Below are 72,089 nucleotides of genomic sequence, written 5' to 3'. Positions count from 1 at the left end.
GAGCTAATTGTCCAATCAGTTTATAATTAATGTAGACCTCTATGTGATTTCTTTGGGACTTAACAACTATGTTAACTTGGCAGGACAAAACCCCTCAGTCAATAACTGTGACCCATTTAGAGGTCTTTTCCAGATGAATTTGTTTTATTGTGTATCTGTAATCTTTTTTTGACAAGAACAGTTTCTTAAAATGCTAAGTACTTAAAAATCTAAGAGACAGCATTGTTAGGGCAAATACAGCCTGTCTGCTTCTTCTGCCTACTTCAACATGGCTGATGGTCATTCATTGCCTCTGAGACTGCCAGGTGGGTGCAGTCCTCACCAACTTAACTCTAATCACCAGTTGGCCCATGCTACCACCAAGAAGCTTGCAGCACACTGCTCACAAAACACATTTAAATGCTCAGCCTCCTGAAAGAACAAGAGTTTACTCTGACAGCATGGCACAAAAAGCCACCATTTCAAAGCCACGTGGCTTTTCTTCCTGCTACTGCTGAATCATTAAAACCTCTCTAAAGGGGGCTGCGGCAAGCCACCAGCTGAAAAAAAAATTGCAGCTAAACTTTATGTTTTGTGTCTAGAGTTTTGTTTCAAGCTTTCTCAGGTTTAATGTGGATATAGTTGACTATGTTTGAGTGCCAGTTTGTTGTAGGAGGCCGCTTGTTTATTTCCCAGCTGACTGGCTCCTCAGATCCAAAAATAATGAAACAGATACTATATTATTTAAATCACTACTTGGTCCATTAACTCTTGCTAATTATTTGCTAACTCATGCAACTTAATTTAACCAATCTTCATTACTCTCTGCACCACTAAGAGGTTATGGCCTGTGAGTAAAGTTTCAGTGTGTCTGTCTCTGGTAGCAGCTCCATGGCTTCTCTATGACTCTGCCTTCTTTTTCTCAGCATTCAGTTTAGTTTTCCTCACCTAGCTATGTTCTACCCTATCAGGACAAGCTAGTTTTCTTTATTTGTTAGTGGTAATCAGAGCATGAAGAGTGGAATTCCACATTAGGTATGTATTATTCTCCCAAAGTACCAAACCCCACTGAAGTGCATGATGAGGGTTGAGGGGAATACAGAATTGGTTTTAGAGGAAGATAGTTATAATTACCAGTAAAATCCATTTTGAAGTTATGAAGACTAAAAGCAGCATAAGTTTTTTTGTCCTATTTTGTTTAATATCATGTTTGTGCTTATGTGCACATATATTAAACTAATATTTTTTCTTTAATTTCTAATCATGGAATGTAGTGTTGATTGAGATAACAATGGTTAACAATTTTAAATTTATATTATTATATTTGTTATAAAACACTAAAAGACTGCATATTCCTTGAGAAATTTTGCCACCTATTTTAAAAACTAAATACTGTCTTTATGGTTATATATTCTCAAATTTTCTTTATTTTTATTCCAATATGCACTGGAATAATTGCCTAAGCCTTTTTTTCAGAAATTCAAAAAAGTTAATGGATATATTTATAATAGTTACTTTTAAACATTTACTCACATATACTTGTCATTGTGTATTTACTTTATTAAATTATTTTGAATTCTTTTTTCAAAAAGTACTGCATTTTAATATGTGAATATATTTTCTCTTTTGTATTTTAATTTATATCAGTCAATTGCTTTTAAATATTTATAACTTGATTTGTCCCTTTTGGGCATTGGTAACATTCAGCCATTTTGGTTGGTCTACTTCTTGTGAGGTCATCTCCCTCAAAATTCTATTGTCATGGGAGCCTTCATGCACAATCAGTAATGCCAAGCAGTCCAGTCTGGTAGTTTATCTTTTCCAGGTCAGATATTTTTTAATGTTTCTTGTCATTTTTTTTTTTTTACTTTTAAGGATTTTAGAAGATTATGCAGAGGTTTGAGGCAACTGTTTAGTTTATGTCTTCTGAGTGTGGTTCCTTTTATAATTCATTGTAATTGTTTGGTATGTTTTTCAGTAGTCTTTCATGCCTTCTTCTAAATCTATGATTATTACTCTTTCTTAATTACTCTGTCCTTATCATTTCTTTCACAATATATTTAATAGCCAGTTAGGAGAATAGATTATTTTCTGATTCTGTTAAGATTTATTATCTTAAATGAAAACCACTGGAGTTACTTGGGTATGTGGCAGCCATCTTAGTACTGTTTCTCATTGTGATGGCATAATGTTTTTCAAATTCATACTTTTTGCTAGTTATTTTCACATGAACAGACTTTCTTTAATATCCTTGCCATTTATTTTCTCATAATTTTATATTCTTGAGTTTGTGTTAGTATTCAGTATTAATCTAGGTCAACTTTAGTACCCTATATGTGTATATCTGTCAGACTCTACTGTAAAGCCAGATTACTCTTAGTCCTCAATTGTTCTGTCAATCATGTTAGAATCAGTGTTTCCAGTATACCATAAATGAACAGATATTTTACTACCAAGTAGATTTTCACTTTCTTATTAGAATTAATGGTCTCTTTGTGTATTTCAATTTATACTTGAATGACTATTCTCATAGAAGATTCTACAAATACTGATTTCCTTAATTTCATTATTCTAATATACAGCATAACAATTTATTTTAATCTTCTTTTGTCATTTTTTATTGTTTGATTATAGAATACATTTTCATATATCTTTTAATTTCTGTCAACACACCTTGAATGTTACTATTTTATTATTTACATATTCTAAATAATTTTTATTACATAATACCTTTTAATTAATTTTCTTTGTGTATGTTTTCAATTGTTATTTTTGATAAAATGAAACACTTATAGATATAATTAATTTATGAGATTCATTCAATTCTAATATTCAGAGCATGTATCTACTTTAGATAGTCTTATTCATGATAAAAATTGATTTCCTCAGAATTCAAAATAACCTTGGTAAGTCACCTGTAAATTGTGGGAATCATCTTAGATCTGAATAATCTCATAACTTATCCATAACAGGTCATATATTTTCTTCTTTAAATTTAATTTTTTACATGTAATTTATATATGTACCTTCATATTTTGAGCAGTTTTGCTTTGATAAATATTAACTTCCCTTGTTATTTTTATATTAATCCCTATCCTGATCATATTATTATATATATAAATATTATTCATACTAGCATTACTGTCACTATTATTTTACCATTTTATTACATAGATTTCTTCTGCATATAAATACATTAATATTCATATATAATTATTCAATTTTCATTTATTCTCTGAGTAAATTGTATCTTTACTATTGTAGCATGAACTAATATCATGTGAGCATATTCAAACTTTTGTTAAGTTATCTTATGTGCCACATCACAAAAATTCATTTTTGTAATTTCTCCATTTCCTGGTATCATGTATATTAACTTTATTAGGGTATATTTAGTCATGAAACTTTAGCACAATGTAATATATTTAATGTAATTTACATGTAAATATTTACATACAATGTAATTTACATGTAAATATTTAATATATAAAATAAATAATATATTATTAAGAATTTATCAAAGTGTTCTAAGTAACTTTGTACCAGTTTATACAGTGCTTTAAAGATAATTTGCACCTATGTGACTGTTAATTTCACCATTTACAAGGGAATCACTTACACACCTATAAACAAATGTGCACATAGAGTAGTTTGTATATATAATCAGGATTATGTTTGTTGGAAAATTTCAAATTCAGTTGAGAGATGTTCTTTTTCATTTAACCAACTTTATGTTAATTCTATAATCAAAATACCTGTTCAATAATCAACTTTTTGATAGTGTTCATATTAAGTTACCTCACTATAGGGTTCTATAATACTTGCCTAATTCGCTGAGGGAGATTGTGAAGCATGTCATTTTTTCACAATGCCAAAACTTAATATTGAATACCAAAATGTTATAGTATCATTTTAAGTATTTGAATAAAAACTAAATGAATTTTTAAATTGGTGATGAATTTGCAAATAAATACACCATTTGTTGTACAATGTGACTTCTACCTAGAAAAAAGTCTATATTAGTTTTTGTTTTTTGCCACATGGTAAAATTTTATTATGTGAGATTATCTGTTGTTTTCTACAAAAAGCAGCATACTCAATCATTTCTGTTGAGTTCAAAGGAAATTCTTATATATTTTTATGTCAATAGCATTATGTGGAGACATTTTATTGTAAATTTGTCATATATTATGAAATATATATGACAGAAAGACAGTAGGTAGAGATAATATCAATTTCAGTTTATGGTTTATCTTTCATAAGAGGGTCATATTTTTAAAAGTACTGAAACACTCTTAAGTTTATAATAATGGAAGTCTACTATTTTATTTTCAGCTTTTCACTTCATGCTAAGGCAAATCAGCAGTTCCATGAAGCTATCATCACCTACTATATTGTAAGCTTAAAAGGTGAGTTTATGCTTTCATAAATTATCATCAAAGAACACTTGCAAAGTGAATGAGAAGAAATGGTAAGTTTAAAAAATCATTTGAAAGATCATTTTGTTGCTATTCTGTTCAAAACTTATTTCAGAATTGAGAAATGTATAGTAAAATCAATATCATATATTTTAAGTGGATTAAGCATGACAAAATATCACATAGATTTATCTGTCTGCATTGTGCAGCACTTTGTAGAATCATAATGCACAATAATGCACTTAGCTTCTTTTGCAACTTCATAACATCAAAATGTTCCTTATTGAGAAAAAATATTGATTGCAAAATATATGTTTAAATTTATCTTTACCCTTCTGTGTGAATGATAAGTACATAACATTTTTTACTAATGTTTTTCATGAAAACATAGTACTTCAATAAGGGCTTGAATAATTTATAATATAATTATTTATATAGACTAAGAATATTTTATAAGATGTGAGCATAAATTTCATATTCTTTTGTACTGAGAATACTACTACTACTACTACTATTATTATTATTATTATTATTATTATTATACATCTGACTACAGTTTCCTCTTTCTCCCTTCCTCCCAATCCCTCCCTGCAACCTCTCCTTTGCTTCCCTGATGTCACTCCTCCTTGGTTTCCCTTCCAAAAAGAATAAGCCTCCCACGAGAGTAACCAAATATGGCACATCAAGATGCAGTAAAACTAGGCACCTTCCCTCCTATTAAGTCTGGACAGGGAAGCCCAGTATGAGGAAAAGGGTACCAAAAGCTGACAAAGGTGTCAGAGACAACCCTGTCTCTCACTGTTAGGAGTCCCAAAAGACAAAGCTACACAACTGTTACATATGCAGAGGGCTTAGGTCAGTTCCTTACAGATTTTCTGTTAGTCAGTTCAGTCTCTGTGAGCCTCTATAAGTCTAGGTTAGTTGATGTCTGCTTTCTTGTGATATTCTTGACTCCTCTGGCTCACACACCCATTTTTCCATTCTTACAAAGAGTTTTCCAAGCTCCACCTAATTTTTGGTTGTGAGTCTCTGCGTCTGTTTGCATCAGTTGTTAGAAGAAGCCTTTGTGAAATTGAGCTAGGCACCAGTCTATGAGTATAGCAGAAAAACTTTAGAAATTATTTCATTGCCTTTTTTTCCAGTTGTGTTTGGTTCTATCGTAGGTCTCTGGGCTATGGAGACTCTGGTTTCTTGCCCTCCAGGTAATGTCAACAGTGTGTTCCCTCTCATGATATGGGTCTCAGGCTGTACCAGTCATTGATTGGCCATTTCCACAATTTTTCCACCACAGCACATCTTGTAGACAGGATAAATAGTAGGTTGAAGTTTTTGTAGCTGAGTTGATGTTCTAATCCCTCACTGAAAGTCTTGCCTGATTACAGGAGATGGCCACTTCAGGATCTATTATCCTCCTCCCCACACTGATAGGAGTGTTAGCTAGGGTCACCCTCATTGATTCAGAAGATTATCCATTGCACTTTGTTACTAGGTTTCTATCATCTCTCCGCCAAGCCCCACCATTTTCAGTTGTCTCTCTCAGTATTCTTATTTCTCCCTCCACCCGATCCCTCCTGTTCTGATCACCCCCTACATATATACAGACATGCTCCAAGCCACTCTGTAGTAGGAGGCCACTAGTTAGTTCCTGGCCACTTAGCCCACAAATAATCACACAGAATCTGTATTAATTAAATCACTGCTTGGCCCATTAGCTTTAGCTTCTTATTGGTTAACTCTTACATATTAATTTATCCCATTTCTATTAATTTGTGTATCACCATGTAGCTGTGGCTTACTGGCTAAAGTTCCAGTGTCTGTCTCCAGTGGAGCTACATGGCTTCTCTCTGACTCTGCTCTTCTTCCTCCCAGTATTCAGCTTAGTTTTCCCCTCCTAAGTTCTGCCATGCTATAGGTCCAAAGCAGTTTCTTTATTCGTTAATGGTAATCACAGCATACAGAGGGAAATCCCACATCATCACTTGAGATGTCTATTCCAGTTCCCATTCATAGAGAGATTTATACATCTAACCCCCAGACATTTTTCTGTCAGTTTCTTTGGGTCTGTGGTTTTAGCCAGCTTATCCTTTACTTTACAGCTAATATCCACTTATGAGTGAGTACATATTTAATGATTGTATTTCTGGGTCTGGGTTAATTCACTCAGGATAATATTTTTTTTTAATTTCACCTATTTGCCTAAAATTTTCATGGTGTCATTTATTTTAACAGCTGAGTAATATTTCATTGTGTAAATTCACCACAGTTTCTTTACCTATTCTTCAGTTGAAGGACATAAAGATTGTTTCAATTAGGATATTATGAACAAAGCTGCCATAAATATAGTATAGCAAGTATCCTTGTGGTAGGATATAGTATATTTTGGGCATATGGCAAGGAATAGTATTGCTGGGTATTGGGGTAGATTGATTCCTAATTTTCTGAGAAATTACCATATTGAATTCCAAAGTGGTTGTACAAGTTTTCACTCCCACCAGCAATAAAAGAATATTCTCTCTTTTCCATATCATTGCTGGCATGAGCTGTTACCTGTGGTTTTTATCTTAGCAATCTGGCACCTATAAGATCAAATTCAAAGAAATTTTGATTTGCATTTTTCTGATGGCTAAAGACAGTGATAATTTCTTCACGTTTCTTGGCCATTTGAGGAATCTTCCATTGAGAATTCTCTGTTTAGATCTGTACCACACTTATTAATTGGATCATTTGAGAATTTTTGATATTTAGTTTCTTGAGTTATCTATATATTTTAGATATTAACACTGTCAGATGTGAGGATGGTGAAAATATTCTTATTCTATAGGATGCAATTTTGTCCCGTTGACAGTGTCCCTTGCCTTACAGAAGCTTTTCAGTTTCATGAGGTACCCACTTATTAAGGGTAGAACTTTGTGCCTATGCTAATGGGATTCTGTCCAGGGAGTTGTCTACTTTGCCAATGCCTTCGAGGTGATTTCCTACGTTCTCTTCAATCAGGTTCGGAATATCTGGCTTTATATTCAGGTTGTTGATCCACTTGGATTTGAGTTTTGTGTAGGGTGATGGTTATGGATCTATTTGTATTCTACCCAATGACACTGAGTTAATTCAATTCCTTTTATTGATGTTGGGTTCTTTTTTCTATTATATCTTTCCAGTTTTTTTGTCAAAAATCAGGTGTAAATAGGTGTGTTGACTTAAGTGTGTTTTTTTTTTATTCTATTCCATTGATCACTCACTCTCCTTTGTATGTCAATACCATGTGGTATGTATTACTATAGCTCTGTAGTATAGCTAAACATCAGGGATAGTGATATCTCCAGAAATTTTTTTTTATTGTGCAGGATTGTTTTTATATATCCTGTAGTCATTTTTCATATGAAGTTGAATATTTCTCTTTCTTCATATGAAGTTGAATATTTCTCTTTCTTCATCTGTAAAGCATTGTGTTGAGATTTTGATGGGAATTAACTTGAATTTGTAGATTACATGTGGTATGATCACCATTTTTACTATGGGAATCCTACTGATCTATGAGCAGATATAAAGACCCACAGCAGAGCTCAGGGAACCACACAGAAAAGTGGAAAAAAATGACTGTAAGAGACAGGTGGGTTGAGGATATCAGGAGAACACAGTTTAGAAAATCAAGTAAGTAGGGGTCATAAGGGCTCTCAGAGATGGAAGAAGTATTCAGGAGCCTGCATGTGTCTGCAATAGATCCTCTGCATACATGATGTGGTTGTTTAACTTTGGGTTTTCTTGAAGTCTTAATGATGGGAGTAGAGGTGACTGTCTCTTGTACCTGCCCATATTTTCCTATTTGTTCCATCAAAGTCTTGAAATTCTTGTCATACAAGTCTTTCACTTGCTTGGTTAGAGTTACCACAAGATATTTTGTATTATTTGTGGTTATGGTGAAGGGTGCTATTTCCCTGATTTCTTCTCAGCCCTTTTGTCATTTGCATATATGAGGCTACTGATTTATTTCTCTGATTTCTCTCTCAGCCCTTTTGTCATTTATATATAGAAAGGCTACTGATTTTTCTGAGTTTATCTTATATGCAGCCACATTTCTGAAAGTATCTATCAGCTGAAAGGGTTCACTGGTAGATTTTTTTTGGGGGGTTGCTTATATATACTATCCTATCATCTATGAATAGTGATACTTTGACTTCTTCACTTCCAGTTTATATTCCCTTGATCTTTAGTTAACTTATTGTTCTAGCTAGAACATTAAGTTCTGTATAGAATAGATATGGAGAGAGTGGACAAACTTGTCTTGATTCTGTGTTTAGAAGAATTGTTTGTATTTCTCTCATTTAATTTGATGTTGACTATAGTTCTAGTATATATTGTCTTTATTATGTTTGGATATTTTTGTTATATCCCTGACCCTGACAAGTCTTTTATCATAAAGGGGAAATGGGATTTTGTCAAAGGCTTTTTCAGAATCTAAGGAGATGTTCATGTAATTTTATTTTTTCAGTTTGTTTATATAGTGGATTATATTGACTAATTTCCATATGTCAAAACTTCCCTACATCTCTTAGATGAAGCCTACTTGATCATGGTGTATGATCTTTTTGATGTGTTTTTGAATTTGGTTTGCAAATAATTTATTGAGTGTTTTTGTATAATATTGACTAGCCCTGGTTTTGTTTGTTTGTTTGTTTGTTTGTTTGTTTGGAAGAATTTTAATGACTGCTTCTATTTCCTCAGGGTTTATACATCATTTAGATTGCTTATCTGCTATCAAGAGAACTGTTCATTTCTTTTAGATTTTTCAAATATGTGGAGTACAGGTTTTTGAATTATGACCCAATGATTCTCTGTATTTCTTTGGTGTCTGTTTCTATGTGTCCTCTTTCTTTTCTGAATTTGTTAATTTGAATTTTATCTATATGTCTTTTATTTAGTTTGGATAAGGGTTGTCTATCTTGCTTATTTTCTTAAGAATCCATCTCTTTGTTTCATTGATTCTTTGTATTGTTCTCTTTGTCTATTTTCTTATCCAAACCACACTTTGGTTATTTCCTGCCATCTAAAACTCTTAGCTATATTTGCTTCTTTTTTCTCTAGAGCGTTCAGGTGTGCTGTATGAGATCTCTCCAGTTTCTGTATGCAGACCCTTATTGTTATGAATATTTTCCTCTTGGCACTGCTTTCATTATAACACATAAGTTTGGAAATGTGCATTAATTTTCATTGAATTCTAGGAAGTCTTAAATTTCTTTATTTCTGCCTTTGCACAGTAGTCATTCAGAACAGAGTTGTTCAGGTTTCATTAGTTTGTAGTAATCCATGGTGGTCTGATAGGATGCAGTTTTTTAAATTTCTTTTTTCAGTTGAGATTTGCTTTGTCACTGTGTATGTGGTCACAGTTGGACACTACTCCATGAGGTGCCGAGAAGAAAGTATAATCTTTTGTGTTTGAGTAAAATGTTCTGTAGGTGTCTGTTAGGTACATTTGTTTCAAAACATCTGTTAGCTCCAGTATATCTCACTTGTGTTATTGTCTAGATGATCTGTCCTTTGGTTAAAGTGGGATGTTAAAGTCTTTGACTATCAATGTGTGAGAGTCAAGTATGATTTAAGTTTCAGCCATACTTCCTTGAAAAACATGGGTGGCTTTGCATTTTGAGCATAGATATTATGAATTGAAAAATTATCTTGTTTGATTTTTCCTTTGATGAACATGAACTGTTCTCCATCTCTTTTGATTACCTTTGGTTTGATATCTATTTTGTTTGGTATGATAATGGATACTCCTGCTTTTTTCTTAGGTCCATTTCCTTGGAAAATCTTTTCCCAAACTTTTCCTCTGAAGTAATATTTATCTTTGATGTTGATTTGTATTTTTCATATGGAGCAGAAGGATGGATCCTGTTTTCACATCCATTGTGTTAATTTGTGTATTTTTATTGGGGAATTGAGTCCTGTGATACTGAGAGACATTAATGGCCAATTATTTCTGCTTCCTGTTACTATGTTGTTGGTGGTAATGGTGGAAGTGTGTATGTGTGTGTGTGTGTTTCCTTTTTTAGGGTTTTATTGTTGTGAGATTATTTATTGTCTGTATTTTTGTGGATGTAGTTAACCTCCTTGAGTTTGAGTTTTCCTTTTAGTACCCTCTGTAGGGATAAATTTATGTATATATTTCTAAATTTGATTTTTTATGGACTATCTTGTTTTCTACTTCTATAGTAACTAAGTTTTATTGGGTATAGGACAATGGGCTGGCATATATGTTCTCTTAGAGTCTTTAGAACATCTGTCCACCCTCTTCAGGTGTTTAAAATCTCCATTGAGATGTTGGTTATATACGTCTCATATGTCTTCCTTTATATGTAACTTGGCATTTTCCCTTACAGCTTTTAATATTTTCTTTGTTCTGTATGTTTTAATTATTATATGGCAAAAGGGCTTTCTTTTCTTGTCCATTCTCTTTGGTGTTATGCAAGTTTTTTATACCATTAAAAGCCTGCCTTTAGGTCAGATTTTTTTCCAAAAATTTTTAAAAATAATTTTCTGGGCCTTCTCATTCTATTATTCCTATTTTTCTTAGGTTTGGTATTTTTATGGTTTCCCAGATTTCCTAGATGCTTTGTGTCAGGCGTTTTTTGGATTTTACGTATTTGACAGATATATCTACTTTTTCTATTGTATCTTCAAAGCCTGAGAATATCTCTTCTATCTCTTGTATTTTGTTGTTGATAACTTGACTCTGTAGTTCCTGTTCCTTTACCTAGATTGTCCATTCCCAGAATTTCATTAATTTGTGTTTTCTTTATTGCTTTTATTTTTATTTTAATTTCATGAACAGTTTTTATTCATTTCCTTCAATTGGTTGTCTTTTTCTTGGCTTTCTTTAATGTATCCATTAGTTTCTACTTTTTTGTCTTTTTCTCAATTTATTTAGGGATTTATGCATTTCCTCTCAAGGAACCCTCTCTCAGCTTTATAAAATTGGTTTTAATGTCATTTACTTTTGTTTCAGTTATGCTGGAACAGTCAGGAATTGCTTTGTTTGAGTTGATGGGCTTGGATGGTGATATATTGCCCTGGCTGTTGTTGATTTTGTTCTTATACTGGCACTTAAGCATCTGGGTTTGGGATGATTATAGCTTTGGATGCCTATTTCTGGGTTTGTCTTTGTTGGACGGGTGTTTTATTTCCTTGGTTTCTGTTTCCTCTTTGGTTTTCTGGCCTGAGTAACCTGTTACTGAATAGAGTTATCTCTGCATAAGTTCGGAACTGAAGATCTGATGGTTGGTGTGGCCCCTGATTGAGCAGTAAGCTTTTGCCCAAGTTATGGCCTGCAGTTATGACATCCAAATTAGCCTCTTGTTTACTTGTAGGTCTTCTTGGATTCAGGGTGCCAGTGTACCCTCTGTGGATCTGATGGCTGATGTAGCCTCTGGTGGAACATGGGGCTTCTATTTGAGGTAAACCTAGGTGGGATAATGTAATGAGGTGAAGAAAGATTATTAGTATTTGGCTAGGTAGGTTGTTGGGTAGTGTTTGTGATCCAGGAGTGTGAGTCTTACCTGAAGATCTGGGTGATGGCCTGGCCTCTGATGGAACAGTAGGTTTGGTAATGTAATTTTTTTTAGTGTTCTTTGGGATCAAACCTTGGAAATAATGACAGCTGTGTAAATGGAATATCATTGAGCTGCATATCAGCTAGAAAATGTTCCAAAAAAGTTGTGTGAAGGAAACTGTAAAACATAATTTGTATATATGACCAAAAAGATTCAAAAAAGATACTCATGGGTTAAACAATATTATTTCCTACAATTTAACATATGAAGGTTCTAATTCATAATCCAGTTATTTTTCCTAAAGATAGTTTTTGTTTGTAAAATCTTCTACACAGAAAGTTTGTGGAAAAAAATAGGATCATACATTTATATGAGGCAAGAAGAAAGGATGCTCGTTTCTACTGGTATCTGGAAACACATCAATGAAGTAAAATAATTTAGGCTGGAGAGATGGTTCTGTGTTTAAGAGCACTTGTTCCTCTTTAGAGGACTTGGGATCAGTACACATGGTTGCTGAAAACCATCTGTGATTCCAGATCACTTGTCTAATATCCTCTTATGACCTCTATGGGGACTGTATGCACATGGTACATAGTCACATATATTGGCAAAATATTTAGTCACATGATTTTTAAGTAACTAAATTTTAATAGAAAATTAAAACAAGATGAAATCCACAGGATAAAATGCTCTTATTGGAGGGAAGGTGAGGGGGAAATTAGGAGGAAGAGAGGGAGTCGAAGCTATAATCAGGATAATTTTTATGAAAGAAAACTATTTTCAATAATAGAAAAAAGTGAATTTGCAATTAAGGATAAATTTCTGATAGTCTGTATGACATGAAGTTTACCTAAGGCTCTATTCTTGCCTACAGATTCTCAAAAACCGTTTAAAAACGAAACCTGATTCAGGTTAAGAAATTTGTAAGAAATAGCATCTATAACTGGGTAAGTCTTGATATTATAGGTTTATTTATGTTTATATGTATTTATGCTTACCTTTGTACAATGAAAACACCAAATATTGGCAATGTTTAACACAGATTAGTGCTTAAATATGATATCAGTTATAAATAGATATGATGTTCTGTTATAACATTATATGCCCTTTTATTCAATATTTTGAATATTGTTATGTTGCACATGTAAATGCATGCCTGCATATGCACATATATATATATATATATATATATATATATATATATATATATATATATGGATAGATATGTACACTAAAACACATTATCCACAGTCATTTTATCAGTTTGTATTTTCTTCTTTAAAGTTTTATCAGAAAAAATTTTAACAGTATCTTTGCAAAATAATGTATTGAGTAAATCACATACTTTCCTTATCCCAAACATATTCATATGTCTCCTTCTACAAATATAGTTTTACTTCATCTGTGTTTAAATGTACATATGAAATATGGACAATGTGTAACCTTGCCAAAGTTTTAAATGCTACTTTAACTATAAGTAGAGATATCATACTATAAAATTATAAACACCTTCACTCAATATTTTGGTTATTGATAACCTTATATTGACATGACAGATTATCTTGTTTTTATCACATCTTTAGTGAAAAGGTGAATATATCATTTTACAACATTTTTTTATTTTAAGATCTCTTTTGGTATGACCATCTAGATAAATCTCTCTTGATACAGTTAGACAAGTATTTCTCTTCTTAGAAATTTAGCACTTAGGTCTAAGGTTATGGTTTGCTGACATTTATTACAAAGGTCTAGAACTATTTGATCCTAGTATGCACAAGGCTTTGCAGTTTATCACTTGCATTACAAATAATCTTTTTAAAACCACAGGTAAAATGTTTACAATTATTATATATTTGTCAAGTGCTTTAAAATCTGATTCTGTCACTTGACATATACATCAGCTAAATCCCTTTCTCATTCATTCCAGTCCATTTTTAAAAAGGATTGGTGCACTGTTCAGAGTTCTCAAACTAGTGTCGACTAGTATCAATTTAAGTCCATACTAACTGAAATTAAATTGTGCTGGCCAATACTTAATATTGTTAAAACATTTATTATTTGCTAATATAATAGAAAAATGTCATACTTATAATTTTCTCAAAATTAAAAAATGTGATTTGTTTTTTTAATTCAATATGTACATTTATCTTTTTCACATCTAGCAATTATTTTCTGACTCTATGTATTCTTATTGATTTTCAGTGCCATTATACTCAATACATTATCTTATAAGCCTTTTCTTTTGATCTTTTTATCATTTTAGTGTTATCAAGAAAAAAAACCTGTAGGAGGTTTTAGCACCTAGAGCATGACACCAATCCTACTAGGCAATGCAATTACAAAAAGGAACAGACAATAGGTTTGATATTAAGTTGTCTGGCAGGAGAAGTTAAGAGTAGGAAGCACTGATAGAGTAAAATGGTTACTTGAAAATAATAATATAGGTGGTAGAGAAATAAGCAAAAGATCCAACATTTAGCCCATCCAGTGAGGATTTCTGTTAGGTAATGTTTCAGTTAAGATTTGAATATAATTTGAAAGATAGAAAAATTCACTAGAAAACTTAGCTTTCAACTATATGCTGTAGTGCAGCCCTGAATGCATAATACAATATGAGCAATACTAAATGAACTGTGTGTATCTGTGTGTGTGTGTTTAAACAATAAGAATTAAAGAAGAGGTCATGAATTTGAGAGGAAGTAGAAGGCATGAGATTAGCTGGAGTAGGAAGAAGTGGGGGAATGGGGTAAATATACCAGTCATTTATGAAATTATCTATAGGTATAGTAATTTATCCATTTCTGAGATAATTGATATAGCAGCACTTTAGTATGATCAGTAGTATGCTTTTTAAAATTTTTTTCTCCTCATAATACTTAAGATAGTAAGTGTAAGTACATAAACTATAAGTTATATTTAATAAGTGATAAGAGTTATTTAAGAATAGTATTTTAAATTTTGTTTCAGCTAAAATAGTTATATAATAACAATAATTAAGATATTAGATATTTCTTTAAATACATGCATATAAAACATGAAAGAAAGTATTAGATGCTACCTTAAAAGTTTAAAAAAGGAGATGTCAAATAGAAAAAGAAAGCTAATAGAGTAGTGTATATCTATTTGGACTACAAAAGTCAAATACATGAGACAAAGACCAAGCAAGAGATTAACTAGTTTAACAACAGCATAGTGAATTAGAAGAAAGTTGAGAGAGAAGATACAACATTTCAGTCAGTACTTATTATTACTGTGATGGAAATTGCCGAAATCTCGGCTCCCGTCTGCACTCTATGTGCTAGACCTCAGTTTGAGAGCTTCAGGAAAGGTGCTGGAGGTTGAGAACTCAGACGCAGTGACAGACTGACACACAACTCCCAATGCTGGTTCAGAAAGCCTCTCTTTATTAACACCATGTAGACTTAAATACACTGCAGTTAATAGTCAACAGGTATCCTCTGATCCTCTAAATAGGCACAGCTTCTAGTAACATATATTAGAAGGTTCTAGGAGGGAAAAGCAACTGAAGGCCAGGACTCATTAATCCCAACATCTCCCCCCTAATTTTTTTATAAAACAGAAGACCCACCTGTCTTAGGTCATCTCAGAAGAGTAAACCCTTACCCGTCTTTGGGAGGCCTCTTCCCTGTCTTAGGCGGGCCCTCTTCTGTGGAAGTTGCCTGTCTATGGAGGAATCTTCATTGTTGGTGTAGTGTTTGCAACCAGACCTTACTGGCCAACAGGGTCTGAGGGACTTGCTACATAACCATATGCTGCATTCTCATGGGTTGTCTGATCTTACATAGGATTTAAAGATGAATGCCATGACAACAGGCATTGATTGTCAACAATAGGGTCCCCAATCACCACTGGACCTAGCCTCCCATTTGGGCTATGGTATTCAACCATCCCTTTGGCTAAACAGTTACAATCTGGTGTGCTAAATGTAGCATTTCAAAGGCTATTCAAGTAGCCATTAAGTTGTTTCACCACATAAGAGGCATTAGCAATATTAACAGTTGTCATACACATGGAATAATGAACAAGACATTAGTATAGCCATATATAGCCATAAGTCCACCTGCTCCTACAATAGGGCAGTGTCTTGATTTAAATTCAAAAGTCAATTTAATGTGGACACTCAAGGCATTCTGAGTTTGGAGAGCATCATTGACTTGTCTTGCCAGTTTATCCACGGTGTCCAACACCAACGATGTTTGTGCTATTGCCAGTCCTGCAACAATGGCTGCAGCAGCAGACACCACAATGACAGCAATCACTGCAGCTATCTCTCCAGAATCTCGTTTCTCTCACTACAAGGTCATCTCAGTCTGCTTAGTCTTTTTGTTGATTGGCAGTGGTATGATGGCTGGTACCCGAACCAACAAGACAGCATTGGAGTGGTCATCCCAGAAGTCGCTCAGGCCACAGTTTCTGAAAGAACAACCAAGAATATCCTTTCCCCCAAATGTGCTATTCCATATTACAAAAAAATAAAAGAAAAATGAAAGAAAACTAAAATAGTGCCTGGGCTCTCAGGGAAATATTTCAAAAAAGAAAGATAGGAACTAAAGTAATATTCATAGCCCAAAATATGTAACAAAACATAAAGCAGTCACAAAAGAAAAGGTTTGATTAATAGAAGCCTGTTCTATTGCCATATACAAAGAACTAGCTTGGCTCATAGATCAATACAAAGGGGTTCCTTACCAAGCTTCACACAGAGCTTTCCACTTGATTGGGACTCACCAGGAGGCTCATCAAGAGAATGACACTGTCATTCTCAGGCTCATCACAGGATACTTTCTCATCATTTTCCACAGCCCGAACATATCACTCTGGTACCCAAATGGGCTTATCTGTTCCTGGAGGAAAAACACAAACAGCTCCTCTCACCCTAGCCAACAGGGGCATGGGCTCCTTCCATTGTCCTGTAAAGTCTTTCCATCGTACCCATCCTAAGGACTGAGAACTTTTATTCCAATGTCTTTCCATGGCTGAATGACCCTCACTATCCACAGTTAAAAAATTTAGAATAAACAAAATAGAAGCCAATTGTGTATTGGGAGAAAGAATATACTGCCCCCTATTTATTTTTGTGAAATACTGTTTTATTATCATATGCATTCTTTCTACTATAGCTTGTCTAGTAGGGTTATAGAGAATACCTGTAATATGTTTAATATCATTATTTACACAAAAAGTTTGAAATTTTCCACCAGTATATGCAGGACCATTATCTGTTTTAATAACATTAGGTAAGCCCATATAAGCAAAAGCCAGCAGGCAATGAGCTATCACATTTTTAATTTTCGCTCCACTATGCAACGAAGCAAAAACTACTTTAGAGCAAGTATCTACTGAAACATGCATATATTTTAGTTTTCCAGCTGAAGGTAGGTGGGTAACATCCATCTGCCAAATGTCATTTGGTTTAAGACCTTGAGAATTAACTCCAGTAATGGGTATATTATGAAAAGGAGCACAGGTGGAACATTTGGTGGTAATTTGTAAGGCAGTGGCTCTGGAGCAACCAGTATGGTGCTGCAAAGAACGAGCATTTAAGTGATATTTTTTATGGAGTTTAGAAGCCTTTTCTTTGGGGCTAGCAAATAATATTTGGGTATATGCATCTGCAAGTTGATTACCCTTGGCCAGGGTTCCAGGTAATTGAGTATGACCTCTAATATGACTCACGAAAATAGGAGCATGCCTGGACCATAATAAATATTGTAGACAACATAATTGTTCTTGTATACGGGACACAGGAGAAATATAAGGAGCAGTTTCTAAAGGAGCAATAATTTGAGACAAGTAAATACTATCAGTATATGAATTAATTGACTCATCAGGAAACATTTGTAATGCTAGAATACAGGCTATTATTTCAGCTGCTTGAGCAGAGACATTGCCAACAGGTGTTTGGGATACTAGACCCTGAGAAACTACCACAGCATTTCCTTTTGGAGAACCATCTGTAAAAACTGTTCAAGCTCCCACTAGAGGCCTAGGTTTTACTATTCGTGGAAAAATAACAGGATGATTTTTAAAGAAACTTAACAATGAATGTTGGGGATAATGGCTATCAATTATTGCATCAGTTGATAATAAATATAGAGTCCAATCATCATTATATTGCTGTAAATGTAATAATTGATCTTTATCATAGGGAAGTACATTTTGTCTGGAAATTTGTCAAAGGTTTGTATGCTCATTTTCCTAACTTTCCAAAGTAATTGCAGAACTAACTCATAATATGGTGTAACAACACGAGAAGGAGAAACAGGCATATGTACCCACATGATAGGTCCAGATTGCCAAAAAACTCCAGTTGGTGCAAAATGAGATGTTAACACTAATAATTGTATAGGCTTATCATAATCTACCCTTTGTAAATGCACCCGTTCTATACTCTGCATAAGCATTTTTAGAGCTCTTTTGGCTTCTGGAGTAAGTATTCAGGGGGATGAGGGGTCAGTATTCCCAAGTAACATGTCATATAATGGTTTAAGATCTCCAGACTTAATAGATAGTGAAGGACGTATCCATTGCACATCACCCAAAAAACATTGCCAATCATGTAAAGTCTTAAGATGAGCACAATCACACTGCAACTTCTGTGGTTTAATTTCTCCTTTTTGCAAAATATATCATAGATAAGAATATGGAGGCATGGTTTGAACCTTTTCTGGTGCAATAATCAATCCAGCAGCTGCTAGAGCTTGTTACATATCAGCAAATACATCACACACTTTTTCCAGACATTTAGCAGCCAATAAAATATCATCCATATAATGAATTATATAAAGATCAGGATTTTTTCTCTCTAATAGGATGTAGTGCTGCTGCCACATAAGATTGGCATATCAGAGGACTATTTGACATGCCCTGGGGCAATACGACCCAATGGAAGCATAATGCAGGTTCTTTAAAATTAACAGAGGGTAGGCTGAAAGCAAATTGAAAGCAATCATCAGGATGCAAAGGAATAGTAAAAAAAAGCAATCCTTTAAATCAATTACAATAAGATGCCAATCTTTGGGAATAGCTACGGGAGAGGGGAGCCCTTGCTGCAGTGGCCCCATAATTTGCATGGTTCTATTTACTGCACGAAGGTCCTGCAGCAACCTTCATTTACAAGACTTTTTCTTTACTACAAAAATAGGAGTATTCCAGGCGGACGTGGATGGCACTACATGCCCAGCGAGTAATTATTCTTGTACTAAAGCATTGGCTGCCCGCAATTTTTCTTCCATTAAGGGTCACTGTTCCACCCATACGGGGTCATCTGACAACCATGGGTGCGGGCAGTGGAACAGTGACCCGTACTAAAAATGTCCCAGCCCAGTGCGGTCCCCTGGAAGACAAGTAACCTGGTCATCAGGCGTTAATGTCCGGCCCTGATGCAAGGTGCCTAGGCCCTGGTCAGGTCGCCATCCCATAGCTTTCATCTCTGAGGTGGCTTTCCGGGGGGGATACCTTTGTAGGTTGTGTTGTTAAGACTACCCCCATCTCTGCTAAGAGATCACGTCCCCATAGATTGACAGGTAGGCCAGGAAGAACATATGGCTGGAAAAAACCTTCATGTCCTTCATCATGCCATTTCAATATCTTTGAACTTTTTTGAGGAGTTGTTTGACCTATTCCCTGCAGCCTTACAGTACCTTCTTTCAAGGGCCATGCCTTTGGCCAATATTTTAAGGACAAAACTGATACATGTGCCCCAGAATCTAAAATACCATCAAAGCCTTTTCCCTCTATAGTTATTTTAAGTTGGGGCCCTTCATTTAACTGTGCAACCCAAAAAGCAGCTGTTCCAGGTGATTCAAACTCTTGATTGCCATGGGCTCATTTATTATTGGTAACCTTGTTGGGAATCAACACTAATTGTGCTATCCGCTCACCTTGAGGAATTACCACCACCTCCTGTTGGACAGACGTCATAACTTTAATTTCCTCTAGATGGTCTGCATCTACTATCCCAGGATATATTTGGATCCCCTTTAAAATGGTACTGCTTCTGCCTAATATAAGTCCCATGGTACCCAGTGGTAAGGGCCCATATACTCCTGTAGGGAGAGCTTGCACTCCCATTTGTGGAGTTAAGACTGCTCTAGCAGAGGCACAGAGGTTCAATCCTGAGCTCCCTGGTGTGGCTCTGACAAGGTCTGCAATGCAAAAGGATTTCTCTGAGGAAGGATTTGGACATGGCCTCTTCCCGGGGTACCATTCCTGCTGTTCCGCAGTCATTGCTCCATACACTGAGGTTTTGGGGCCCTGGAGCAGGGCCCTCTGCCAGTTTCCCTGCTGTTGATTAATGATACGTGGTAGAGGTTTCCCATCTATATCCATTCTAGAAAAACAATCCTTAGCCCAATGTGATCCCCTTCTGCATTTAGGGCACAATCCAGGTTTCCTCCTTCCCTTCATTATCAGCTGTGGGCATTCCTTTCGAAAATGACCAGGAGTTCCGCAATTAAAACAATTACGGCCTCCAGCCCGCTCTCTCAATCCTCTTATGTTTCTCCAAGGTTGAATAGCTGTTGCTATAACCTGGCCTTGAATGAAATTCCCATCTATATCTCTACATATCCTGATATATTCATTTAAACTCTTTGTTTTATGAGAGCGTAATGCTTCCTTAAAGTATCTATTGGAATTTTCAAATACAAGTTGTTTTATCATAGACATGTCTGTTTCATCTCCAAATAATCTTTCCGCTACTTGTAACAGTCTATCTACATAATCTTGAAATGGTTCAGATGGTCCTTGTAAAACTTTTGACAATTGATCCCAAGCTGCTTTGTTAGGTAGGCCCTTCCAAGCTTTAGTGGCAGCTGCAGCTATTTGGGCAAATACTCCTGGATCATAAAGAATTTGTTGTTGCAAATTAACATAAATGCCAGCCCCAGTTAATATATCTAAATTACATTGATCTTGACCTGCTAGAGCATTTAACTGGGCCGTTTTCTTACAATTTTCCTGATATTCCCCTCGCCATAGGAGATAATCTCCCCCAGATAAGACAGCACGACATAGTTGCTGCCAATCACTTGGTGTTAAATTCATATCAAAGAAAGATTCTATTATGGCCAATGTGAAGGGTGCTTGAGCCCCATATACAGCTATAGCTTCCTTTAATTGTTTTAGTTATTTAGATTTTATTGCAAAATGTTGACGAATTATTTGCCCTGGGTTGTTGGTGTCTGGTACCTTCATCACCGGTGCAACCATGTATATAGGACGAAAACAAATTCCCTTGTTTTGTTCAGTGTCAGAGTCCCTACTCAAATAAGACCACCAACCTTCATTATTATAAGCTAGTGGGGCTGAGGGAGTTGGATGTGAGTCTTTTTTTACTCTACGTTTTCTCAGCTTTTTAAAGAGATTTTTTTAATTCTTTACGTATAATCTCTTCTTCTGATGAATCCTCCTCACTCTCCTCCACTAGCTCTAAATCATCAAACTCTTCCCTATCGTCCGACTCTATTCTAAATCAAGAAAAGATACCTCCCATCTTTACTCCTCAATATTTCTCCGTCGTCCAGGATCGATATTGTCTGCTTACCTCTCTTGGCAGGGCTTCCAAGGGTGACCTCTCAGCATTCCCTTTCCTGAAATCTCGGTGGAGACCTCCAAATGCCATCTCAGCTCCAGTCTGCGCTCTATGTGCTAGACCTCAGTTTGAGAGCTTCAGGAAAGGTGCTGGAGGTTGAGAACTCAGATGCAGTGACAGACTGACACACAACTCCCAACGTTGGTTCAGAAAGCCTCTCTTTATTAACACAATGTAGACTTAAATACACTGCAGTTAATAGTCAACAGGTGATCCTCTGATCCTCTAACTAGGCACAGCTTCTAGTAACATATATTAGAAGGTTCTAGGAGGGAAAAGCAACTGAAGGCCAGGACTCATTAATCTCAACAGGAAATGAATGAATGAAATTTAAAAAAATGGTAATAAGTATTTGGTCAGCTTTAGAAAAATTATTTTGCATTTATAAAATTCCAGTACAGTTCAATCTGGACTGTGATAGTACATGCCATTAATTTCAGCATTTGGGTGGCAGAAGCGTATGGATCTCTTTGAGTTTGAGACCAGCCCAGTCTAAAAAGTGAGTTCAAGAGTAACCAGAACCATTATGGAGAGAAAACCTGTCTTGAAAAAGCAAACAAATAAAATCAAATACAGTTAAAACAATAAAATCTGGATAGTAATAATTGAAATTATGGAAGAAGTTTCAAAGAATCTTGAGGTATTCATTTGATGATACTGTGGAAGCTAAGAGATAGCACTGAACATTTGAGGAGTAATTAGTGGTTATTTCAGTCATATTCTGAGTTATGAGTCTAAATAATATTATATAGGAAAAGAATACAATGGAAGGAAAGAGTTCAAAGAAGCAAGCATTAATAACTTAATATGTAGAATTCCACTAGAAGAGGTGGACACAAGGAAGAATGTGATTCAGAACAATCTTTAATGTTGCTATAAACAGAAATGGGGTATTTTTCAGAATTAAAAGAGGAATAAAGCATTATATCTCAAAAAATGAAGATTTAAAACAGGACTCAAGTAATCGAGGCCTATCCACTGTGCAGACCATATAATTTTACTATTATGAAACTGCCAGAGTAGGCAAGATATATTTATAATTTAGTTGTATATGGTGGGAGAAATGAGATTTTCCTGTATATGAGCATTGGAAACTCATGTAAGTGACGGAAACCTTCTGCAGATGAATTAAGTCATTTTCTATTAACTCTAAATTTGTTAAAATCACATAAATTGAAAACATGAAAGGTGTTAACTTTTTCTACTTTCATATTAATTACATATTGATTATACATAATGAGTTTCATTGCAATTATTCATAAATGTAAATGTTATTTTATTATATTTTTCCTTGTTACACTCTTCACTCTTATCTCCTCCTATTTTTCCAATATCCCCTTTCCCAATTATCCCCCATAATTTTTCCATGTTTTATTGTCAGGGGCCATAGGCCCCAACATAGAAACTATTTTTCCTAATTTGACCATACTGAGGCACAAGAAATAACCAGACACAATTCACACAGTCATCACGGAAGGGCATCTCAGGCTTCATCCATCCTGAAGATCTACCCGCATTTATTATACAAAACACCTTTTATCCCCCAGGTAAACCTAGGTGGAAGCTCATTAATATTCTCTTTCTGGAGGAGGCGGGGCTAGGGAAGCACCTGCAACTTAGAAGTCAGCTTTGGCAAACACCTCTCCCCAGGCAATCTATATTTTTAACAAAGGAGAAAGGAGCAATACATCCTGGCCTTTGTTGGGCAACTGTCTTACTTGTTTGGAAGAATTGCATCTGCCTAGTGGCCAGTGAGGCTGCCTGTAAATTATTTTATATGAAATATGGGCCCACATTTTATTTATTTGAAGACCCAGACAGTTATTTTCAATTCTAAGTTATGAATTTTAAAAATTGTTACTGAAAATAAAAAATAACATTAGTAAATGTAGTATTTTTTAGAGTCTTAGATAACTATTTTTGCAATAATAATTTGTAAATAAGAGCTTATACAAGTGAAAAAACAATGAGTCTGTTTGAAACAATGAGGTTTGTTTATGAATGTCATAAGAATTCTTAAATGAGGAACATTATTTGAAAATATTGTGAATGTTTCCATACAGTCCTAAAAATCTGAGTTTACCTTGTGCTCATATAAGGATAGGTAAATAGGTGAAATTCTAATGTACTCATTAAATGAATGAATAAAATAATCATTTTATTGTCTTTATTCTATTGATTACTTTTGAAATAAATTGTGTCTTTAAATATTTATTCTTTTCATACAGTAATATGATAAAAGATAACTACAAGAGGTTTTTATATCTCGGAGCTGCTGCTGAATGATCTGCAACACATCTGAATTGCAAGTACTTGAAAATCAACAATGACTTCTAAAAGACAATACATTGTATATCCAAATAGGTCTTTCCAAAGGGAAAGCCGTGCTGCCAACCTAAATTTAAGGGGGAGAGTTAACTTTCCATCATCAAGTTGCAACTCAGAGAATAACATCACTTTCAGAAAGCCAGAAAACCGTGAAGTAACTCGAAACTGGATTCTCGCTATGCATAAAAATGCAGCCAAAGTTTCTGAAGAAGAAATTTCTATTCCTCCTAGTCTACACAAATCCTTGATTGACTCTAAAGAGTCTTTGATTAGTTCAATCATGGAAGAATGTGGCAAAGTCCATATTCATTTTCCAAGTACCAAATTGGGCCTTCAAAAAGTCATTATTAGAGGCCCTGCAGAAAATGTTGAAAAGACTAAGAAAAAACTTCTGCAACTTGCAGAAGAGCAAGCCAAGAATTACTCTGTGACTGTCCCTGTAAAGTCAAAGTATCATCAATTTCTTATGAGTGAAAATGGTGGCAATCTTCATAAAGTCTGTGAAAAGACAGGGGCACGTATCATTTTCCCTACCTTTAAGAACAAGGATCAAGAATCAGTAACAATCATAGGGACAGAAGAAGCTGTTAAAAATGTGCAAAGAGAGTTAGAGGTTTTACTGAAAGATCTGGAGAACGTGGTAGAAGATAGCATACTAATAAATCCCAAATTCCACAATTACTTTGTCATGCAAAGGGGACAGCTTTTACAAAAAATAATTAAGGAATATGGTGGTGTGTTTATTAACTTTTCATATGCAGGAAAAGAGAGTACAAAAGTCACAATAAAAGGAGCAAAGGCTTGTGTTGAAGCAGCGAAAAAACATATTCAAGAGATATTTAAGCCTTTGGGTTCCCAAGTCACAAGACGGTGTGTTGTTCCCCCAAAATTCCATCCTTTTATCATGGGACCTGTCTGCTCTAGAATTCAGCAAATTGCAAGAGATTGTAAAGTTCAAAGCAAGTTTCCAGATGCAGAAAAACCAACTACAAATACACATCCAGAGCTTCAGGATACTGGAAAAGAAAAGGAGGAAAAGAACACTAAAGAGCCTGCTTCAACTTCTCAAAAACAAGGCAACACTATGCCTATCTCAGGAAAAGCTGAAAACTGCAAGACAGCCACCCAAACTCTGGAACCTCTTGTTCCTGTCACTGCTGAAGTCCAAGTACCTTTTCACCTACATCCATACATAATTGGGCACAAAGGAAGTGGGTTACGCAAGCTAATAAAGGAATTTGAAGTTCATATTCAGGTATCACAACCCGGAGGAAATTTTCACATCATATCCATTATGGGCCTTGAAGCAAATGTAGAACAAGCCAAGATGAAGTTGCAAAAACTAGTAAAAGCTTTACAAATGGAAGTAGATGACCAGACATTACGAAATTTTAGGCAAACCTTCAGTTTAGATTCCAAAAACCATTCCAAGATCTTTGGTAATAAAGGTATATTTATTTCCCAGATTTGCACAGAATATGATGTTACTGTTCATTTTCCAAAGAAAGGAAGCAATCCAATACAAGATCAAATTACCATTTCAGGTTCTAAAGACAACATCCTAAGAGCTCGAGATGCAATAATGAAAATTCTGCGTAAAATTGAAAAAACGGTTTCTAAGGAAATCCCACTGAACCATCATGTTTGTGCCAATATTATTGGATTTGGTGGAAAATCCGTCAATCAAATCATGGAACAATTCCAAGTAGATATCCGTGTACCTTCAAGAGTTACCTGTAATAATTCTAGCATCATTGTGAGTGGATCATCTTCTAATGTACAAGATGCAATTGACTATATCTTAACTCTTGAGAAACAGTTCCTGTCTGTTGGAAAGGATGAACCTCCACTGGAGCATGCTAAGCATGGTGGTACTGGCCACATGGCTGCAAAAACATCTAAGAGTTTTCGGAAAAGAAATGCTCTTCGTAATGCAAAATCCACTTCCCATCCTCCACGTGTGGACAATTCTGAAGATTTTCCCAAAATGAAACATCAAGTGTCTCCTAAACCTCATCCTTGGAGACCATAACAACAAGGGTTAAAACAAATAAATGGAAATTGTCCCAACCTGATTATCAGACTGCTGATAGCTTTTATTTTTAAAACTACAGTAGCTTTTGAATGACTGGCTAAATTCTGACACCTTTGCTTTTAGTACATCACTGCTTAGATACTACATAACATTGTAGTGAAAATAATGTGCTTAAGCTTAAATTCTTGCAACATGTAGCAACTTAGTTAAAATTTCTGTTCAGGACTAGATCCTGATAATTTTACACCTATTGTCTTAAGATAGTCCATACATATCACAGGTTTTCTTTGCTTCACAAAAATGCAGTCAAATTTACTCTTTTTATTTCTTTCACTACTTCTAATTTACTTTCATAATAGTAAAGTGCTTTGTTCATACATGTTATGTCTTACAACATAGAAGAGAATGCAAATTGTGATCAGTGTATTGTGCTCTTACGGTACATGCACATCAAATACAGCATAGTAGTAGTACTCCAGAGACACACAAATGCTAAAGACCATCAGATTGCATTAGTGGCATTGTTTTATCAGATTATGGTCCTATTATTGAGGTACTTGAAAATACTATGATATTTTTAAATATTCTACACACATCTTTTAGAAAACTTCCTTAAAAATTTCAACCCAAGAACAGATTACATTTTCATCTTTCTTCCAGTGAACTTTTAGGCTTGGTAAATATTTATTGTGTCAAAATTGCTTGATTGTTTTCTTTCATTGATTTTATTTTTAAATGGTATGTCACTACCAAAAGTGCTACTGATAAAGTTATAACTTTTGTCTGACATCTAAAATCCATATCCTCCAGTATTTACCATATTTTAAGTGAGACAATTGCCAATATCTTGTTATTTTCACAGGGCTAGCTTTGATTCCCTGAACGGTTAGTATAATGCGTGCATACCAAACTCCAGAAAATCTCTACTTGGAGGTCTCAAAGTTGATTAGCACTGTTCTGTGTTGTACCTGTACCAAGCTATATGCTCTCAGTCCAGTTGAGCTTTATTTCATTTCCCCCACAGGGGTTTAACCCAAGATCATTACTTGTAAGGAAAAGATTGGGAGGGTGTTACCTAGTGATAGTATTTCAATTTTCTGTACACATGTATATGATCTTTCCAAAATTCTGTAAGTGCATGCCTAGCACCACACAGAATTTATTATCTCTAGATTTTGAGAGACCCTCACCCCTTATTCTCAAAGGGACAAGAATTTCCTAGCAGAATGTTTTAAAATTAGAAACAAAAACTAGCAGCACATTCCTTCCCCCTTCCCTCCCACCTGGGGGATTTAGAGCACAAGGACACTTAGCCCAGCCAGCCACCTTGTGATAAAGAAAACAAAGAGAGAGAGCTGACTTAAGATGGGGGGAGCAAAAGACCTTTACTCATGCCAAAAATCCACTTCAAAAAGCCTTTTTGTAGCTGCACCTTTTAAAAATTAACCCCACAAAGAATTTTTAACCTCTCTCTCTCTCTCTCTCTCTCTCTCTCTCTCTCTCTCTCTCTCTCTCTCTCTCTCTCTCTCTCGTTGCTTTGGGGTAGTGAAGAAGTTCCTGGCCAGCCAGTAATTGTCTGTACTCACCTATACTTGCAATAAAAGAGTTAACCTTGCCATTTGCAGTCCAGTCAGCTCTGCTTTCTGCTGGTTTCCCTCTTGGAGGGAGGGCATGCTCTAGGCACAACATTTGGTGTGTTGGCTTGGAAGCCCCCCACAGGGACTCCATCAGGACATGATCCCTGAGGTTCAGCTCATTAGCATCTGCCCCTAAGAGAGTGCTCTTTGTAGATGAAGGTGCAGGCAGGCCTGCTTTACACCCTTCCTGGCTCCCACACAGCTAGCTTAGCCCCAGAATAATTACATGGAAACTGTATTCCTTTAAACACTGCTTGGCCCATTAGCTCTACCCCTTATTGGCTAACTCTTACATCTTGCTTTAAGCCATATTTAGTAATCTGTGCAGCACCACCAGGTGGTGTCTTACCAGGAGAGATCTTACCCTGCGTCTGTCTCAGAGAAGAGAGGAATGGCGTCTGCCTCACTGCCTTCTTCCTCCCAGCATTCTGTTCTGTCTACTAGATCTACCTATGTTCTGACCTATCAGGCCAAGCAGTTTTCTTTATTAATTAATCAATGAAAGCAACAGATAGATAGAAGACACTCCTACATCATTTCCCATTTTTCTGTTTAAACAAAAAGGAAGGCTTTAACTTTAACATAGTAAAATTACATATAATAAACAGTTATCAAGCAAGAATGACAGTTACAATATTTAGATCTACTTTATCTTTTATCATAACTAAGGAAAGCAATAACTATAACTAACAATTCTTCAACTCCATCAAAGACTCCAGAAGGATATATTACCTAAGTAAAGAAAAGGTAAGCAACTTCCAAACTCTAGAAATGACAGAGACATCTCGCTGCCTGGACAGTCACCAAAAGTTCTTCTGTACCATTGAGAAATCAATCTTCAGCCCACAGGCCCATAGTACCCAAAAGACATTTTCATGAAGCAGGAAAATTCAAAGACAGTTCAGTCACTATCTGCTGTGTTCTGCAGAATGTCTCGCAGACTCTTTCATGAGTAAGAAACCCCAAAAAATCATCTCACCTTTACACAAGTTCAGCAGTCCTCTTTTTGTGGGTTCTTTGTGTCCAGTTTATGCAACAGTCCAGGCAAGAGCAGTTTCTTGCCCAAATGGCTAACCAACTCCATTAGGAGCCTCTTTGATGCCCATCTTCCTCTTGAAGTAGATTGTTGCTGCCAGGAGCATATGTGTCTCATTGTCATGAAAAGCCATAAGTTATTAAAACATTAAATGCCATATTCTGTTGTCTTTGAAAGATATTAGGAATGCCTATCTAAGTGAAATATATTTCTATATATCTAGAAAATCTAACTAACATGACTATAAGCTTGATTATTATTGACAATTATCCATTAACAACCTATATTTCCTAATTATACATTACATTATTAAATGAACTACACAATTGCAATACCTTAATCAAGAACACAAATACATATAGATATAACAAAATTAACCTTAAATTAGTATCAGTAAACCAAGATTCATATCAATGCAAATTATTCATATCTATATCATATCTCCCTTTAAATGTAAAAGAACATTTATAAACAATATTTGGGAATATGGGTGCAGTTATTTCTCTCCAAACTGCTTTATGCTAAATGGAGGTGCTGTTATTCAGGTCTTTCATGATATAACCTGTGTGCCAGGTTCATCTCAGTCAGCAGTTGAGTGAAGTAATTTTCTGAAGGTGTTCACAGTGACCTTTCAGGAGGGCATGGTCTATCATACCATATTGGGATAGAAGCAATCCACAGGGCCTCATTCTCTGTGAAAACAAAAAATCCTCTTCAAAGCATCATGTTCTTAGATCCAAATTCTGAAGTCATTTAAAGGTCTTTTATGTCTGAATCTGTCCTATTGTGAATCTGTAATTCTTTACTATCCAGGAGCACTTCTTAAAATGCTAAGCACTTCTTAAAAACTTAAGTTGTGCCATGTAGAGGTAATACACTACCACCTGTTTTCTGCCCAGTCTAAACCTTAAGTGCACTATTATTATGATAATTATGATAGTTCCCACTTGAGGTCAATACAATTCAGCATGGCAGAGCAGAGCCGGAGCCGCTTGTGATTGAATCAGTTGTGCCTCTGAGCTGCAGAGCAGCAGTCTGCTCTGGATGTTGGCTCTACCTCTCTCCAATTTCAAAATGGAAGACATACCATTTTCTACTAGCTCTGGGGCCTCCAGGTAGGAGCAGAACTCAGCACTTTAACTCTGAGACTGAGCGTACAGCACAGAAACTCTTTTCACCCAAGTTACAATAAAATCTGACATGCAGAGCCCTGCGCAGGCTGGAAACATCTCTCTGTATGGTAGCAGAGATCCGCCATGCTCTCCTGCCTGCCTAAGCCTGATTCAGCTGTCTGCGCAGGTGCAGGCGGGGAGTGATGAGCCATTGGCATGGTCTCAGAGTACTTTATTTCTGATCTCAAGCAGGAACACAAACATCCAGTCCCATAAAAGCCATTGAAATGCTTTAAAGCCAGAGTTTGCACTGGTGGCACAGCCCCAGGAAGCCACATTTTAAAATGACCATGGCTTTTTTTTTTTTCTGCTGCTATTGCTGAAACAGGAAGGCTCTCTATGGCATGTCCTAGCAAACAGCAAAAAGCTGTGTTACACTCTCTCTCTCTCTCTCTCTCTCTCTCTCTCTCTCTCTCTCTCTCTCTCCTTTTTAAGCCCTTTTCAGGTTTTTAAGTGGATTTAGTTACCACGTTGAGTGCCATTCTGTAGATGGAGCTGCTGGCAGGCCTGCTTTTCATCCCACCTGGCTCCGGCACAACTAGCTTAGCCCCAGAACAATTACATGGAAACTGTATTCTTTTAAACACTGCTTGGCCCATTAGCTCTAGCCTTTTATTGGCTAACTCTTACATCTTGCGTTAACCCATATTTAGTAATCTGTGTAGCACCCCTAGGTGGTATCTTACCAGGAGAGATGTGCATCTGGCTCGGAAAGGAGAGGAATGGCGTCTGCCTCACTGCCTTCTTCCTCCCAGCATTCTTTTCTGTCTACTCCACCTACCTATGTTCTGACCTATCAGGCCAAGCAGTGTTCTTTATTAATGAACCAATGAAACAATAGATAAACAGATGACCCTCCTACATCAGCTCTTTTCTTGTCTATTCATTGTTTGTTTTGTCTGTCTGACTGTGGCTGCTTTGGTACTTTTGTTTTGTACTGGTTGACCAGTTTGGGATTTTGAAATTGGCAGGTTGTCACTGAGCAGATGTGCTTATACAGTGAACCTGGTTGGAAAGAGGGATGCCTCTTTTCTAGACAGGGACTTTAATCCAGGGTCATTTGTAGACCGGTCTGGGGATTCTCCCAGTCTTCGGTCATTTTCAGACTGGGAGTTTGCTCCAGGGTTAGTAAACAGGGGCTGGCATTCTTCAGGCCCTGGGCCATTTGCAGCCACCTCAGAGGCAGCCATTTGGATTTAGGCACCAAGAAGTAATCAAGAGGAGCCTCTCCTGGACATTCAGCAGTGTGTTAGGATTGTATTTGGATATATCTATCCACACAGGGAGAAGGAGGACTTGCAACCTCGTGCTCAATCCCGGAAATGTGTTGAAATTTGTGTCTTGCTGTGTTGTTTGTTTGATTTTTATGTTTCTTAGCTTTTTCCTTAAACCCTCCTCTTCAGAAATGGGGAATGCCCAGTCAACACCCCTAAGCTTAACTCTTTCACATTGGAAAGATATACAGGACACCACAAGCAACCAGAGTGCAACTGTCAAGAAGAAGAAGTGGGTCAACCTTTGTACAGATGAATGGCCCACATTTATTGTCGGATGACCAGCTGGCAGGACCTTTGATGCAGCAACCATCCACTGAGTAGAGAAGATAATTCTCTGCCCCTGTGGTGGTTACCCTGACCAAGTCCCTTATATTGTCACCTGGCAAGGGTTAATAGATAGAATAGGAGGCCCCCTCCCTTGGATTATACCATTCTTCGTTCCACAGTGGACCCAAGTCTTGGCTGCTAAGACTAGAGCTCCTCCAGCAGGTACAAAGTAGAATAGAGCAAAGCCACCAACTGTATTCCAGGAAGGAACAGATGAGACAGAGATTTTCCCACCACCTTATTTTCCTTCAGCTGAGCATCCCATGGCTCCTGTGGAAGAGGCCTCAGCCCCCCAGCAGTCAGGGGCAGAGGAAGGAAGGCCACTGGCACTATCTACCCATAGCAGGAGGGCAGGGACCCCACACCCAGACTCCATGATAACCCTCCCCCTCAGACCTGCCGGCCCTCCTGGTGATTCAGGAAACCAACCCTTCCATTATTGGCCTTTTGCTACCAGTGACTTATATAATTGGAAGTCTTAAAATGCATCATTCTCCAAAGACACATAGGACTTGATTAACCTGTTGGAAACTGTTCTTTTTACCCATGCCCCAATATGCGATAATTGCCAGCAGCTGTTGGGAGTTCTCTTCACAACTGAAGAAAGAAATAGGATCCTAAAGAATGCCCAGAAGCTGGTTCCAGGACCTACCGGCTCCCCACTAGTGGACCCTGTGCTAGCCATGGCGGCTTTTCCAGCAACCCACCTAACTGGGATTTCCACATGGCAGAAGGTAGGGAGAGTCTACGTATCTACCACCAGGCTCTATTGAGGGGTCTAAAAGTAGTGGCATGCAAGCCCACTATTTTGACAAAAAATTATAATGTAAAGCAGGGAAAGGATGAGAGCCTGGGTGCATACCTGGAAAGGTTGATGGAGGCTTTTAAACAATACTTCCCCTACAACCTGGAATCTGGGGAATCGTAGCAGGCCGTTATCTTAGTCTATTCCAATCAAGCAGCACCAGATATTTAGAGAAAATTACATTTATTAGAAAGACTAGGAGAAAAAAGCATAAGAGACTTAGTATTAGTGTCAGAAAAGGTTTACAATAAGAGAGAAACAGAGGATGAAAAAGAAGAGAGGAGGGAAAGAGAACGTCAAGAAAGGGAAGAAAAGAGAGACAAAGGGCAAGCAAGGAACCTAACCAAGATATTGGACAGACAAGAAGTTCATATGGAAAAAGTTCTCCTCGCCTCTGAGGCAGGAGGACAAGGGAAAGGCCAACAATTCAGGCCTAAGTTAGGAAAGAATCAATGCAGGTACTGCAAGGAAGAAGGACATTGGGCCAAAGACTGACCCAAAATAAGAAACGAAAGAAAAGCATCAACAGAATTGGGAAGGAAGCCAACCCTCATCCTTGCTGTCTTGGAAGAAGACAGTGACTAGGGGAGACACGTCTCATCCCTCCACCCCAAGCCTAGGTAACCCTAAGAGTAGAGGGAAAACCTATCCAATTCAGGGGTGGAAATTTCAGTACTGTTGACTCCTGAGGGCCCCTTGTCTAGAAAACAGACCTGGGTACAAGGTACAATGGGCTCCAAACCCTATAAATGGTCTACCTGGAGAACAGTGGACTTGGGAGTGGGATGGGTAACCTACTCATTTTTAGTCATTCCTGAGTGTCCATATCCCTTGCTAAGGCTTGACTTGCTCACTAAAATGAGAGCACATATCCATTTTACTGATGCAGGCACTCACATCAAACACCCAGACTTTTCCAGGCCATTGGAGTGTTCTTAAAAATGCCTTTGGAGGCAGAGTACTGCCTCCACAAACAGAAATCTACCCTCAACAAGGATATGAACACCTGGCTCTGAATATTTCCAACAGTCTGGGCAGAGAAAGGAGAAATGGGGCTGGCCAGACACCAGCCTCCAATATATGTGGAATTGAAGGCTAATGCAGATTCTGTGAAAGTTCACCAGTATCCCATGACTCTGGAAGCCAGAAAGGGAATTACTCCCCATATAAGAAGGCTTCTATGGGAGGGCATCTTGTGGCCTGTTCAGTCTGCATGGAACATACCTTTCCTGCCAGTTAAGAAACCACACACCAATGATTATCAACCTGTCCAGGACTTCAGAGAAGTCAACAAAGGGTAATGGATATCCATCCCACTTTACCCAACCCTTATACCTTGCTGAGTATGCTCTCACCAGAAAAGGTGTGGTACATACTACTTGACTTAAAAGATGCTTTCTTTAGTCTCCCACTTGCCCTGAGCATTCAGACATATTTTGCTTTTGAATGGCACAATCCAGATATTGGAGTAAGTGGACAGCTGACATGGATGAGGCTGCCACAAGGATTCATGAACTCTCCTACCATATTTGATGAAGCTATCCAAGAGGATTTGAGTGAGTATTGATCTCTACAACCTCATGCTTCCCTTTTACAATATGTAGATTACATATTAATAGCCACCAGGTCAGCAGAAGAATGCCTGAGTGGAACCAGAGACCTTCTGATAGTTATGGAAACATTAGGCTATCAGGTGTCAGCAAAGAAGGCCCAGATCTGCTGGAAGCAGATGACTTATATCAGATACATACTAAAAGAAGGTAATAGATGTCTGTCTGAAGCCAGAAAAGAGACTGTGTTAAAAAATACCTGTGCCTAAGACAGTGAAACAAGTGAGAGAATTCCTAGGCTCTGCAGGATTTTGCAGACTGTGGATTCCAGGGTACACTGAAATTGCCCACCCTCTCTATGAGGCCACAAAAAAGAAAATTTTAACTTGGAACTCAGAGAGACAGATGGCTTTTGATACCATCAAGCAGAGGCTGTTGGAGGCCCCTTCCCTAGGCATCACTGATATCAATAAACCCTTCCCCGTATACATGGATGAAAACAAAGGAATAGCAAAGGGAGTATTGACTCGGAACATTAGACTGTGGAAAAGGATGGTTGCCTACTTATCTAAGAAACTGGACACTGTGGCCTCTGGTTGGCCTCCATGCTTATGCATCATTGCAGCTGTGGCTCTGTTAGTCAAAGATGATGATAAACTGACTGTGGGACAAAATCTTGAGGTATGTACCCCACATGCTTTGGAATCTATATTAAACAACCTCCTGACAGGTGGCTAAGTAATGCCAGAGTGAATCATTAGCAAACCTTTCTCTTAAACCCTAGCAGAATAACCTTTCAAAGACTGACTACCCTGAACCCAGTTACCATGTTGCCTGACCCAGATCTAGAGGCTCTCCTCTATGACTTCGCAGAAATTCTAGCTCAGGCATATTGCATTCAATCTGACCTCTGTGATCATACCATTAACAGATGCAGAAGATACTTGGCTCATGGATGGGAGCAGTTTCAGGCAAGATGGGCACAGGTATGTTGGGGCTACAGTGACAACAGCCCACATGGTAGTCTGGGCAGAGGCCCTGCCCACTGGTACCTCAGCCCAGAGGGCCAAACTGATAGCATTAACAAAGGCCTTGCAGCTATGGAAAGACAAGAGAATCAACATTTATATGGACAGCAGGTATGCATTTGCCACCTTGCACATCCATGAAGCAATTTACATGGAAAGGGGGCTGCTCACTGCAGACAGAAAGACTATCAAAAACAAACAAGAAATATTAGAATTGCTGAAAGCACTCTGGCTTTCAAAGAAGCTAGCAGCAATGCATTGTCCAGACACCAAAAGAGAGCAGATACTATCTCTAGGGGAAAAAATCAAGCAGACCAAAAATCAAAAGAGGCAGTTTTGACCACAACTTCAGTGACTCTACCCATACTAACTGATCCAGGTGCTTGTAGCTTGCCTCCCCAGCCGAACTATAATTTAGATGAAGAAACCTGGGATGCCCAAATAGAGGGAGGCTATAAAAAAGTTGGATGGTGGAGAATTCCAACAGGAAAGGTGCTCCTTCCAAAACTATTAGCGAAACACCAACTCCAAAGAATTCACTGAACCTTCCACCTGGGAACCTGAAATCTTAGAGAATTAATCTCTGGATCTCCACTAAAGATTCAACAAGCAAACTGTCTTATTGATACGATTGTAAGTGACTGTAAATCATGTCAATTAGTAAACTCCTATAAAACACAAGGTACAAAAGGTTGTCTGAATGAGAAGAACTCAACCAAGTACGTACTAGGAAGTGGACTTTACAGATGTCAAGCCAGGTAAATATGGATATAAATATCTGTTGTTTTTTATAGACACCTTTTCAGGATAGACTGAAGCTTATCCTACCAAGTATGAGATTGCCTATGTGGTGGCTAAGAAATTACTTGAAGAGTAATCTTTCCACACATGATAGGGTCAGGCAATGGCCCTACCTTTATCTCTCAGGTAAGCTAGGGAATAGCTACTGCACTGGGGGCTGAATGGAAATGACATTGTGCTTATCACCCTCAGAGTTCAGACAGGTTGAGACAATAAATCGGACCCTAAAAGAGAAATTTAGCAAATTAGTCTTGGAGATTGGCAGTGAATGGGTGACGTTCCTCTCCTATTCCCTGTTCAGGGTGAAGAATTCCTCATACCAGATGGGACTGACCCCTTTAGAGATAATGCATGGTCTACCCCCACCCCTTGTGCCTAGCTTGCAGGTTAAGTTGATTCTGCCCATGGAGGAAGTGGACCTTTTAGGGAGCCTGAGGGCTCTGTCCCAGATACAGGCAGATATCTGGCTTCAGTTGAGGGCCTTATATTCATCCCACTCTCTCTATGAGCCCCACAATTTTCCAGCCTGGTGACTGGGTCCTGTTCTGCAGACACCAAAACAAGTCCCTGGAGCCATAATGGAAAGGGCCCTATGTTGTCGTCCTGACCACCGCAACTGCTCTCAAGGTGGATGGTATCTCCACCTGGATTCACCACTCCCATGCCAGACCTGTGGCATCTACAGCTGAGAAGCCTTTGGACAGGATCTGGGAGATCTCCAAGCACCCCACCGATCCCCTGAAGCTGAAAATACAACAGAAACCTAAAAATGAAATTCACCCTGTTGACATGGTACCTGCTACTTCACCTGTGTCCGGGGAATACTGAAAACCCCCATGCACCTTGGAACTTAACCTGGACCCTGACTAATGTTGAGACTGGGCAAGCCTTAAGGCTGGCCACTGAAGTTCACCCCCTAGATACATGGTACCCTCAGCTAACTTTTGACCTATGTGCATTAACATAGGACTCTTGGAAGAACACTGAACAAACTCTCTGGGACTCTTATCCAGCATGTAGACATTCTGACTGGTATATTTGTCCGGAGCATAAGCAAATTTGCCTCGGAGGGGGGGTGAAGTAATTTACTGTGCTGTTTGGGGATGTGAAACCAGTGCCTCCCAATGGAGAGCTAGCAAAAGAGACTTAGACTCTTTGACTAACAGCACACCAGGAGAGTCTAAGATCACAATCAATTTACTGAGGAGGGGAAAAGAGCTAACTGGTTAACAGGCAAGACTTGGGGATTACAATTGTATGTTCCAGGAGGGGAAGACATAGGGATACTGTTCTCCCTGCAAGTTGTAGCAATACCTCCCATGACCTTAGCATTAGGCCCCAATAATGTAATTAACTCCAGCTCAGATAAGAAGATTCCTCCTCCTCCTCCCAAGCTAAGTACTAGCACAACCATCCAGGTATTTACCTTCAGCACCTATGTTTTACCAGCACTAAAGACATGCTGTGATGCTGGTCCTACATCTAGTAGATCTTCTGAACTTACAAACTCCCTGTTTATAGTCTTATAACAGTCGTTCTTACTTCTAAATAGTTCCAAGCCAGAACTAACTGTCTCCTGCTGGCTTTGCTATAGCGCAAGACCACCCTATTATAAAGGAATACCTGTGTTGGCCCCAACCAACAATTCTAATTGGCAGAAAAAAAGGGAGTCTCAGGTTCTTTATGATGGTTGTCAAATACCTCCTTGACCCTCGAACAAGTCTCAGGTCAGGGACTGTGTATAGGCACAATACGTTTCCACTACTTACCTCTCTGTAATCACACTATGCCACTCACCAACCAATGAGGATATTTGGTCCCAGCAAATGATACCTGGTGGGCATGTTCCTCTGTCCTAACACCCTGCACCCATGTGACTGTGCTGACTCGAACCAAGGGATTTTGTGTCCTTGTATGTCTGGTTTCCAGGGTAACTTACCCTGCCACTTAAGAGTTGTTAAGCCTTATTGAAGTTATCCAATATGCTCTTAGAAAAAAGAGAGATCCAATTACAGCCCTTACCCTTGCCATCCTGATGGGAAACAGCTTAGCAGGATTGGGAACAGGGGTTGCCTCTGAAGTCACCCAACAGTGTTATTATGCAGATCTCCTCATATCAATAGATGAGGATATTCAGAGAATAAAAACCTCCATCTACCACCTTCAAGAGTCTCTATCTTCACTACCAGAGGTGGTACTGCAGAACAGAAGGGGCCTAGATTTACTATTCCTAAAAGAAAAAGGGCTATGTGCAGCTTTGGGAGGAGAATGCTGCTTTTATACAGACCACTCAGGAACTGTAGAATATTCCATGGCAAATGTCCATAAAAGCTTAGCAAAGAGAAAAAGGGAACATGAAGCAAACCAAAGTTGGTTTGAAGCCTGGTATTCCAGATCCTCTTGGTTCACCATTCTCATCTTTTCCCTAATAGGACCCCTTTTACTCTTATTCCTGATACTCACTTTTGGGCCCTATATTATTAATAGAATACTCAAATATACAAAAGAAAAATTGGGAACTATACAGCTTATGGTGCAACAATGGTATACTCCAATCAGGCTTTGTACACCTGGGATGTACGGTGATATTGATAGGGCCGATGAAGAACCGTAGACTCAGGATTGTGCCCCCTTAAGACCAAAAAAGAGTGGGAATGTGAGACCCTCACCCACTATTCTCAATGGGACAAGAATTTCCTAGCAATTTTTTTTTAAAAAAAATAAAGAAACACAGACTAGCACTTTCTTTCCCTGCTCCCACCTAGGAGTATGAGCAGAGAGTATACTGGGAAGAAATGGGTCTTTTTTAAGATATGGGTAGATGTGATAGAGAGGTAGTGTTACCCAGTCCTGAGAAAGGAAAGTTATTGCAAAGAACATCAGGAATAAACATGGAGCAATGCAAAGAGTAATTCAGATACAGTTGCAAGATATCAGCCTGAGTTCATGACAAAATATTTTAAATTTCTTTTGAGTTATTTCTCTAGAACTCTGCAGCACTTTGTAAAAGTGCTCTTTAAAAATTATTTTGGTATGTTTATACATATGTGTTCATGCCGTTTGTATGTGGGTCCACATGTGTGCACTTGAATCTTCAAGGTGAGAGGACAAATTTGGATGTTATTCCTCAGATTTTGTTCACATTTGTTTTGTGATGGTTTCTTTCACTGTCCTAATTAACACTGATTAGTCTAGGGCAGATAGCCAGTAAGCTTCAAGAACCTGCATGTACCTGCCTCTCTATTGCTGGTATTATAACCATATGACACCATGCCTAACAATTTAACATGGGTTCTATGAAATGAACTTAGGCTTCATGGTTGCACAATAAGGACATTACAGAATCTGTTATCAACCCAGGCTAATAAAATTCTTTAAACTTCCTTCATATAAGACATTCTTAAAAGTTTTACTAATTTTAAGTTCATTTTGATGCTCAATATATTTTGACATTAAATATATACTAAGGGGCTTAGAGAATGGCCCAGCAGTTAAAGTACTTCCCAAGCAAGAACAGGGACTAAAGTTTTGTTCCCCAGATATATATAAAAATTATGACGGGCATGGTAACCTACCTATAATTTTAGTATCAGAAGTGGAGAAATGGTGATTTCTAGAGAACAAGAATCAGCAAAATTAACCATATTTATGAGCTCTGAGTTTGATTGAGACATATTATCATAATGCATAAAGCAAAAGAGAGATTCCAGTTACTGACACGAACCTCAGGCCTTCACATGCACGCACTTGTAACACACACACACACACACAGAGAGAAAAAGAAAAATTAATTATTTTAAAAAATATTTAGATTATCATTTCATGTGTCATATTTTAGTGCTGAATCAATATCTAAATATACCATTTTAGATAAAATATCAATAAAAATAAAAAAAATTATTCCAAAGGCAATCTAAACTGCAAGGATGGAAGATGAAGGTTAAAAATCTATAATATGTTAAAAATGAAATTCAAATGTTAGAAGAGTGATTCAGTGGTTAAGAGTATTTGTTGCTCTTGCAGATGACCAGGGTTTGGTTCTCAGCATTCACAGTTGCTCCCAATGACCCAAAGTCCAGTTCCAGGGGTTCTACTACTCTTTCTTGGTACTGCACATTAATGACCAATAAACATACCTTCAGGCAAAACACTCATTCACACAAAATAAACTTAAAATCAAAACACAACAATAAATCTAAAATCAAATTCTGTTGGCTTTGTAAGTTAGAAGTCCAAATCCTCTGTCATCAGCTGCAGGATAGATTAGAGAAGTCAATTGCTTCTCCTCACAGAGACATCAAATTAATGCCAGTTTTATGATTAAGGCATATGAAAGTCATCCAACTGGCAAGACTTTGAGTCATTAGACAACTGAGGAACATTCACATTGTGAAGTTAAAAGAATCAAAGGTACACTGATCCCAGAGCATATCCAGTCACTTTACCATAAAATCCCAAGAGTAATCCTCAGCCTTGTTCCACCTTCAGCAGCCCTGCTCTAAAAATCAATAGTTTTGCTTCCTAATTCTCTAGCTCAGTGAGAAGGGGAAATGCAAAAGTGGTATCTCTCTACCCTAGTGTAAAAGAAAGTTGAGGCCAATTATCTTTCATAATGATCATTATTAGACCAAGCAAATGTGGGGCCAGAGTGGAGTACCATTATCAAACTTTGCAATTGTTATACAACTAGGAAATAATGATCATATAAGAGACAGCATAGTGGGGTTGAGAAAAGGTAAGAAAGAGATGGAGGAAAAAAAGAGAGAGAGTCTTCCATTAAATATCTTGGACAAGAAAAACTTCAAGAGAGATGGCTTAAAATGGAGGAAAGGAAAATAGCTTACATGTACAGTACATGGTGGTTGTGAAGACTTATTAAGAGAGTACTTTAGGAGAATACCTAGGAATAGAAGGTAATTTGTGACTTCTATAGATATTCAGGGACTTGTATAGAATAGCTGATAAGGAACATCAGTGAAACAGGTACTGAATTATGACCATCAACTTACTATGAAAGTATGGAGGAAGAGAAATGGGCTTTGAGCACCCTAACATAGACTTGCCACAATGACCACCCTTCTACCAATAAGATCTTTGTGCTTTAATCTTCACAAATGGGGCTGTCAATGGCCAGATTTGGGGGAGAGAAATAGAGGCAAAAAGTCTATGATGTAACACATAGGTTTATATTTTCCTGTGGCAGAACGGCATGAGACATAAACTTCCTGATGTATGTTATATAGAATCCATTTTTGCAATATCCATCTGGCCAAAAAAAATACACTAACTCACCAGAAGCATGAGAAATTGTTTCCCCATACCATCCTTCCTGAATTGTTCCAGCCATAACACCAGGTTTTCATATTCTTCTTGAACAGTATGTATACTATGAGTCTCCAAATATTCACAGCTTCTACCTACAGTTCTGGGAACAAAGGGGACTGATTGTGTCCTAAATTATATAAGCCCACAACAAAGACTGTTAAACCACTAAGCAAGGAAATGGAGAGGCAAATGTTCACTAGTGAAACATGGGAAATGGTATTAAAAAGAGAAGCTTTATATTCTTACCCTGAAGTTTTTGAAATTATCTCACAGAGGCTGCTTGATTCCCTGGCTGCTACTTCATTTCTATATGGGAGTTAAAGGGACAAACACAAAGTAGCTTCCTAAAAGCCTTATCGGGAGCTTTCACACCAACACACCTTGTAGGCAGAGGATGCTTGTTAGTTTTCCAGCTATGCAGACCCAGAATAATCACTCAGACACTATATTAATTAAATCACTGCTTTATCAATTATTTAAACATATTGCTAGCTAACGCTTATGTTAAATTAATCCATTTCTATTAATCCGTGTATTGCCATGTGGCTGTGGCTTACCAGGCAATGTTCTGGCATCTGTCTCCTCCAGTGGCTGCATGGCATCTCAGTAACTCCATCTACTTTCTCCCAGCATTAGTTTAGTTTTACTGCCTAGCTCTATTCTGCCATATCACAGGCCAAATCAGCTACTTCATTCATTAACCAATAAAAGCAACACATATACAGAAGGACAGCAATAACTCTAATCTATATGGAAACACTCTGAGAACTCAATGAGCATGCCAAATTTCAGAGTTACTAATCAAATGACTACATTTCAATTGACATTATCTCTGAATACTGAACATGCTATGCCTAGGTGACATATTCTAGATCATAGAACTAAGATGTAGGTTTTAGAGGTAATGAAGGCATTTCAAAGGCTACATTCTTTTTTGAAGAAGAGTTTTTATAACATGAAGCTGCAATTTTCTTCCTAGAGATGGATTGATATGAAATACCTTAGTGTTTACTTGAGAATTTGGCCATTAATTTTCATTAATGTGCTGACAGAATTGACAATTCAAACTTCCTTTGGGCATCCACCTCAGAAACAAGGCACTTCCTGCTAAAGTCAGGATTTGTCAGATGCCCACAAGTACCAGGATGGTAAGGGGAAATTGCTTTTTGGTTTTTGTTTGTTTTTCTATCAGTTTCATTTTTATTTTTCCAAATTTTTAATTGAAAATAGTTTTTTTCCAAACAATATGTTGTGATTATGATAAGCTCTCCCCCAAATATTTTCAGATTCACCTTCCTACCCATCCAAATCCATAATCTTTCTTGCTCTCTCTCATAAGTGAACAAATGGGCATCTAAATAAATGAAAAAAAATAAGATTAAAAACACAAGTGAACCTGAAAAGGATGAAACAAGTAAATGAACATAAATACAAATAGCCAAATAAAAAGTCCAAGAAACACATATAGTCTCAGAGGCACAAACATTGCCAAGCACAGTAATCCCCTTAAAACATAAAATCATATACCATAATGCATAAGCTGAAGACCAAAATGTACCTCAAGGTGAAAGGCCTGCCTAACATGCTTAAGGGTCTGGGTTGAATCCCAAATACCACATTTAAAAGATATTAAGTCTTGTTTTGAAATAACATATATTTCACATATTTATTAATCATAAATATATAGATTTCTATACAAATTGTTAACAAATTTTATTAATCAACTTTTATTGGTAAAGAGCTAACCTTGTTGTATACAAAGAACATATTTTTGATGTTACCTGTTCTTTTCTGTAAAAGTACTTCTATGAAGGAAAACTACTACTTCCCTTTCATATATTGTTCTATGGTATGCAAATATGTTATTGACCCTTGTTAGATGAAGTTGGAGTATGTTACAAGGTTGAAATAGTTTATTTGAATAATCCTCAATATTAAATATTTTAACCAAATCCTTTTTTTGATAATATTTTCAGTTGAATCTATAAACCTTGTAAAAACACTTTTCCAATAAATAAAATTGTTTCTACTTGAGTCATACCATTATTTTCATGCAGTGATTGTTGCACCTCAGAATCTTCAGCAAATGTTAAATGATAAAATATCAATAAATTGGAGGATTTACACAATTAGTAGAAACAAATAGCCATATAAAAATTATAAGAAAACTACATTAAAACATAATAATTTTCTTTTCTGCAAATGCATAGTGTTTCAACTCAATCTTTTCATCTATTTTTTTTCTATTATAAGAAAGAGAATATATCTGACATTTTATTCATGCAAAAGTTAAAAACTTTTAGGAATCCTACTGACTGAAATTTTATGGTGAAGAACAAATATTACATGAAAAGATACTTTCAAAATTTAGTGAGCTTCTTATTGAATTGAGAAAACATGCAATAGATGATAAAAAATTTATTAAAATGTATGTTTCAAGTAAAATGCTTTTAAGAAGGAATCAGTTTTCTGAGGAGGAAGATCAGTAAAATGCTGTTTGTATGGTTCTATATTTTTCTGACATTCTGATGCCTTTAAATTGTTCATTTCAGTATGTTTCCTGTGTAAACTTCCAAAATTTTTCCTAGTATAAAGCATACAAATACAATATAATTTCTATTGTAAAAACTGTATAAGTGGTATTTACTTAGAGGCACATAAACACGTTAAGTAGAATAAAATTTAAATACAATCCCTCACCGTCAATTTAAGAGAAAGAAACATAATTGATGTGGGAGTCCCCTCTGTATGCTGTGATTACCATTAATGAATAAAGGAACTTCTTTGAACCTACAGCAAGGCATAACTTAGGTAGGAAAGGAAAACTAGACTGAATGATGGGAGAAAGAAGGGCAGAGTCAGGGAGATGCCATGGAGCTACTGTGGAATCAGACATGCTGAAACATTAGCCTATGGGTCACACGGCAATACACAGATTAATAGAATATGTTATATTCATATGTAAGAGTTAGCCAATAAGAAGCTAGAGCAAACGGGCCAAGCATGATTTAATTAATGCATTTTCTGTGTTATTATTTCAGGCCAGGAACCAACAAATGGCCCACTTCCTCCAACTAATTGGCACCAACGTGATGGACTAAATCCACATAAAACCTGAGAGGGCTTGAAAAGGAATTCTAGAAACTAACAGAGTTTAGCCACATTTTTCCCCAAATGGGCTTTGCTTGCTGGCAGCATGCTGGAGCTCCCTTAAGAGAGGTTTTCCTGATTCAGCAGTAGGTAGCAGAAAAAAAAGCAAAGGCCATTTTGAAATGCATGCTTTCTGGGCAATGTTGTCAGCACAACCTCTGTCTTTTTCAGGAGACAGTGCATTTGGATGGGGTTTGTGAGCATAACTCTGTTGCTTGCTTGATGACAATGTGGACCAGCTGTGTGCCTGAAAGTGGAACAGTGTATGAGGCTCTCAGAGGTGCAAGTGGATCAGTCATGATGGACAGGGTGGGGAAAGCAGGAAGTACTATATATACCCTAGAAGTGTCACAGCTTAAGTTTTAGACTGGGTGGGCAAGCAAGTAGTATCATACCATAGTAATGGCACAGTTTAAGTTTCAAGAAGCACTTAACATCTTAAAAACTTCTTCTGGACAATAAAGAATTACAGATATGCAATAAAGACAAACCCAGTTGAGTGGGTTGGATAAAAGTAAATCATTTTTAAAAAGTCTTTAAATAGACAAAGAACAGGTAATCATAGATTAAAAGGAGTAAAGCCACATAAAATGGAAAATTCACAGAGAGTCTAGATTATGTATATTATTGTGTTATACTTAAATTTTTGACTGTGAATGAGCTAAGTACAGAGAGACATTTCATTTTATAGGCTGCTAAGCTAAACCAGCATTTATATTATAAAAGTATCATGACTTCCAAATTAGGGTCTAAGGAAAAGTTGCTTTGGAAAAGAGGTTCTCTGGTTCCTGCAGAGGATAAGAACCTATGGATTGCTTCCAGACTGGTGTTGTTTGATGGAACCAAAACCCCTGAAGGTCATGGTGGACACCAAAAAAAAAAAATACTATGCCCAACAATCAGCAGGAAGCAGAATGGAAAGAACTATGTGCATATTCCCAAATATTGTATATAAATGTTTATTTACATTTAAAGGGGAATATGATATAGATATGAATAACTTGCATTTGTATGGATCTTGGTTTATTGATACAAATTTAAGGTCAGTCTTGTTATGTGTATAGTTCTGTTCTTGATAAAGGTGTTTTCATTGTACAGTACATTTAAAAATATAATGTGTAATTACAAAATATAAGTTAGTAGTATTAATCTATAATAGTCAATTTTGTAGTCACGTTAGTTAGATTTTATAGATGTATAGAGATATATTTCAGTTAGATTGGTATTTTTCAAATCTTTCAGATACCCTCACAATATGGCATTTTTAACGTTTTCAGAACTTAGGAATTTTTATGACAATGAGACATGTCTGCTCCTAGCAGCACCAGTTATTTCAAGAGGAAGATGGGTATCAAAGAGTCTCCTTATGGAGTTTGCTAGTCATTTGGGCAAGAAACTGCTCTTTCCAGGACTGCTTAACTTGACATGCAGGACACACAGAAAAATGACTGCTAAAGTTGCCTAAAGAAGAGATGGTCCTTCGGGGTTCCTGTTTCATGAAAGAGTCTGCAAGACATTCTGCAGGACACAGAAGAAAGTGATTAACAATCTGCCAATACAGGTGTAACTGTCTTTGAAATTTCCTGACTCATGGAAAAGTCTGCTGGATACTATGGGCCTCTAGGTTGAAGATGGATGCTCCAATGGTACAGAACTTTGGGTGACTGTTCAGACAATGAGATGTCTCTGTCAATTCTAGAGTTCTGAAAGTTGCTTACAACGCACTTCCTGTTTACTTACCTAATATTATATCCTTCTGGAGTCTTTGATGGGGTTGAAGAATTTATAGTTATAGCTTTTCTTAGTTTTGATAAAAGATAAATATTGTAACTATAATTCTTGATACCTATTTTTGTTATATGCAATTTTCCTATGCTAAAGTTAAAACCTTTGTTTTTATTTAAACAAAAAAGGGAGGTGATGTGGGATTCCCCTCTGTATGCTGTGAATACCATTGTTTAATAAAGAAACTGCTTTGAGCCTATGGCAGAGCAGGGTAGAACTGAGCTTCGTGGGGAAAACGAAATTGAATGCTGGAAGAAAGAAGGTAGAGTCATAGAGAAGACATGTAGCCCTGCCAGAGACAAATGCCAAAACATTACCAAGTAAGCCACAACTTTGTGGCGATATACAGATTAATGAAGATGGGATGATTTAAATAAAGACAGCTAGCCAGAAATATGCTTAAGTTATTGGTCAAAGAGTATAACAAATAATGTACTTTCTGTGTAGCTATTTCATGTCTGAGTGACCAGAAAACAAACAAGAAGCCTATTATAAATAGTGTGAAGTACTTCATGCCTAGTAATATAAAAGCTTAGCCAACTATCAATAGCTGAAAAAATCATAGACCCTGGAGAAGAAACAATTACTGTCATTTTCTTAATTCAATAAAATTTTAAATATATTCTAAATATATATCCTTATACACACATTTAATATAACTCCTACCATTCCTCAAGGAAATTTCCTTTTGCAGCAAAGACTACTACAAAGATTTAAAACTGAACATGATATAGAAAAATAAAGGATCACTGGATCCCAAGCCCCTGGATCCCAAGCGACAACTGTTTCATGTAAAATATAACTCCTATACCCAATTCTAAGGGCATTTCATGGAAATGGCAGCAGAGAAACAGTAAGCAACACAGTATAGAGGAGTTATTCCTCTTGTCTACTAGAGATGAGAGCAATGTCACATCCACAAAACACTTTTTTTAGAAGTAAAATCTTTTTTATTTTTTTTTTCATGGTTTATTTTTTTATTTAAAAATTTCTATCTCCTCCCCTCCTCCTCCCTGCTCCCTCCCCTCCCCTCCACCCATACTCCCCCTCCCTCCCTCTCCAGGCCAAGGAGCCATCAGGGTTCCCTACTCTATGTTAAGTCCAAGGTCCTCCCAACTCCCCCCAGGTCCAGGAAGGTGATCAACCAAGCTGACAAGGCTCCCACAGAGTCCATCGTCCATGCAGAAGAATCAAAGCCCAGCACCATTGTCCTTGACTTCTCAGTCAGCCTCCACCAACGGCCACATTCAGAGAGTACGGTTTGGTCACATGTTCCATCAGTCCCATTCCAACTGGAGTTGGTGGTCTTCCATTAGTATTGTCCCACCGTCTCCATGGGTGAACGCACCCCTCATTGTCCTGACTTTCTTTCTCATGTTCTTCCTCCTTCTGCTCCTCATCAGGACCTTGGGAGCTTAGTCTGGTTCTCCAATGTGGGGCTCAGTCATTTTCTTCATCCATCGCCAGGTGGAGGTTCTATGGTGATATGCAAGAAATTCATCAGTATCGCTATAGGATCTGGCCTTTTCCGGCTCCCTCTCCTCAGCTGCCCAAGGAACTAGCTGGGGGCATCTCCCTGGAACCTCTCTAGTGTCAAGTCTCTTGACAACCCTCAGATGGCTCCCTTAATTAAGATATATGATTCCTTGCTCCCATATCCACCCTTCCTGTATCCCAAGCATCCCATTCCCGCAAGCTCTCCCCATTCTCCCCTTCATGCTTTTCTCTCCCCACTACCCCTTGGCCTCGTCTGACCCCACCCCCAAGTTCCCAATGCTGGTGGGAATGCACACTTGTGCAACCACTTTGGAAAGCAGTATGGCGGCTTCTCAGGAAATTTGGGATCAACCTACCCCAGGACCCAGTAATTCCACTCTTGGGAATTTACCCAAGAGATGCCCAACCATACTATAAAGGCATCTGCTCAGCTATGTTCATAGCAACATTATTTATATTAGCCAGATCCTGGAAACAATGTAGATGCCCTTCATTGGAAGAATGGGTGAAGAAACTGTGGAATATATACATATTAGACTACTACTCAGTGGTAAAAAACAATGACATCTTGAATTTTGCATGCAAATGGATGGAAATAGAAAACACTATTCTGAGTGAGGTAACCCAGACCCAAAAAGATGAACATGGGATGTACTCACTCATAATCGGTTTCTAGCCATAATTAAAGGACATCGAGCCTATAAATTTGGGATCCTTGAGAAGATAATAAGAAGAACCTCCACCTGACGATAGATGAAGAAAATGACAGAGCCCCACATTGGAGCACCGGACTGAGCTCCCAAGGTCCTGATGAGGAGCAGAAGGAGAGAGAACATGAGAAAGAAAGTCAGGACCGTGAGGGAACCTCCAGCTGGCGACAGATGGGGAAGGTGACTGAGCCCCACATTGGAGCACTGGACTGAGCTCCCAAGGTCCTGATGAGGAGCAGAAGGAGCGAGAACATGAGGGAGAAAGTCAGGAACGTGAGGGGTGCGTTCACTCATGGAGACGGTGGGACAGAACTAATGGGAGATCACCAACTCCAGTTGGAATGGGTCTGATGGATCATGCGACCAAACCCGTCTCTCTGAATGTGGCCAACAGCGGGGGCTGACTGAGAAGCAAAGGACAATGGCGCTGGGCTCTGATTCTTCTGCATGGACGGGCTCTGTGGGACCCTTCTCAGCTTGGTCGATCACCTTCCTGGTCCTGGGGGGAGTTGGGAGGACCTTGGTCTTAGCATAGAGTGGGGAACCCTGATGGCTCCTTGGCCTTGAGAGGGAGGGAGGGGAGGTATGGGTGGAGGGAAGGGGAGGGAAGGGGGAGAAGGAGGAGAGGGAAGGGGGAGGAGGAGGGGAGGGAGGGGGGAGGAGGAAGGAAGGAGATGGAAATTTTTAAATATAAAAAAAACTAAACCAAGAGAAAAAAAAAAGAAGGTGAACCCAAAGAAAAACATATAGTAATCCTCCTGGATATTGGAAGTAGACAAGATCGCCGGGCATCCACAAAATCTTAACAATGCATGTTATAATTTAGTTTCCCTTGCTGTGATAAAACAATGAAGTAACTTAGGGAAGTTTATTTCACTTCAGTATTTTATCACTGTCTCTTATCAGGGGAAACAAAAGCAGTAACTCAAGACTTAGAGGCAGAACTGAAACAGAGAATATTGCTCAGTGGTTTCCATTTAGACTTGTATTTAATTACTTTTCTTAAACATTTCTCAACTGCCTGCCTAGGCATGGTAGTGACAACCATGGGTTTGACCCTGTTACCTCAAATAGCAATTGAGAAATGGTCCACAGACTTGTACATAGACCAATGTGATGATAGCAATTCTTCAATTTTCATTCCTTATTCCAAAGTATATCAGGCTGACAAAAAGGATTAATCTTGCCAATTTGTTTCCCTAAAGTAGAACCAATTAATGACAACACCAATCAACATGTCAAAAGTGATAGAAGAATTTTCAGTGGTCCTAAATCTTGATGTAGAGGTTCAGGTGGTCAGCTTCTGCTGAGAGAGGAAGAATTTGCTTTCCCTAGAAAACCATTAATAAATTACAAAATCAAGCAAGGTAGGGCTTTTGTCTATGAGGTCCCTGACAAGCTAGAGGCCCTGATCCTGTACCATAAGATTTATCAGAGGGGTGAGTGAGTTTCTGACCCATGGCAGAAGCACAGGAGATGGAGCACAAACATTCCTCAACCCTCTATACTTCCTGGTGATTCTGCAGGGGCTACCTTCCCCAGCTACTGCCTCTCTCTTCATATTCCATCCCAGCTTGTACCCAGGCTACCCCTCTCTTCTTCCTCCCTTCTTCTGGGCCATAATATCTCCTAGCTCAGCCTATATTGGTGCTGGGATAGGGTGGTGAGCACACCAGGCAGGAGTTCCTTTGTTTCAATAGCCTGCCTGAAGCAAGATAGGCCTTTTGTCTACGAAGTTCCTGGCCAGCTAGGCGCCCTGATCCTGTACCAGAAGATCCATCAGGGAACATTTGGAGGAAGAGATGGGCAGGTGCCCATGCGAGAATTCCTCCAAGAATCTGAAAAACAACATGAAAACACCAGAATACAGCAAACTTACAACAGGAGGACCTGAACACTCTAATCCAGAGATGTAGAAAAATTTGACTTTATGAAAGTGATAATCCCTTAAACAAGAGGTGAAAAACTCCCTTAAAGAAATGGTTGAGAAGAATAACAAAAAGTTTGAAGAAATGAGTAAATCTGTAAATGATACCCTAAGAAATCAAGAAAAAACAATCAAACAGATAATGGAAACAGTTCAAGACTTGAAAATTAAAATGGAGGCAATGAAGAAAACACAATCTGAGGGACAGCTGGATATAAAAAATCTAGGTACAGAGACTACAGAAATAAACATAACCAACAGAATACAAGAGAGAGAAGAAAGAATCTCAGACTCTGACGATACTATAGAGGAAATAAATGCTTTGATCAAAGAAAACAGCAAATCCAACAAATTCTCATCACAAAAAATTCAGGAAATCTGGGACACAATAAAAAGATCAAACCTAATAATAATAGGAGTAGAAGAAGAAGAATTACAGCTCAAAGACCCAGAAAATATATTGAACAAAATTATAGAAGAAAACTTTGCCAACCTAAAGGAAGATATTCCTATGAAGGTACAAGAATCATAAAGAACACCGAATAAGCCGGGCGGTGGTGGCGCATGCCTTTAATCCCAGCACTCGGGAGGCAGAGGCAGGCAGATCTCTGTGAGTTCGAGGCCAGCCTGGTCTACAAGAACTAGTTCCAGGACAGGCTCTAAAAAAGCTGCAGAGAAACCCTGTCTCGAAAAACCAAAAAAAAAAAAAAAAAAAAAAAAAAAGAACACCGAATAGACTAGATTAAAAAATCCCCTTGTCATATAATAATCAAAACACAAAACATACAGAATAAAGAACAGATATTAAGAGCTGCAAAAGAAAAAGGTCAAGTAACTTATGAAGACTTACACCTGACTTCTCTATAGGAAACATTAAAGCCAGAAGGTCCTGGATAGATGTACTGCAGAAACTAAGAGACCATGGATGCAAGCCAAGACTACAAGCCAAGCTATCATTCACTATCAATGGAGAAAACAAAATATTCTAGGATTAAAAAAATTAAACAATACGTAGCCACAAATCCAGCCTTACAGAAAGTAATAGAAGGAAAATCACAAACCAAGGAGTCCAACAATGCACACAATGACTAAGATATCTAACGACACTTCACCAGCTCAATCAAAAGAAGGAAATCACACAAACTCTACTACCAAAAAAACCAATCTGGAGTTAACAACCACTGGTCATTAATATCACTTAATATCAATGGACTCAATTTACCTATAAAAAGGCACAGGCTAAGAAATTGGATACAAAAACAGGATCCAACATTCTGCTGTTTACAAGAAACACACCTCAACCTCAAAGACAGACATCTACTCAGAGTAAAGTGTTGGGAAAAGGTTTATCAAGCAAATGGACCTAAGAAACAAGCCGGTGTGGCCATACTAATTTCTAACAAAGTTGACTTCAAACTAAAATCAATCAGAAGAGATGGAGACGGATATTTATGAAGTCTCAATCCTGAATATCTGTGACCCTAATATAAAAGCACACACTTACGTAAAAGCAAAATTACTAGAACTCAAGGCAGCCATCAAACCTCACACACTAATAGTAGGAGACTTCAACACTCCTCTCTCACCAATGGACAGTTCAATCAGACAGATACCTAACAGAGAAATAAAAGACTTAACGGAGGTAATGAATCAAATGGACTTAACAGACATCTATAAAACATTCCACCCAAATAGGGAAGAATATACTTCTTCTCTGCAGCTTATGGAACCTTCTCGAAAATTGACCACATACTTGGTAACAAAGCAAACTTCCACAGATACAAAAAAAAAAATAGTAATCACCTGTGTCTTATCAGATCATCATGGAATAAATTTAGAATTTAACAATAATTCTATCCCCAGAAAGCCTATAAATTCTTGGAAGCTAAACAGTTAACTTCTGAACCACCCCTGGGTCAGGGAAGAAATAAAGAAAGAAATTAAAGTCTTCTTTTGAATATAACAAAAATAAAGACACAACATACCCAAACCTAGGGGACACTATGGAAGCAGTGCTAAAAGGAAAGTTCATAGCTCTAAGTGCCCACATTGAAAAAAAATTGGAGAAAGTTGACATTGGAGACTTTACAGCACAGCTGAAATTTCTAGAAAAAAAAAGAAGCAGACTCACCCAGGAGGAGTAGAAGACTCGAAATAATCAAACTGAGGGCTGAAATAAACAAAATATAAACACAGAAATCAATTCAAAGAATTAATGAAACATAAAGCTGGTTCTTTGAGAAAGTAACAAGATTGACAAACCTTTATCCAAACTAATCAAAAGGCAGAGAGAGAACATGCAAATTAACAAGATCAGAAAGGAAAAAGGGGACATAACAACAGACACAGAGGAAATTCAGAATATCATTAGGTCTTAGTACAAAAGCTTATATGCCACAAAGTTGGAAAATGTAAAAGAAATGGACTTGATTTTAGATAAATATGATTTACCAAAATTAAATCAAGACCAGGTGAACAATTTAAATAGACCTATAAGTTGTGAGGAAATAGAAGCTGACATAAAGAACCTCCCAATAAAAAATAAAGCCCAGGACCTGATGGTTTTAATGAAAAATTTTATCAGAACTTTCAAGAAGAGCTGATACCAATAGTCCTTAATGTATTTCACATAACAGAAACAGAAGAATCATTGCCAAACTCTTTTTGTGAATCTACAGTCACCCTGATTCCAAAACCACACAAAGACTTAACCAAGAAAGAGAATTACAAACCAATCTCACTCATGAACATCGATGAAAAAATTCTCAATAAAATTCTGGAAAGCCAAATCCAAGAACACATTGAAATAATTATACATTATGATTAAGTAGGCTTCAACCCAGAGATGCAGGGCTGATTCAACATACACAAATATATCAATGTAATTTATCATATAAATAAACTGAAAGCAAAACACCCCATGATCATTTCATTAGATGCTGAAAAAGCATTTAGCAAAATTCAGCACCCCTTTATGATAAAGGTCTTGGAGAGACTAGGGATACAAGGTTCATTCCTAAATATAATAAAAGCAATAAATAGCAAGTCAACAGCTACTATTAAATTAAATGGAGAGAAACTCAAAGCAATTCCACTAAATTCAGGAACAAGACAAGGCTGTCCACTCTCACATTATCTCTTCAACATAGTTCTTGAAGTTCTAGGAATAGCAATAAGACAACATAAGGAGATCAAGCAGATTCGAATTGGAAAGGAAGAAGTCAAACATTCGTTATTTGCAGATGATATGATAGTGTACATTAGTGACCCCCAAACCTCTACCAAAGAACTCCTACAGCTGATAAGTACCTTCAGTGAAGTGGCAGGCTACAAGATCAACTCAAAAAAATCAGTAGCCCTCCTATACACAAAGGGTAGAGAAGCAGAGAGGGAATTCAGAGAAACTCCACCTTTTACAATAACCACAAATAGCATAAAGTATCTTGGGGTAACTCTAACCAAGGAAGTGAAAGATCTATTTGACAAGAACTTTAAGGTATTGAAGAAAGAAATTGAAGAGGACACAAGAAAATGGAAAAACCTCCCATGGTCTTGGATGGGTAGGGTCAACATAGTAAAAATGACAATTCTACCAAAAGCAGTCTATAAGTTCAATGCAATCCCCATTAAAATCCCAACAAAATTCTTCACAGACCTTGAAAGAAAAATAATCAACTTTATTTGGAAAAACAAAAAACCCAGCATAGCCAAAACAGTCATATACAATAAAGGAACTTCTGGAGACATTACCATTTCTGATTTTAAACTTTATTACAGAGCTACAGTAATGAAAACAGCTTGGTACTGGTAGAAAAACAAAGAAATGAACCAATGGAATCAAATAGAAGACCCGGATTTTAACCCACAAACCTATGAACACCTGATTTTTGACAAAGGATCTCAAAGTATACAATGGAAGAAAGAAAGCATCTTCAACAAATGGTGCTGGTATAACTGAATGTCAACCTGTAGAAGAATGAAAATAGATCTATATCTATCACCATGCACAAAACTCAAGTACAAATGGATTAAAGATCTCAATTTCTATCTAAACGCACTGAATCTGATAAAAGAGAAAGTGTGAAATAGTCTATAACATATGGGCACAGGAGACAACTTCCTATGTATAACCCCAGTAGCACAGACAATAAGGGCAACATTGAATAAATGGGACCTCCTAAAACTGAGAAGCTTCTATAAAGCAAAGGACACTGTCATTAAGACAAAAAGGCAATCTACTGAATGGGAGAAGATCTTCACCAACCCCACAACAGACAAAGGTCTTATCTCCAAAATATATAAAGAATTCAAGAAACTATACTTCAGAATGCTAATTAACCCAATTAAAAATGGGGTACAGATCTGAACAGAGAATTCTCAACTGAAGAAGTTCAAATGGCCAAAAGACACTTAAGGTCATGCTCAACCTCCTTATCGCTCAGGGAAATGCAAATGAAAACAACATTGAGATACCATCTTACACCTGTCAGAAGGGGTAAAATCAAAAACACCAATGACAGCCTTTGCTGGAGAGGATGTGGAGTAAGGGGGAACACTAATCCATTGCTGGTGGGAATGCAAACTTGTGCAACCACTTTGGAAACCAGTGTGGCAGTTTCTCAGAAAATTCTGGATCAATCTACCCCCGGATCCAGCAATACCTCTAGGGATATACACAAGAGATGTCCTATCATACTACAAAAGTATTTATTTGTTCATCTATGTTCATAGCAGCATTATTTTTAATAGCCAGAACCTGGAAACAACCTAGATGCCCCTTAGTGGAAGAATGGATAAAGAAAGTGTGGAATATATACACATTAGAGTACTACTCAGAATTAAAAAGCAATGACACCTTGAATTTTGCATGCAAATGGATGGAAATAGAGAACACTATCCTGAGTGAGGTAACCCAGACCAAAAAAGATGAATATGATTTGTACTCACTCATAAGTGGATTCTAGCCATAAATGAAGGACATTTAGTCTATAATTCATGATCCCAGAGAAACTAAATAGGAAAGTGACCCCCCCCCAAAAGAACATGTAGTTATCTTTCTGGATATTGGAACTAGACAAGATTTTCAGGCAAAAATGGAGGGCTTGCAGGTGGAGGTGCGATGGGGGTAAAGGGAGATAGGGAGAGAGAAGTGACAAGGGGAAGATGGGGATAAATTGGGGAAATGGGCAGTTGGAATGGAGGAGGAGTGAATATGGGAGCAGGGAAGTATATATCTTAATTAAGGGATCCATTTGAGGGTTGGCAAGAGACAGGACACTAGATAGGTTCCCAGGTATCCATGGAGATGCCCCCAGCTTGTTCCTTGAGCAGCTGAGGAGAGGGCGCCTGAACTGGCCCTATACTATAGCCACTCTGATGAATGTCTTGTGTACCACCATAGAACCTTCATCTGGCAATGGATGGAGATGGAGACAGAGATCCACTTGGAGCACTGGACTGAGCTACCAAGGTCCAAATGTGGAGCAGAAGGAGGGAGAATATGAGCAAGGAAGTCAGGTTCGTGAGGTGTGTGCCCACCCATTGTACGGTGGGGCCAATCTAATGGGAACTCACCAAGGCCAGCTGGACTGTGTCATATGTGATCAAACCGGACTCTCTGAACGTGGCTTACATGGAGGACTGACTGAGAAGCCAAGGACAATGGCACTGGGTTTTGATTCTACTCCGTGTACTGGCTTTGTGGGAACCTAGTCTGTTTGGATGCTCACCTTCCTAGACCTGGATGGAGGGGGGAGGACCTTGGACTTCCCACAGGGCAGGGAACTCTGACAGCTCTTTGGACTGTAGAGGGAGGAGAAGGGGGTATGTGGGGAGGAGGTAAAAATTTGTAATAATAATAATAATAAACAAAAACAAAAACACCAATGATAGCCTTTGCTGGAGAGGATGTAGAGTAAGGGGAACACTCATCCATTGCTGGTGGGAATGCAAACTTGTGCAACCACTTTGGAAATCAATGTGGCACTTTCTCAGAAAATTCAGGATCAATCAACCCCAGGATCCAGCAATACCACTCCTGGGGATATACCCAAGAGATTCCCTATCATACTACAAAAGCATTTGTTCAACTATGTTCATAGCAGCATTATTTGTAATAGCCAGAGCCTGGAAACAACCTAGATGTCCCTCAATGGAAGAATGGATAAAGAAAGTGTGGAATATATATGCATTAGAGTACTATTCAGAGGTAAAAAACAATGACATCTTGAATTTTGTATGCAAATGGATGGAAATAGAGAACACTGTCCTGATGAGGTAACCCATACCCAAAAAGATGAATTTGGTATGTACTCACTCATTAGTGGATTCTAGCCATAAATGAAGGACATTGAGTCTATAATTCATGATCCTATAGAAGCTAAAAAAGAAGGTGACCCCCCAAAAAACATGTAGTTATCCTCCTGAATATTGGAAGTAGACAATGTTTCCAGGCAAAAATGGAGGGCTTGTGGGTAGGGGTGGGATGGGGATAAAGAGAGATTGTGAGAGAGAAGTAAGAAGGGGAGGATTTGGAGAACTTGGGGAAATGGGATAGTTGGGATTGAGCAGGAGTGAATATGGGAGCAAGTAAGTATATATCTTAAGGGATCCATTTGAGGTTTGGCAAGAGACCAGACTAGAGGGGTTTCCAGGTGTCCAAAGAGATGTCCCCAGCTTGTTCCTTGAGGAGCTTAGGAGAAGGTGCCTGAACTGGCCCTATACAATAGTCACTCTGATGAATATTTTGTATACCACCATAGACCCTTCATCTGACAATGGATGGAAATAGAGACAAAGACCCATATTGGAGCACTGGACTGAGCTCCCAAGTTCCAAATGAGGAGCAGGAGGGAGAACATGAGCAAGGAAGTCAGGTCCGTGAAGAATGTGCCCACCCACTGTGATGGTGGGGCTGAACTAATGGGTACTCACCAAGGCTATCTGGACTGGGTCTGATGGAGCATGTGATCAAACCGACTCTCTGAACGTGGCTTACATGGAGGGCTGACTGAGAAGGCAAGGACAATAGCACTGGGTTTTGATTCTACTCCTTGTACTGGCTTTGTGGGAACCTAGTCTGTTTGGATGCTTACCTTCCTAGACCTGGATGGAGTGGGGAAGATCTTGGACTTCCCACAGGGCTGGGAAACCTGATTGCTCTTTGGACTGGAGAGGGAGCAAAAGGGGGAATGTGGGGAGGGGGAGGGAAATGAGAGGAGGGGAGGAGGTGAAAATTTGTAATAATAATAATAATAATAATAATAATAAAGAAAAAATATCCATTGCGATCAAATAGGCTTCATCTCAGAGTTGCAGGGCTGGTTCAACATGCAAAAATGTATCAATGTAATCCATCACATAAATAAAATGAAAGAATAAAACATATTAGAGGAGGTGGAAATTTTTAATTAAAAAAATAAATCATAAAACAAAACAAAAAACAAAAAAGAATATTTGACATATTTTTATTCAGAAAATAAGAAAAAATATATAAATGAAAAAGAGAAGATGACAATTTTAATATATATGATTTCAGGAAAAGAAGAATGACCTGGGAGAGCAGAGAAATATTGTCCAATGCTTGACAGAAAGATAAAAGATTTACAATAAGATTAAATTTATATGAGATCCTACTGAAGAAAAGTTGTGATCACAGATGTGATCATCTTTTTCCATTTTCTTATTTATTAGGAGTATACATAAGTCATACATAAGTATATATGACTCCACAAAGGTTTTAATTTGTAATTATTTTATAGGATTTATTCACATAATTTATATCTAAATTTCATTAAAATCATAGAAATTAAAGCACTTACAATGAAGGATTTTTCCCATTTTAATAAATTTTTGTTTACTTTCTAAGGTTTTGAAAGTAAAGGTTCTTTAGAAATGATGGTTGCAGGCCACTTAGCCCCAAAATAATCACACAGAAACTGTATTAATTAAATCACTGCTTGGCCCATTAGCTCTAGGCTGTTATTGAATAACTCTTACATATTAATTTAACAAATTTCTATTAATCTGTGTATGAACATATGGCTGTGGCTCATGGGCTAAAGTTTCAGCATGTCTAAATCTGGTTGTGGGTCCATGGTGACTCCCTGACACAACCCTTCTTTCTCCCAATATTCAGCCTAGCTTTCCCTGCCTACCTAAGTTCTGTCTTGTTAATATGTTCAAAGTAGTTTCTTTATTAATGGTAATCACAGCACCCAGTCCAACATGATGGGGCAGAGGTCTGTTTAGTGTGAGCCATAGTCACATGTAACACATTTTCAGGCACACAGTGAGCATATGTTGCCATGAAGAAAGTTGTAACACTCTTCTCACAAACCCCATTTAAATGTTCAGCCTTGTGAAAGAGCCAGAGTTGATTCTGGCAGCATGGCCCAGAAAGCTGCTGTTTTAAAACCACATGGCTTTTTTTTTCTGCTACCGCTGAATCAGGAAAATCTCTCTTAAGGGAGCTGCAGCCTGCTGCCAGCTGAAAACAAAATGTCCCTAAAATTGTTTTCCTGTTACTAGAGTTTTTTTTCAAGCTTCCTCAGGTTTTATGTGGATGTAGTCAGCCCCATGTTGGTGCACCAATTTGTTGTCTAAGGCTCCTTGTTTGTTTCCTGGACATTCAAACCTGAAATAACCACACAGAAACTATATTATTTGCAATAATCTTTGGCCAACAGCTTAAGTATATGTCTGGTTAACTCTTTTCTTAAATCAACCCATCTCCATTAATCTGTGTATTGTCACAAGGCTATGGCTTACAGGGTAAAGTTCCAGTATCTGTGTCCAGAAGGGCTACATGGCTTCTCTTTGACTCCACCTTCTTTCTGTGCTCAAAGCAATTTCTTTATTAACCAATGGTATTCACATCATACAGAGGGGAATCCCACATCACCCACTGATATGGTTTTAGGTCTAATTGTACAGCTATTTGTTTCTTCAAGATAGTAGTGCTGCTATTATACCATCGGAAATATATTTTTCTGTGTCAGTCATGGTTCTGGCTCATGACTAAGTTATAGTTGGCTGGGGCTATTGATTGCTGTTTTCCCCTTGACAGCTTGCATATTACCTTCTAATACTATAAAAGATTGAGTTCAGGGAGAAAGGCTCCAAGTGAGTTCTAGATATTTCTCCAATACATGCCTGAAGTCATTAGTGTCCATTGATATCACCATGGCTTCACTGTTCTTTATGCATTGATTTCTACGAAAAAATGTTTTACAGGAGACTTCATAGTGTTTCATATCTTACAATCTTGCCTTCCTTGTTTTTGTGATGTTTCCTGATCCATACCTGCAGAATAACAAATACAATAGTTCAGTGTGTATTCTGTTTTTTATATTTATATATTTCAGGCCTGACCATTTGATATTGGACAATCAACTTGTATGTTCTTCTTTGGAAAATGTTATTTCTATAATTTTTTTTCTTTTTTTATTCAAAATTTCCACTTCCTCCCCGCCTCCCATTTACATCCCCCTCCCCCCTCCAATCCCTCTCCCTCTCCAGTCCTAAGAGCAGTTAGGATTCCCTGCCCTGTGGGAAGTCCAAGTTCCTCCCCCTTCATCCAGGTCTAGGAAGGTGAGCATCCAAACAGGCTAGCCCCCACCCAAAGTCAGTATGCTGTTGGCTTGCTGTAAATAGCCTTTATTATATTTAGGAATAACCCTTGTATCCCTATTCTCTGCAAGACCTTTATCATAAAGTAGTGTTGAATTTTGTCAAATGTTTTTTCAGCATTTAATGAGAGGATCATATGGTTTTTTTCCTTCAGGTTATTTATATGATGGATTACATTGATTGATTTTCGTATGCTGGACCAACCCTGCATCTCTGGGATAAAGCCTACTTGATCATCGTGGATAATTTTTCTAATGGGTTCTTGGATTCGGTTTGCCAGTATTTTATTGAGAATTTTTGCATCGATGTTCATGAGTGAGATTGGCCTGTAATTCTCTTTCTTGGTTGAGTCTTGGTGTGGTTTAGGTATCAGGGTAACTGTAGCTTCATAAAAGGAATTTGGCAAAGACTGTTCTGTTTCTATATTATGAAATACCTTAAGGAGTATAGGTATTAGGTCTTCTTGGAAGTTCTGGTAGAATTCTGCATTGAAACCATCTGGTCCTGAGCTGTTTTTGGTAGGCAGGTTTATGATAACATTTTCTAAATCTTCGCTACTAACAGGACTATTTAGATTGTTCACCTGGTCCTGGTTTAACTTTAGTATATGGTACTTATCTAAACAAATGTCCATTTCTTTTACATTTTCCAATTTTGTGGCATACAGCCTTTTGTAGTAAGATCTAGTGATTCTCTGAATTTCATCTGTGTCTGTGGTTATGTCTCCCTTTTCATTTCTGATCTTATTAATTTGTATGTTCTCTCTCTGCCACTTGATGACTTTGGATAGGGGTTTGTCAATCTTGTTGATTTTCTCCAAGGACAAGCTTTTTGTTTCATTCATTCTTTGGACTGTGTTCTGGTAGGGAGATACCCTTATAAGACAGGAAAACACTGACCCTCATAGTCCCTGGAAATGCTCTGGAAAATGCTTGTGAAGAAAATGCATTAGGGGTCTTACTCAGGTGTGAAATCTACAATCTAAGAGATGATTCTGACTTACATAATAAGTGCAAAATAGTTTCAAGGTGACCAATTGCTTTCTGCATTTATTTGAGATTCACTCTAACAAGAAGGACTGCATACCTTGTAGTGAAAACCTGGTTTAAAAAATCCAGTATTGGGGCAGATTTTAGGCTCTGCTGGGATTGGTCGATGAGCTTAAATATTATGATTTATAGTATTGTTTATCAACTTGACACAGCGTTAAGCTGACATAAAAAGACTAGAAATAGATAAAAAGAGCTAGAATGGGAAAAAATGAACAAACAGAAGAAAAGGAGCCAAAGGTAAAGCATGAGCAGCACATAAGAATGTGGAATCATATGTTCATACACACAGAAATTCCATAAAAACATAAAATTCTTAAGTCATTATATACACTCAAAAGACATTAAAATAAACATATAATAATAAATTCCCTGCCTAAACATGATATAAAGAACATTCAAAGATAGTGTCAGATTTGTCATGTGTTGTCCATCTACTGCTAGGCATAGAACCTGCCTTTAAGAGTGGTTTATAAGTAGGGCAGTGGTGGCGCATGCCTTTAATCCCAGCACTCGGGAGGCAGAGGCAGGTGGATGCCTGTGAGTTTGAGGCCAGCCTGGTCTATAAGAGCTAGTTCCAGGACAGGCTCCAAAAGCTACAGGGAAACCCTGTCAAAAAAAGTGGTTTGTATTCCTTTTAATAATCCCTTTAATAGAACTAAGTTTTCATTTGTGAGTTTTTCTTGTAGAAGGCAGCTTATTTGTTCTTGGCTGCTCAGCTCTGAATTAATCACACAGAAACTATATTATTTTAATACCATTTGTCCAATAGATTAAGTGTATTGCTGGCTCACTCATATCTTAAATTAACTCATGTCCATTAGTCTATATATTGCCATGAGGCTGTGGCTAACTGGTTAAAGTTCTGATGTCTGTCTCTGTCAGGGCTACATGACTTCTCACTGATCCCACCTTCTTTCTCCAAACATTTAGTTTAGATTTTCCCACCTACCTTTATTTTGCCCTGCACAGGCCTAAGACAGTTTCTTTATTAATTAATGTTATTCACAGCATACAGAATGGAATCCCATATCAAGTTATTATCAACTGAAAATAGCTTCTAGGTTAGGAATAGGAACTTATGCATACTTTTCTTGTCAGCACTGAGAGTCATTCTGACCCAGACCTATGCAGACATTGTGCATGTCCCCATAGTTTTGTGAGTTCAAACATGCCTCAGTCCTTCAATGTTTAGAAAACCATGTTTCATTGTTCTCCTCCATGATCTCTAGCTCTTATAATCTTTCCACCTCCTTTTCTGCTAATTTCCCTTAGGAATGATTAAAGAATTTTGATGGAAACATCCTATTTTAGGATTAAGTATAACAAGATCTCCTATTATCTGCATATTGTCAAGTTGCAGGTATCTGTATTTGTTATCATCTATTGCAAAAGAAAGCTTCTATGATTATTTCTGGAAAAGGTACTGATTGACGATTATAGCAGAATGTCATAAAGAGTGATTTGAAGAATATTTTCATTTAGCAGAGCAGTGGTATTTTGTTTTTCCCTAGGTCTCTGACCTATCTAGTCTCAGGTTCTTTGTCATCCAAAAATTGTCAGAAATGGTTTCCGTCTCATGCACGGAATTCTGTATTTATATCTGTACCATATCTTTTCCCATTTCGTCCATTTTTACAAAGGATGGTGGGCCGGGCGGTGGTGGCACACGCCTTTAATCCCAGCACTCGGGAGGCAGAGGCAGGCGGATCTCTGTGAGTTCGAGACCAGCCTGGTCTACAAGAGCTAGTTCCAGGACAGGCTCCAAAGCCACAGAGAAACCCTGTCTCGAAAAACCAAAAAAAAAAAAAAAAAAAAAAAAAAAAAAAAAAAAAAAAAAAAAAAAAGGATGGTGCATTTTGTCAAACATAAGCTTTTTGGTTTTTTGAGGTCCCATTTGTTAGCTCTTTTTCTTATTGCCTGTGTTAGTCATGTTCAGTTCTGAAAGTTTTTTTTTTTTTTTACATTTCCAATGAATTCAAGACCTTTTAATATTTCCTCTTTCATCCAATTCAGTGAATTTGGTTTTATGTTAAAGTAATAGACTCTTGAATGTTACAACTGATAAATTTGGGAGTTATTAAAAATTTTCTTCCTCAGTAATCACATCTTTAAAACTGTAGCTTTCTTTAAAATTTCTTGAGTCAGATTAGTCTTGCCATATATTTTTATTCCTGTTTTATTCATTACATATTATGTAATTACTTACAGTATAGCAGACATGCTTCCATGATTTGGGCATATATTAACAGATAAAACTGTGATAATTATATGTTTCATATGTTTGCATTCCAGAGAAGGGAGATAGGCAACAAAGGCAAGCATAATGAAATTCAGTCAGAGTTTTCATGAAATTAGAAGAGAAGGTACTGATATTTTAATAATTTTTAATGAGTATTTTATTTTTATTTTTTTGGTTTTTCGAGACATGGTTTCTCTGTGGCTTTGGAGCCTGTCCTGGAACTAGCTCTTGTAGACCAGGCTTGTCTCGAACTCACAGAGATCTGCCTTCCTCTGCCTCCCGAGTGCTGGGATTAAAGGCGTGCGCCACCACCGCCCGGCTTTAATGAGTATTTTAAATATAACTATGAATGTTTAATACTATTACCTACTTTGAACATACTATGCATTTCATCTTTAGGTTAGTTATTTTATCATAAAATGTGGCACTCAGTGAAGAGAAGGTATTTTGTTCTTTTGAGATATCTGTCAATATCTAGAGATATTTTTGGAAGGTTATAGGAAGGAATAAGAGAATACTATTCATATCTAACAAGAAAGAATTCAAGGATTCTTAAAAACATTACCAAACATACCAAGCACAAGAAAGGCCAACACAAGTAAATATACCCGGACTCAAATGTTAGTAGCAACCAATATATAAAAATATGATCTAAAAGTCAAGGTACTTTATTTTGCTAATTTTTATTTTTGCTAATTATACTATAATTACAATATACCTTTCCTCCATCCAAACTATCCTATATATCAGTCTTCAATCCTTTCTTTCAGATTCATGGTCTATTATTTCATTGTTTATGCATGCATGTATGTATATGTGTATATGTGTGTATATACATATTATTAAATATAACCTGTTCTTTTAATACTTGTATATGTGTATTCATATTCAGAGCTGACTCTTTGACACAGGACAACCAGTTGAGGTACTCCGCCCTGAAGTGCACCACTTTATTATCTCCCAGTTTTCCTCAGGTGCCTATAGTTCTTAATGCTGGGTTAAAGACTTGTGTATTTTTTTAAAAAACTATTTTCTGGTCAAAGTACAATAATTACACTTTAATGATTTACTTTACAAGTACTCTAACAATTCAAAGGGCAAAAATTATATAAAACATTAGAGTGCATAGCAGAGTTGGAAGGCATGCTAAGTTAATCAAATATTAAAACAGAAGTTTCAGTAGACTTAGCTATTTATATAGTATATGTTTATGCTTTTATTTCAAACATCATACCTTACTACAACACAAATTGTTTACATCCGTCAGATATGGAGATTTTATGTGCTAAAAATATGGGTTTGGGTGAATCTATGCTTCTTAGAAGGTCTTAAAGAAAATGCATCCTTGCTTTTCTCTTATTCTAGAAACTACCCACATTCATTGAATCCTGGCTTCTTTTCCACTTTTAAGGTTAGATCTGATTCATGCATAGCAATATTAAGGTAATATACATAAGTCTATGGGTATAAAATAGCCATCTTTGAGCAGGATTATTCTGTGATGCTATCTATATAAAAGCAAAATATTAGAAGGTGCACAAAATGTATACATACAATAATCCCAAACACAATTAGCCATTTTCATATAGTCAAATAGCAATTTATCATTCTTTATTTGTTTAACTCCGTGGTTGTAAATTCAGTCAACTTTTTCTTTTTTTCATTTTTTTTATTAAAAATTTCCATCTCCTCCCCCTCATCCCACTTCCCTCCCCTCCCATCAATCCATACCCACACTCCTTCCCTCTCCAGGCCAAAGAGCCCTCAGGGTTCCCTACACTATGGTAAGTCCAAGACCATCCCAATTACCCCCAGGTCCAGGAAGGTGAGCATCCAAACTGACAAGGCTCACACAGAGCCCATCCATGTAGTAGAATCAAAGCCCAGTGCCATTGTCCTTGGCTTCTCAGTCAGCATTCACCGTCAGCCACATTCAAAGAGTCCGGTTTGATCACATGTTCCATCAGTCCCAATCCAACTGGTCTTGGTGATTTCCCTTTAGATCTGTCCCACAGTCTCAGTTGGTGAACACATCCCTCATGATCCTGACTTTCTTGCTCATGTTCTCCCTCCTTCTGCTCCTCATCAGCACCTTGGGAGCTAAGTCCAGTGCTCCAATGTGGGTCTCTGTCTCTATCTCCATCCATCACCAGATGAAGGTTCAGTGGTAATATGCAAGATAATCATCAGTGTGGCTATGGGACAAGGCCAGTTCAGGCACCCTTTCCACTGCTGCCCAATAAACAAGCTGGGGATATCTCTTTAGACACCTGGGAACCCGTCTAGAGTCCAGACTATTGCCAACCCTAAAATGGCTCCCGTAATTAAGATATATACTTCCCTTCTCCCCCAACCACCCCTCCTCCATCCCAACCAATCTATTCCCTCAAGCTTTCCCCATCTTCTCCTTCTTTCTTATCTCCCAGCATCTCCCCTTGTCCCCACCTCACACCCACCCCCATGCTCCCTACCCCTTCCCTGCAACTTTGTCCATTTCCAATATGCAGTGATAACAATATGTTTTTCTTTGGGTTCACCTTCTTATTTAGCTTCTCTAAGCTCATGAATTATAGGCTCTATGTCCTTTATTTATGGCTAGAATCCACTTATGAGTGAGTACTTACCATATTCCTCTTTTTGGGGGTTGGGTTACCTCACTCAGTAAAGTGTTTTCTATTTCCATCCATTTGCATACAAAATTCAAGAAGTCATTGTTTTTTACCACTGAGTAGAACACTAAAGTGTATATGTGCCACACTTTCTTTATCCATTCTTCTATTGAGGGGCACCTAGGTTGTTTCTAGGTTCTGGCTATTACAAATAGTGCTGCTATGAACATTGTTGAACAAATGCTTTTGTAGTATGATTGGGTGTTGGGGAGGCCGACCTCTCCCTTGTTTGAGGGGGGTGGAGGCCCCAGGGGTGGAGGACACCTTTAAAAGAACCGAGTTTGGGGTAGGCCCTCCCTCTTTTCCCTTTTCCTCCTGGTTCATGTAAATCTATCCCATTTTCCTCCCTTTATTAAAATTGATTCATTTTTGGTTATTTCAAATATCTGCTGCATCATCTGGTGCTGCAACGTGGGGCTCCGCTTCCTCGTGAACCCCAGCCTCATGCTCCCCGCTTCCACAGGTCAGGCCATCGCCGCCAATGCAGAAGAACTCCTGCTCGTGCAGCTTTTGCAGAGATTCAACGTTGATTTTAATTTAGCAGTTCCTCCGTGCACAGTTTTTTCCCCCTCTGAGCTGCCTGAGCTCCCAGGTCTGAGCCGCACCTAACGTCGGGCCACCCTCCCCTGCCCGCTGTAGCACGCAATTGGCCCTGATCCGCACCCCTCTGCTACTGCAGGAGGGGAGCTGGCCAGACCTTTGTCATCCACCCGTCCCTCCTTCTGCTGCTGCTGCCAATGCCACTGCCTTCATACCCATGCACAGCTGCTCGCTCAGCCATCTTTGATTTTCCCGGACACGTGGATCTAGGTGCACTGCGCCATCTACTGGCAGACAACAGTCATTACAGGTAATTTTTCTTTCAATTGAAATTAAATATTCTGATTGAAAATGTCTGATAATATCACCATTAACGGATTTTATAGTTTGTTTAATTACACGATGACTGAATTTTGGAGCGATGCAGATGTGGTTTCCTTTGGCTGGATATCTACAGGGCTTGGTATCTTCTTTATTTTTCTTTTTTTCATTACAACGTGGTTAGACATTAAAAAAATGATAGAGTCCTTACAGGCAGAAGTTAAAAAATTAAAAAAAGGACACGACTGGTTTGGGAAACAACTTCCAACACACTAACAAACAGTTTGAAGTTCTTGAGGAGAAGTTTGAAATTCTCGAGGAAAGGAATAATAGCTCCTCCTCTGAGATGGCTTTGTCAATTGAGAAAAATGTGCAGGAGATTTGTAAACGGTTTGAAGTTCTCGAGGAGAGGTTTGAAGTTCTCGAAGAAAGGAATAATAGAACTTTCTCTGAGATGGCTTTATCATTTGAGAAGAAGGTGCAGGATATGGAGGCAGGAACAGCTGATTTGAATCATAAATTGCAATCCCTGTCTGTAGGAACTGAAACATTATCTGAGAAGATCCAAACCGTTGAATGTATTAACAAGACTTTATCAAAGGGCTATGAAAGATTACTGGACAGAATTTCAATACAAGATGGCACAATTCATGCCATGAAAATTCTGTCCAAGGATGAAACATTATCGGTGTTGGACAAACTTCATACCTTTGAATCCTCTATGAAAGCCTTGGAACATAATACTGGGTAAGAGATTCAGGCTTTGCAGAAGGCAATGGTAAACAGATTTGAAAAGATTGAGGAAATAATAGACTCTGATGAGCAGGAGCAAATAGTACAAAAGAAAATCTTGACCCCATCAGTGAATAGAACTCTCCGGGATAGTTTTACAAGACTTTGCCTATTTTTCCGGTAATAACAACAGAGAAGGTGACTGGTTCTAAAAACCCTAAGGTCACCAAGGAATATACATGGGAACCCATCCGTATGAATGATGTGAAAGAAATTAAACAAGCTGTTATGACTTTTGGGATACATAGCTCCTTTGTTAAGGAGATGCTAAAATTGTGGTCCATCAATGTGACACCAACTCCAACGGACTGGATTGATCTAGTATCAGTGGTTCTAGAGAGTGGATCTTAATTAAACTGGAAGTGTATGTTCAGACAAGAGACTAGATTTTAGAACAGCAGGAAAGATCAAAGGGAGTTGACATTACCCTAGATCAAATTCTGGGTGAAGGACTTTATTCTGATCACCTAGAATAAGCTAATTATGATGAACACACCTTATCCATATGTACTACTGCAGCCTTAAAGGCTTGGGACAGGGTTCAAGACCCAAGACAGAGAATGGAATCATATATCAGAGTTAAACAGGGTCTGAGAGAACCATTTGTTGACTTTTTACATAGACTAACTAAAGCTGTACAAATAGGGATATCTGACCCAGAAGCAAGGCATGTAATAATTGAGTCCTTAGCTTATGAGAATGCCAATGTGGAATGCAAAAGGGTTTTGACGCCTCTAAATATCAGATCAGCACCTTTGGATGAATGGGTCTTGCATACAATTAATATTGAATCGTTTGACTATGGAATGGAGGCATGGGTGGAAGAAGTAATTGCCAATGGTAAAAGAAGACATCAAAATACCAAATGTTTTAATTGTGGCAGAATGGTACATATGAAACGGAATTGCAGATAAAGGATTTACAGAAATAATAATAATAAAGCCTCTTCCAGGAATAACAGGAATAGGAGGCCGCAGCCTTCAGGTTTATGTAGGAGATGTGGAAAAGCTAAACATTGGGACAGTGAATGCAGATCGTCAAGAGATAGGCAAGGAAATCCACTGCAAGCGGGAAACGCCATGGGGGGCCTCTTGCAGGCCCCCATGGCGAATATGGTCCAGTCATTTCCCGTTACTACGGAGAACATGCCTTGTCAGAACAATTAGAAAACCCCATGCCTGAAGTTATAAGCAAAAACGGCCTGAAAGATGAATTACGTATATTTTGGCAAACTTCTATAAATGATAAAAGACCAAAGTTAAGAGTGTGCGTGAATGGCATTTTCATTACTGGCCTGCTGGACACGGGAACGGACGTAAGTATCATTACTCCAGAATCTTGGCATCCGTATTGGCCTCTACAGGATGTAAATGTTCGGCTCTTGGGAATTGGAACCCTATCTCGAGTAAGGCAAAGCACGAGATGGGTTGAATGAATAGGGACAGAAGGACAAATAGGAAAATTAAGGCCATATGTAGATAATATTGCAGTAAACTTATGGGGCCGTGACCTATTGCAGCAATGGAATACTCAAATTAACATTCCTGCTGCCTCTAGAGCATATATTTCTGAGGAAAACATTAAAAGATATTACAGATGGTGAAAACCAGCCATTCGCGTTGTACAAGAACATAAAGCAAAGGATGCCCCTCCAGAAATACCAACGGCCCTACATCTAAAATGGTTGACTGAGAAACCAATATGGACAAAACAATGGCCTTTAGCTGAGGAAAAGTTGTGGGCTCTAGAACAGCTGGTACAAGAGCAATTGGATGCTCAGCATATTGAAGAATCTACCAGCCCTTGGAATTCTCCTGTATTTGTGGTTAAGAAAAAATCTGGTAAATGGAGAATGGTGACAGACCTCAGAGGTATCAACAAGGTTATTCAGCCTATGGGCTCTCTGCAATCTGGACTTCTTCTGCCCTCTTTATTACCAAAAGGATGGCCTCCCATAGTTATTGATTTGAAGGACTGTTTCTTCACCATACCTTTACAAGAAAAAGATAGAGAAAAGTTTGCCTTCACAGTGCCTACTTATAATAACTCTCAACCTACCAGGAGATACCAGTGGACCGTCCTTCCACAGGGCATGTTGAACTCTCCCACCCTGTGCCAATACTTTGTAAATCAACCATTGCAGATAATACACAAGCTATTTCCCAAGTCTATTATTTATCATTATATGGATGATATCTCATTGTCTGATTCAAACATGGATACCCTAGAAAGATTGTTTGAAGAAGTTAAAATAGTTTTACCTAAATGGGGATTACAGATTGCTCCTGAAAAATTCAGTGAGGAGATTCCATTGATTATCTAGGTTATAGAATGGGTTTGCAAAAAATTAAGACACAAAAGGCACAAATTAGGAGAGATCGACTACGGACTCTTAATGACTTTCAAAGGTTGTTGGGAGACATTTCCAGCCTTTGACCGGTTGTTGGGATAACACCTGATATGATAATTCACTTAAATAAAACCTTAGATGGTGAAAGAGACTTAAACAGTCTCAGAGAATTAACAGCTAAAGCAGAAAAAGAACTGATAATGGTTGAAGAAAAGTTGCAAGAAGCACATGTGGATAGGGTGAATCCAGAACTCAGTTGTATTCTCGTCATATTACCTTCAAAAATTTTTTCCTACAGGAATTTTAATGCAAAGAGATGATATTATCTTAGAGTTGATCATTCTACCGCATAAACAAAGAAAGAAAATAGAAACTTATGTGGAGAAGGTTTCTGAATTAATTATAAAAGAAAATTGAGACTTTGTCAACTAGCAGGCATGGACCCAACTGAAATCATAGTGCCTTTCACTGCTGATGAGATAAGAAAATTATGGGAAGATAATGAACCATGGCAAAGAGCTTGTGCTAATTTTTTAGGAGAAATTAATAAAAACTATCCAAAAAGCAAGAGGTTTAACTTTATGAAGAGAACTTCTTGGATTCTTCCTCGAATTGTCCATGATGCTCCAATAACTGGGCCCATACGTTTTATACTGATGCTAATAAATCAGCGAAGGCAGGCTACAAATCAGAAGACTTGAGTAAGGTGGAACAAAGTCATTATGATTCTGTCCAAAAGGCAGAGTTATTTGCCATTCTTATGGTGCTAAGGGATTTTAAGGAAACTCTTAACATTATTACTGACTCACAATATGCAGAAAGAGTTATCTTACATATTGAAACTGCTGAGTTCATACCCGATGATACTAAAATAACCTCATTGTTTATCCAGGTACAAGACATGATCAGGAACAGACTTTGCCCTATGTATATAACAGACATCCAATCCCGTACGGGTCTGCCAGGTCCTTTAGCACAAGGTAATGCAGATATTGATCAATTATTGATTGGTAGTGTGCTGCAGGCTTCTGAATTTCATGAAAAGCATCATGCCAATAGCAAAGGCTTGAAGAAAGAGTTTTCTATTACATGGCAACAAGCTAAGGAGATTGTAAAGAAATGCCCTACTTGCTCTTTCTATAACCAAGGACCACTGCCTGCAGGGAATAATCCAAAGGGCACTAAAAGGAATGAAATCTGGCAGATGGATGTATTCCACTTCACAGAATTTGGCAAATTAAAATATGTACACCATACCTTTGACACTTATTCAGGCTTCCAATGGGCAACTGCTTTAAGCTCAGAAAAGGCCAATTCGGTTATCACTCATTTGCTAGAAGTTATGGCCATCATGGGTATACCCACACAAATAAAGACGGATTATGGTCCAGCTTATGTCTCTAGGAAAATGAAATGGTTTTTTTACTTATTACAATATGAAGCATGTTACAGGTATACTCTACAATCCTACAGGTCAAGCAGTCATTGAAAGATCAAATAGAACTATAAATGATATGTTAAACAAACAAAAGGGGGTGGAAAATACCCCCAGAAATAGATTACATAATGCTTTACTAACCTTGAATTTTCTCAACACTAATGAGAAGGGGACAATGGCTGCAGAAAGACATTGGATAATGGAAAAGTCTTCTGAATTAAATCAACCAGTTTATTTCAAGGATGTGCTGACCTCAGAGTGGAAGCCAGGGGATGTGCTGTGTTGGGGAAGGTGTTTTACTCTTGTCTCCACAGGAGAAGAAAACTTGTGGATACCATCAAAGTTAATAAAGCTTCAGTTTGAAGAGGAGAAGCCCCTTAGAAAAGAAAAATAACAATTCATGCACAAGGATGGTGAACATACTGATGGTAAGAGAACTACAGTTTGGGGGCAATGTTCTTTTATTATCCCCACAGGAAAACACTCACCTTCAAAGCATCTGAGGGACCCTGGATATCTTGAATACTGATGGATGGAAACCAGTTGCAACCCATCAAGGATCAGCATTAACATTGGGTAAGCTCCGTGAGTAAGAAAAACAATTTTTTGAATGTGTGTCAATATGCATTTCTTTATAAATATTTAGAGCTGGGTTTTTTTTGGAGTTGGACTCTAGCCCAGTCCCTCTCCAATTCCAAGCTTGTTTATAAAAGATTTCTCCGAGTTTCTATCTCAGGTTATGTTATGAGACAGAATAATAATAATAATAATAATGTTAATAATGATACTAATATATTTTCCTTCTTTGCCTTCCCTCATATCTGTGTCTGTCTTTAATGCACCTTTCATTGAATATATACACGTATATGTCTGTATATGTCTCCTTAGATAATGCTTATCTTTCCTGTAACAAACAACAAATTTTTTTCTTCAGTAATCTTTGCGGTTTCCAGGATGAAGATGGGGCCCCACAACATCAACTCCAACTGGTTATTATGACATCATGTTTTTGTAGCGCTAAAATTTGGCCTGTTTTTTGGTACCAATTGCACAGAACACTTTTGAATAATGCACATTTTGACAACATTCTGGCCAGATATCCTCAAAATATTCA

General features: G+C 37.7%; 1 protein-coding gene across 1 annotated transcript; it reads left to right on the top strand.

Annotated features, from left to right (window-relative positions):
- Nucleotides 1-23,880: 23,880 nt before the first annotated feature.
- Nucleotides 23,881-25,914, top strand: LOC119804559 (vigilin-like). The gene has a single exon (XM_038315947.1). It carries the CDS (start codon nucleotides 23,881-23,883, stop codon nucleotides 25,912-25,914), a length of 2,034 nt encoding a protein of 677 aa, XP_038171875.1.
- Nucleotides 25,915-72,089: the final 46,175 nt, after the last annotated feature.

This window comes from Arvicola amphibius, chromosome X (genome assembly GCF_903992535.2).
Source record: "Arvicola amphibius chromosome X, mArvAmp1.2, whole genome shotgun sequence".
NCBI lineage: Eukaryota > Metazoa > Chordata > Mammalia > Rodentia > Cricetidae > Arvicola > Arvicola amphibius.
The sequence above is the reverse complement of the archived record's forward strand: the minus strand, read 5'-3'. Positions and strand labels throughout refer to the sequence as shown.

Bases quoted from the DNA above. Each gene is read 5' to 3' on its own strand.
- LOC119804559 (XM_038315947.1), top strand. From the start codon at position 23,881: ATGACTTCTAAAAGACAATACATTGTATATCCAAATAGGTCTTTCCAA.